At 38.6% G+C, this 72,089-nt stretch overlaps 2 long non-coding RNA genes, 1 other non-coding gene and 1 pseudogene across 3 annotated transcripts; 3 read left to right on the top strand and 1 right to left on the bottom strand.

Annotated features, from left to right (window-relative positions):
• Positions 1–26,541: 26,541 nt before the first annotated feature.
• LOC147790268 (uncharacterized) lies at positions 26,542–27,900 on the top strand. Its single transcript, XR_015423005.1, has 3 exons — positions 26,542–26,708; positions 26,803–26,893; positions 27,669–27,900. It is a non-coding gene; the product is annotated as an uncharacterized LOC147790268 (long non-coding RNA).
• A 6,363-nt stretch (positions 27,901–34,263) lies between these two features.
• LOC147790267 (uncharacterized) lies at positions 34,264–35,568 on the top strand. Its single transcript, XR_015422946.1, has 3 exons — positions 34,264–34,353; positions 34,448–34,538; positions 35,324–35,568. It is a non-coding gene; the product is annotated as an uncharacterized LOC147790267 (long non-coding RNA).
• An 11,556-nt stretch (positions 35,569–47,124) lies between these two features.
• LOC147790266 (small nucleolar RNA R71) lies at positions 47,125–47,230 on the bottom strand. Its single transcript, XR_015423028.1, has one exon. It is a non-coding gene; the product is annotated as a small nucleolar RNA R71 (small nucleolar RNA).
• A 972-nt stretch (positions 47,231–48,202) lies between these two features.
• On the top strand, positions 48,203–50,960 carry LOC147790265 (uncharacterized; annotated as a pseudogene).
• The last annotated feature ends 21,129 nt before the right edge of the window (positions 50,961–72,089 follow it).

The following is a 72,089-nucleotide window of genomic DNA, read 5'->3' as shown; positions in this document are numbered from 1 at the left end:
GGGAATTCTCTTACCACACCTTTTATAACCTTGCTGTCTGATTTACCTTGCTGCTTGATTTAGAAGCATGCATCCTTATGTTGTGTTTGTTTTGTTGTATTGACTGCATATAATTTTGAATCATGCTCATGCATGCAACCTAGAAGCATGAATTTCTAGAATGGGTAATAGATCATGAATATTTTGTTTCATATGTAGTCATGATGTCTTGTGCAAGAACTAGGAATGTATTGTCAAATGCTTTATGGATAAATAAAACAGTAAAGGTGAGCGGTGTGTTTTTGAAAAAAAAAAAAGTTATCCTTATTGTTCAGGTGAGTTGCATCACAAATGTGGCCACACTGAAAACTACATGATGCTAGCAAAAGAGTCGAGCTAAGGGAGAATGAGCGTTAGCCTATATAGTCATCCCTTGAAGACTTAGGTGATTGGCACCACAAGTGGAGGCACCCAGAGAATAGGGGGATGACTTGAAGGATTCTTGGGAAAAAAAATGTAGAAAGTTAATCAAATAAATTATGAAGTCAAGTCACAAAAACAAAGGTAAAGGCATAGTAATCACTTTAGAAGTGTTTTGGGGAATACGGTGGAAGTGAGGAATGTGTTATTTTTTGCTTGTAAGATTTGGTGATAAGTGTAGGGTGAAATGTGGGGAAAAAACTAATTTGAGGAAGGAATATAAAGAATGTGATCTAAATCATGACTTTGATGAATACTCTACAAACATTTTGTTAATGAGAAAAAAAGGGGAGAGTGGAAAGAATGATTGCTCAAGGATGAGCAATCTTTTAAGTTTGGGGGTGTGATAACTATCTAAAAGTAAAGTAATATCAAGTCTTTTTGGAGTTAATATTGCACTCTTATTCACCATTTTCTCATTTATAACCCCATTTATTCTACTTAGTGAGCATGAAATCGTTTATTGCGGTCCAACGTGAAAAAAAATATGATTTGGCATAAATCGATCTTAATTGTATATTTAATTGAGTTATGTGGTAAAATTTCAGACATTTATGCTAAACCATGTGGGAGTAGCGAATTTGGAAACAAATGGGGGATGACATGGAAATGATAAATCCACGTCAGCAATCCAAGTGGGTCATTGACTACCCAATGAGGAACATCCTATGTGTAGTACTTATTTCTTTTCAGCCCTAAAGGGGAACCCATGCTCAATATAAAAGTAAAAGGAAGACCAAGAAGAGAAGAGCCACATTTTGGGGAGAAAATCGAATTACAAAAGAGCCACATTTTGGGGAGAAAATCGAATTACATAGTAGCAGCTTCTGCTGCAGTGAACTGCTGTGAAACCAGAGAAGAAGAAGAAAACCCTAATCCAGCAGCTGTTGACAGCAGAAGGAAAAGGAGACCAACAAGGATTGATTATGGTAAAGAGGTGGACGTGAGAGCTCAAGAGAAGGGAACTTCCATTGACGAACGGCAACAAACCGGGATAACTCTCTATTTCCTTATTCTCTTTCCTTATTCCATCAATTTTACATGATGAAGATGCGGATTTCTAGATAAATGTCATTACGGTTGATTTCCAGATAGACAAAGAATTACTGAATGCGGATTTTATGTCAGCTGCCAACTCTTCAAAGAGAAAAACTTTCTTCCAAACCTACAAAGAAGCTGAGCGAAGTGAATTAAGAGCTCAATGGTATTCTCATATGAAAACCATAAAAGAAAACATATCATTCTTCGAATGGTTTGTATAAAATATTTTGCAAATATGCACTTCGACTCAAAGAAGCTGGAAGACAACCAGAAGAAAAGAAGTATTTTCAAAACATTCTCCGTTGGAAGAAGTCGAATTTGACAATTATTACGGAGAAAAGTTCAAAGCTAGTCCTTTCAAAACTATCCCTAAAGAACTAGAAAAGGGCAATCCCACCCTAAAGGATATCAAGAATATCCCGCATCAAATAATTATTCAAACAAGATTTTATCCACGATCTTTACCCAGCTTGAGAGTATCGAGAGAAAAATCTCACAAAATTCTGGTACTCTGCAAGTACAAGCAGGCAACTCTGTACTGAAAGTCCACGAGTCAATCCCAATACTCAGATCAACAAACCTCGACGTATTTACAAAGAGGATTTCAAAAGAAGAGGCCGCGATGGCCAAAATAGAAGAAGAGTTGGATAGAATCCTAAATCCTAGGATAACACATCAGGATTCATCTGTCAATGTCGTTAACAATGACGACGAAATTCAAGAATTTGAAGACGAGATTTTAGATGAGGTAGAAGAGCCTCTCAAAAATCGAATTGAAAGAATCTCTAGGAGAAGTCAAAATAATAGCAGTAATCAGAAAAACTGGTATCCTCAACCGTCTTTTCCGAATATTCAATTCGAAGAAAAGACTCTACAAACTCAAGCTCATTACGATGGTCTAGATTTCTATGAATGGAATATCAATGGATTGTCCGACTATCTGATAATGAATGTTGTCAATGAAATGATGATGGCCGTAGGTGCGTATAAATTACAGGGCCATAAATCCGACCATCAAGTAGCTCAAGTTTTAGTGACCCGATTTACCGGGCAACTCAAGGACTGGTGGGACAAATATCTCGATGAAGCAACTCGCCAACAGATATTAAACCGCTATGTCATTAGGCCAACTACTCAAATCATCAAAGAGTAAGGTCCATCAACTAGGACCGAAGTACAACTTGAACGGGTAGAGGATGCTGTCAACACCCTCATTTATACCCTTATAAAATTCTTCGTTGGCGACCCCTTGAAATAGCAGGAGAGATCCGCCGAAATACTCATGAACCTGAAGTGCCCCACCTTAGGAGATTTCAGGTGGTAAAAACACATGTATTCGAGCAAAGCTCTTATTAGAACAAACAATTCGTTGGAATTCTGGAAAGAGAATTTTGTCAATGGACTACCAAAACACTTCTCAAGAAGGATCAAAGACGGTCTTAAGACAAAGTATAATGCAACAATTCCATGGCAGACTTTGTCATACGGGTCAATAGCATCCTTCATCATAGAAGGACTCATACTTTGCAATGAGTCAAAGATTCAAAACAAGCTCAATTCTTCGATACCAAATAGAAAAGAGCTTGAAAGATTTTGCGATCAATATGGATGCAAGGGGATAAAAGCCCCCTGAACCTCCAGAAGGAAGAAGGATAAGACGCATCCAAAGCCTTATAATTTGTACAGGCCCAGAGAAAAGTATCGGAACAAACCAGTACAATCTCAAAAGCCAACATATTCAAGAAGAAAGTAAATCAAGCAAGGGAGAAATCCTCGAACTCCAAGAAGAATCCGATTCATATTCTAGCATAGAATATGAATCAGGACAAGAAGGAAAGAGGACGTGCGAAGGATGCATAAATGTCCTTACAAAGGATCAAGAAATTCTACTCGAAGTTGTAGAAAAAGTTCAAGATCCCGAAATTCAACAGAAAATCGTTCAACGATTCAGAGATGCCATGACAATCTCTAAGCCACCTGAAAGGGAAGAAAGAAATCCCTACAGACTTCCAATCAATTCTCCAAAGGTTTGAAAAACCGAGAGAACTCACTACTCAAGACCTACAAAGAGAGATTAATAATCTCAAACAAGAAGTACAAGCATTAAGATCTGAAACCAAGTCAGAATCCTATATGCTTCGCCAAGAAGTTCTCAATTTTCAGGAATGGCTGCCCGAACGAAAGGAAACGGCGCAACCAAATCTGGACGAGGATGACTTTCATAGTTCCTTTGTTGGAGCCATCACAACTTCTCAATATCAAAAATGGTACGCTCTCGTTACCTTAAAAATTTATGATTTCAAAATCACACTAAAGGCTCTTATAGATACTGGAGCCGATCAAAATTGCATTCAAGAAGGCCTAATACCTACAAAGTATTTTGAAAAAAACTACTCAGGGCCTTAGAGGTGCAAATAACAATAGACTCAAAATTAATTACAAATAATATAAAGTCCATGTCTGTAATGACGGAATTTGCTTGGTAAATTTCTTCCTTTTAGTAAAGAACTTAGGACAAGAACTAATCCCACGTACTCCTTTCATTACTCAATTATACCCTTTTAAAATAACTCAAATGAGGTTATAGTCAAAAAGCCCTAGGAAAGAAGATAAACTTTAATTTTCTTTCTCCTATAACGATTAGTGAAATAAATAACCTTCAAAAGAATACAATTATTCAATCAATAAATGTATTAAATTATAAAGAAAAACAAATATCTTTTTTGAAGGAAGAAATTTCATTCAAAAGAATAGAAGAACAAATTCAAAGTAAGACCGTCCAGTCTAAAATAAAAACTTGACAAACTCAAATAGAAAGGGAGATTTGTTCAACTATCCCTAATGCCATTTGGTATAGGAAGCAACATATAGTTAATCTTCCTTATGTCAAAAACTTCGAGGAGAAAAATATTCCTACGAAGGCCCGACCTATTCAAATGAATAAGGAATTACTAATATTCTGCAGAGCAGAAATCAATGATCTTTTGCAGAAGGGTCTTATAAGGACGTCAAAAAGCCCCTGGTCATGTGCGGCTTTTTACATCAACAATCAGGCAGAGAAGGAACGTGGAGTCCCACGACTGGTAATAAACTATAAACCCTTAAATAAGGTTTTGGAATGGATTAGATATCCAATTCCAAATAAATCAGATTTAATGCAAAGAATTTCAAATGCAAAAGTATTTTCAAAATTTGATATGAAATAAGGATTTTGGCAAATCTATTAAAATCAAATGGTGGGATAAATATACTTATACCCACGCAGATATCAAAGCGGTAAAGGTCTGGCTATCAGAGAATAGCCACCTTCAGGATTTATCCAAGAAGAGGACCTCTAAATTCCTTAATTCAAAGTCGAAGCTACTCGCTGCATTAGCCCAGACAACTTCGGAAGCTGATTTCAAAAGCTTCTTCAAGAGGCCGTATTAGTCGGTTCGACATCTTCTTCTTCTATTGTAGAAGAAGAAGAGGAAGACACGATTTATGATCTCAATGATCCATTCTTGGATTCTCAACCACCTCTGTAAATATCATCATCAATGACTAAATAGTCGTTAAACCAAAAAAAAAAAAAAAAAAAAATCGTAGGTGAAATAGGTTAGGATAAAACATATTTCCTCACATATCTCATCATGTTTGTTTGTCTTCTATCTTTTATTTTTTTATTTTCACTTTTCCCACTTTTATTATTTTCACTTTTTCCATGTTCGGATGAATATGGATTTCCACTTTCATCTAATTATTGGTATGTACATTAAGAATTGTATTTTGAATATGTAAATTAAGCTAGGATGACAGAGCTCATGTAAATTCTAAGGGCTCAAGTCACTAAACTCTCAACGCCAACTTGCTTCACCACTTGTTCCTCAGCAAGAGTCTCAGAATTTTCTTGAGTATTCGCTACAACATCACTATGTGAATCTTTCAGCAACTCAACCTCAGCTTCCACTTGCTTCACCTCTAATTTCTCAGCAACAGTCTCAGGAGTTTCTCGAGTATTTGTAGCAACATCACTCTGTGAATTGTTCTGCAACTCAACCTCAACTCCCACTGGCTTCGTTGTCCCGGTACTTTTCTTCAATTCTCTGGCAGTCTTTGTGAAGCTAACTCGTTTCTGTTTGCTCATAATGCAGTTCTCACTAGGACTCATATCAACAGATTTCAGACCTTCCAAAAACTTCTTCTGGCATCTTCATTTCTTTAACACTCATATGTCCAAGTCTATTGTGCCATATACTTCAATTTGAAACACTTCAGCAACAGCAGCACTGTTCATACACCCTGTAGTGGTGTATAAAGTTCCAAATTTTGTGCCACGTGCTACCACCATAGCACCCTTCACAATCTTCCACGAACTCTTACAAAACTTTGTTGCATAACCTGTGCTATCCAACTGACCAATAGATATCAAGTTCTTCTTGAGACTAGAAATATATCTAACATCCTTTAATGTCCACTAATTTCCTGCCGGAGTTTTTATGCAGACATCCCCTTTTACTTCGATCTTCAAATCTCTGGTGGAGTTTCCATAAGACTCCTAACGAGTTTCAAATGTATATTTTTCAATTAAAAAACCCGTTAACAAACATGGTTCTATTTTTATTGTAAACAATGAAGGAGAATCTGTTACCAAACATGTTCATAATTTCCTTCATTCACTACAAGAATATAAAATATTGAAACGTCATCCTTGTTCGTCAACTTTAAATTTAAAGGACCATTGCAGTACATTTTAGAACCGGTGTTACTGCTAACAACAGATGGTTAACAATAGCTCCCATTGATTTTGAAAATAACTAAAATATTAATAACAATAAATAAAAAAATATACAAGCTTAACATGGTGGTGGTGGTTACCCATTTCCAATATAACAATAATATGTTTCTTTAGTTTTAGTAGGTGTAATTGACAATGGAACCTAATTTTACTCATATAAAAGTGGAACAAATCCAGCACAAATATTCTCATATTTATAAAATAAATTCTTTTTCAACACTTTCACGGTCTCTCCTATTGTCATTGTTCTTTGCTACCGTATTTACTAACATCGATGGAAAAATCTTCCGAAACCCACCGATTACAGTAAACATAACAAATGTTCTAAAAAGCCATGATCAGCTCACTATTCACTGCAAATCTGGTGATGATGACTTGGGAGTCCATCATCTCCCACCTTTGAGCGGTTACGCTTTTAGTTTTCGACCAAACTTTTGGGGCTCAAAACAGTTTTACTGCACCTTCCAGTGGTCTGGCTGGTCTCATTACTTTGACATATACAAGGATGATAGAGATAGAACCCAATGCAATGATACTCTATGTTTGTGGTTAGTGGTTGAACATGGTATTTGTATGTTCAACTATAAAACCAAATTATATGATATTTGCTACACATGGCCGGCTAAATGAATATAAAAAATCGATATATCCATGAATTGGAGGGTTTTGATTATGATATTATAATAAATTGATATAAATTTGATACGGTGTATTAGTTTTAATGAATTATATTATTAAGATTTGTTAAGGTATTTCAATGCATAAAATACTTATTTATTAATTTTTTCCACTTTGATCGGAATTATTTGCCCTCATTTATCGAAATCTCCCATCATTTTTTCGAACATAAATCGAACTCAAATACGACAAGAATACAAAACCAAATTAACTTTCTTTCTTTTTTTATTAGTTATAAAATTTAAACATCTCAGTAGCTTTTAATGTTACGTTACTTGTCTATATTATTTCGATGAAAATGGGTCCGATTTCAATGTGGGCGCAGTCTCGAAGAATATCATTATTTTTATTTGCTAATCTATTTACTATGGAATTATCAATTGAATTTATAGCCACCCATTAAAAACAATTCATTTTATAAGTTTGTTCAAATTGACATGATTAATGTCACGGTCTTACATCAATCGCATAATGGAATTTGTTTATTATGACTCTCAAGTGGTCCGATGGGCGACACTCGCATAATAAACTCAGTTTAGTTTGACCCGCAAATGCTTCCACTAATGAGAAACTGTCGTATTATAGTAGTTTGACCCATACATTTTGACCGTTTGCAAATAAGGTATGAACTACCCTAAGCATAATTTAGTAGATACGGTATGAATTAAGATCACAAAGTTCGGTAGTTCAATTTCTTACTCCTAAAATGTTGAACTTAAAAGAATGAAAATTTAGAGACCTATTGAACATAGTCTTAGGTCTACGGACCAAATAGATATAAAGTTGAAAGTTTGTCGTGGACTAAACGTACAATATAGATAATTTTGAATGTCCAATACCCTTTTAGTCTTACCTGATTTTAAAACTTCATCATAAAGTATGTATTCCATCTTATTGGAGGTCGTAACGATGATGAAAGAGATGTCATTCTACAAATGGGTCAAACCCTTACCTTGTTTAAGATATTTGAAGGTGGAGAATATAGGGCTTGGATTCTTTGCTCCGACTAATCTATGAATCCACAAGTAATGAGAGTCGAGATGGTCACTGTTGAGAGTCGAGATTCGATATGGGTCAAACCCCTTACCTTGTTTAAGATCTTTGCTCCAATAGGTTGAGAGTCTAGATTCGATGGATTTTGTGCAGATGGTCAAGGTTGATCATCTGATTCTTGTCATAATGGCAGTTTTGTAATTATTCATATCTTCAGGGGTCATTAAGTAGTTTGTCATCGTTCAGAATATATTATTACTATTTTTCTAAAATAAAAAATCCATAATTTTCCTAACAATTCTTCATCCCTTCTTGGTCATTATTAAGACTGTTGTCCTTGATCAATCCTCTTGATTTCTTTTCTTGCATTCATTAGGTCTTACATGGATGGCTTTTCTTCATTTTTTTGGGGTTTTACATTGGATATGGAAGGAGAAGTAGGTAAACAAAGAAAATGGTGCAAAACTATATTACCCCTAAGGATATCTAACCATGTTTCATGACCTAAAAGACCTCCAAATGCTATTAAATTAAGTGGTAGACCTTATTATGTGATGTTTGAAGATGTGATGATGTTTGAAAGTTGTTGGAACACTTTAATTAGCCAAACCAAGAATTAGAAATAAAATGACAAAAATGCCCCTAGTACTAGTTATTTAAATTCAAGGTATATATGTGCTCCAAATGACTTGCTACTTCTTTTAAGGCCTATTCGTAAGGACAAGGAGTTATGTTCAATGGTTCAAGTTGATTAGAGCAAGCTTGGAACCTAAAGCAAGTTAGGACCAAAGAAACATCTAAAGGAAACACCTCAAGACACAAAAGTCAAGACCTTTCTAGAATCCTCTAAGGAATTCATTCTGAATGTATGACCTTCTAGAACAACCCATGTTTGTTATTACAATGTATTCATATGTTTACGAATGCATGTTATAACTTATGCCTCAAGGAGTTATGAACCTTAGAAACTTACAAGAATGAGAATCAAGAACAATATAGCTCCTTTCAAAAACTATACAGAGAATACTTTATTGAATCCTACAACAAATGCAAAATCTAAGCAATAGTTGGGTAACATAACCATTACCTCATATACTACAAACTCTCAAAATACTTTATAGGCTCTTTCCTATTATCGATGTTACTCCCTTCCCTATTTGAGTTAACTTCTTGACAGTAATGGCCTGTCTAGAATGCATCACTGCCTTGTATACAGTCCCGCCATAAGCACATATCTCGTGAAAAGTAATAATGGCCTCAATTAGATCTTGGGAAGAAATTCTTTCCTTAGGTGGGAAATAGACATCCGAATCCATAGATTTTCTTTCCTTGTTTTGCTCTATTTTGAATGGATGTCACATGCAATATAAGATGATCATAATTAGAACGATAAAAACTCCACCTACCTTAAAAGATGGAGACGATAAATCTCCATTGCACTTGTCAAGAGGTCCACCACAGAACCTCTCTTTGTCAATGAATCTACTAGTGGGCATGTTCTGAAAAAAAGTTTTTGAAGGGATCGGATGTCTCACGTTATGCTATATTGCTATGCCGTAGCAAAATTAGTAGATCTTGTACTCAAAATATAATGATTGTTCTTCAACTAGGTATACTTTTTACGACTAAAGCTTCTATTTCACATTTGTTAAATTTTATTTTTTTCTTTGACGTTCCTTTACATATTAACTAACATTTTGTTTGTCAAGAAAAACATATTAGTTTGATTAAAATAATAATAAAAAAAAAAGCTCAGACAAAAAATCAGTTGGGTAACTACTAAATTTATGTAATATTAATATTACAATTATTAGAACAAAAATATATTTATCCATATAATAATTTTAAAAGAGGTTAAAGTAATATTTTTTGTCAATTTATCTCAAATTCCATTTTATTTATTTATTTATTTCTTTTTTACTTTGAATTTATTAAATTTGGCTGAAAAACTAATTTATGAAAACACAATACTATGTGAATAAGTGTGACTTCTGAGTAAATTATGGGTACATGATTCACCTAAGATCACATCCTTATAAGAGAGACCGTGAGGATAAGATGATTAAGAAATGTTTAAAAGACTTGAAAGTCACTACTTATATAACCAAAGAGCACCTTCCTTTATGGTAGCTCAATCATAGGACCACATGGTTAAGCATGCTTTATTCGGAGCAATTATATGTTGGGAGACCTTTTAAAAATTTTCCTAGGATGCATGTGAATGAGGACAAAACATGTTGGAAAGACTACATTGGTCTATCGAGATAGTTTTCATGCCTAGAATCGAGTATCCGCTACAACATTAAAAAAAAAAAAAAATCGTAGGTGAAATATGTCAGGATGAAACATATTTTCTCACATATCTCATCATGTTTGTTTGTCTTCTATCTTTTGCTTTATCATTTTCACTTTTCCCACTTTAATTATTTTCACTTTTTCCATTTTCATCACATTATTGATGAATATGGATTTCCACTTTCATCTAATTATTTGTATGTACACTAAAAAATTGTATTTTGAATATGTAAATTAAGCTAGGATGACAGAGCTCATGTAAACTGTAAGGGCTCAAGTCATTAAGCGTAGGAATGGTATTAGAGCCAGCCTCTCAATTTTTGTGAGGGAAGAGGAGTTACTCGATCTTTAAGAATGACAGTGTAAACCAGGAGGATGATAAGAGAGATTCAGAAGAATTTGGAGTATGTGATAGCTGAGCGAATAGCCCTTATGTTCCAGGTGGTAAGACGCGGGAAGCGCAGTAAGTCCGTTGGCAAGCTTTGGTGCTTAGTCATATGAAAAATTCTGAAGAAAATCTTATCTACAACCTGACACCTTTATCAGAGACAAAACAAAGATTGACAACTTGTCAGCCACACAGTGAAGGCTTACATGTGAATTATCAGTGTTTGTAAATTATTAGTCTTTTAAATTATTAGTTTGCTTTATGCCTTTTCTTATTTTAGGAAAGCAGATCTTGCAGGGTTTTGTCCTGATAGATTCGATCTTATCTCTTAGTTGGTGTTTTTCAAATTCACGTTCAAATCCGAAGTCTATAAAACGACTTCATCAATGTAAGGAGAGCATCAATTAGCTCTCTCTTGAATATCAATTGAAGAATTGAGAGAAAAAATAATTTACTCATCTATCTCCTTATGAACAAATTTCTGAGAAAGCTCCGAAAATCAAACCATTTCAAATGTTCATAGAAGGGGAGAAAATCTCACAATCTCAAATACTGTCAATCAAGAATATCAGATTGCCACGATCGAAGATCAACTCCAAAATTGGATTATTCCAAAGGTAGATCGTAAAACTATATACCAAATCTCAACCTTCAATTTTACTCAAAGATTTCTCAAATTCATTATTGGGAACAGTTCAATCCAATCTAGAGAATGAACCAGTCTATTTCAATTGTTATCCAAATTTTACTTTGTCGCTCCACGACCCGCACATATTATCAACCCTCATGCTGGACTTACAATAAAAAATTTTGAACATTAAGGCTAAAACTCATTCTTCAATCGTCATATTCAGGGTTTATTACAAACTCGTGAATACAAATATTTCTCCAAGAGCATTAAGATCCTCGCCAAAAGGATCAACCATGCTCATAGAGGCAAATATTGGAAAGTGCTCGGTGATTGTAACAAAAACTCTTTCTTGGGATCAAATAACCAGAAATACTCTCTCGAAAGTAGAAGATGGTAATCTTCCGAGGAAAAAGAAATCTCAAAACCCATTACAAATCATCGAACATGACCATGGAAGCGTTGAAATAAAATTCAGCAAAGAACCCTCGTTAGAATCAAAAGTAAAAGAATTCTTGACTTCTAGACCAAGTACGTCGGGAGTTTCAAGATCAATGTATGACCCCTTAAAGGTAAAAGATGTCAGTTATGATCAAAAAAGGGCATCAATCCGCTATGAAGATGGCTCAAGATCTCCAACCCATATGGATATGGATACTCAATCCGTCTACGAAAGTCAACTAAATGTCATTACGGCTGATTTTCAGATAGACAAAGAATTATTGAAGGCAGATTTTATGTCAACTGCCAACTCTTCAAAGAGAAGAGCTTTCTTCCAAACCTACAAAGAAGCTGAGCAAAGTGAATTAAGAGCTCAATGGTATTCTCATATGGAAATCATAGCAGAAAACATATCATTCTTCGAATGGTTTGAAGAAAATATTTTGCAAATATGCACTTCGACTCAAAGAAGCTGGAAGACTACCAGAAGAAGCGAAGTATATTCAAAACATCCTCCGTTGGAAAAAATCGAATTTGACAATTATTACGGAGAAAAGGTCGAAGCTAGTCCTTTCAAAACTATCCCAGGAGGACTAGAAAAGGGTAATCCGACCCTAAAGGATATCAAGAATATCCAGCATCAAAATAATTATTCAAACAAGATTTTATCCACGATTTCCACCCAGCTTGAGAGGATCGAGGGAAAAATCTCAAAAAATTCTGGTACTCTGCAAGAACAAGTAGGCAGCTCTGTACCGAAAGTCGATGTGTCAATCCCAATGCTCAGACCGGCAAACCTCAACGTATTTACAAAGAGGATTTCAAAAGAAGAGGCCGCGATGGCCAAAATAGAGGAAAAGTTGGATAGAATCCTTAATCCTGGGATAACACATCAGGATTCATCTGTTAATGTCGTTAACAATGACGACGTAATTCAAGAATTCGAAGACGTGATTTTAGATGAGGTAGAAGAGCCTCTCTACAATCGAATTGAAAGAATCTCCAGGAGAAGTCAAAATAATACCAGTAATCAGAAAAACTGGTATCCTCAACCGTCTTTTCCGAATATTCAATTCGAAGAAAAGACTCTACAAACTCAAGCTCATTGCGATGGTCTACCAATCTATAAATGGAATATCGATTGATTGTCCGACTATCAAATAATGAATGTTGTCAATGAAATGATGATGGCCGCAGGCGCGTATAAATTATAGGGCCATAAATCCGACCATCAAATAGCTCAAGTTTTAGTGAATGGATTTACCGGGCAACTCAAGGACTGGTGGGACAAATATCTCGATGAAGCAACTCGCCAACAGATATTAAGTCACCATGTCATTAGGCCAACTACTCAAATCATCAAAGAGGAAGGTCCATCAACTAGGACCAAAGTACAACATGCTTCAAATGTCGAGAAGAAGGACACTATGCTAACAAGTGTCCGATAAGAGGAAAGATCAATGAGTTGGATATAGATCAAGAGCTGAAAAATCAGCTACTACGACTGGCTCTAACCGACTCAGAATAATCAAGCGAGGGAGAAATCCTCGAACTCCAAGAAGAATCTGATTCATATTCAAGCACATAATATGAATCAAGACAGGAAGGAAAGAGGACGTGCGAACGATGCATAAATGTCCTTACAAAGGATCAAGAAATTCTACTCGAAGTAGTAGAAAAAGTTCAAGATCCCAAAATTCAACAGAAAATCGCTCAACGACTCAGAGATGCCATGACAATCTCTAAGCCACCTGAAAGGGAAGAAGAAATCCCTACAGACTTCAATCAATTCTCCAAAGGTTTGAAAAACCGAGAGAACTCACTACTCAAGACCTACGAAGAGAGATTAATAATCTCAAACAAGAAGTACAGGCATTAAGATTTGGAACCAGGTCAGAATCCTATATGCTTCGCCAAGAAATTCTCAATCTTCAGGAATGGCTGCCCGAACGAAAGGAAACGGCGCAACCAAACCTGGACGAGGATGACTTTCAAAGTTCCTTCGTTGGAGCCATCACCACTCCTCAATACCAAAAATTGTACGCTCTCGTTACCTTAAAAATTTATGATTTCAAAATCACACTAAAGGCTCTCATAGATACTAGAGCCGATCAAAATTGCATACAAGAAGGCCTAATACCTACAAAGTATTTTGAAAAAACTACTGAGGGCCTTAGAGGTGCAAATAACAATAAACTAAAAAATAATTACAAATTATCTAAAGTCCATGTTTGTAATAATGGAATTTGCTTCGTAAATTCCTTCCTTTTAGTAAAGAACTTAGGACAAGAACTAATCCTAGGTACTCCTTTCATTACTCAATCATACCCTTCTAAAATAACTGAAGAGGGGTTTAGAGTCAAAAGCCTAGGAAAGAAGATAAAATTTAATTGCCTTCCTCCGAGAAGGATCAATGAAATAAATAACTTTCAAAAGAATACAATTATTCAATCAATAAATGTATTAAATTATAAAGAAAAAAAAAATCTTTTTTGAAGGAAGAAATTTCATTCAAAAGAAAAGAAGAATAGATTCAATGTAAGATCGTTCAGTCTAAAATCAAAACTTTACAAATTCAAATAGAAATGGAGATTTGTTCAACTAAACCTAATACCTTTTGGAATAGGCAGCAACACATAGTTCATCTTCCTTATGTCAAAAACTTCAAGAAAAATATTCCTACGAAGGCCTGGCCTATTCAAATGAATAAGGAATTACTAACATTCTGCAGAGTAGAAATCAATGATCTTTTGCAGAAGGGTCTTATTAGGCCGTCAAAGAGCCCCTGGTCATTTGCGGCTTTTTATGTCAACAACCAGGCAGAGAATAACGTGAAGTCCCACGACTGGTAATAAACTACAAACCCTTAAATAAGGTTTTGGAATGGATTAGATATCCAATTCCAAATAAATCAGATTTAATGCAAAGAATTTCATATGCAAAAGTATTTTCAAAATTTGATATGAAATCAGGATTTTGGCAAATCTAGATTTCAGAAAAAGACAAGTACAAAACGGCTTTCAATGTCCCTTTCGGACAATACGAATGACGTTAAGCCATTTGGGCTAAAAAACGCTCCATCCGAATTGCAAAAGATTATGAATGATAATTTTCTATCCTTTTCAAGACTTTTCAATTGTTTATGTTGACGATGTTCTGATATTTTTCTCAAAACATCAATCAACACTTCAAGCATCTTCAAACATTTTTTACGACAGTCAATAGAAGCGGTTTAGTTGTGTCTAAACCAAAAATTAAACATTTTCAAACAATGATCCGTTTTCTTGGATTTGAAATTATTTGGGTCTAATTAAACTCATTCAAAGATCCATTGAGTTTGCCTCAAACTTTTCGGACCAAATTACGGATAAAACCCAACTACAATGATTTTTGGGATGTCTTAATTATGTGTCTTGTTTCCTTCAAAATATCAGACCCATTTCCAAGCCACTTTTGAAAGGCTCGAAAAGAATCCAAAGCCCTAGACTGAAGAACACACCAAAACAGTCCAAAAAATTAAATCCCTTGTCAAGTCAATTCCGTGTTTATCGCTCATAAACCTAAGGGCTAGTTTAATAGTGGAGACCAACGCATCCGATATTGGATATGGAGAAATCCTAAAACAGTCTCTTGACAAGAAAGAATCCATTGTCCATTTCCATTCGGGAATATGGAATTCTACTCGAAAAAATTACTCATCAGTCAAGAAAGAAATACTTTCAACAATACATTGTGTACAAAAATTTCAAAGCGATTTAATTCACAAAAGCTTTGTTATCAAAATAGATTCAAGGGCATCTAAATTTGTTTTAGAAAAAGAAGTCAAGAATCTTGTGTCTAAACAAATTTTTGCTAGATGGCAAGCCATTTTATCTTGGTTCGACTTCCAAATTTTGCCTATAAAAGGGTTCGAAAACCCCTTGGCAGATTACCTCTCAAGAGAGTTCTTACTCTCAAAGAAAAACTCTCCCTAGCCAACCTCCTTCTCCCAGTGTTGACCGGTGAGAAAGCAACAGAAAAAGGGAAGAAGCCCATTGCTTCTTCAAACACACATACTCCAATGACGTCCGATAGCTACGCAATGGATGCTGGTTTCACATTGGTGACAAGGTCTAGAGCAAAGCTTTCTAAAAAACAAGCGGAGGTTATTACTCCGAGGAGGCCTTCTGCCTCTTCAACACGGCCATCTGCCGCTACTCCATCGAGACATACTGTCTCTTCCACTTCAAAGTGACCTTCTGTCCCCTCAACCTACTCGGACGCGGTTGTTCCCGTTCGATTTTCTCCAGTTCCTGAAATCAGGACCTATTTTCAAAAATCTGTGTCTATACCAAAAGCGCTGGTAGAACAAGAATACAACGACCCAAAAATCAGCGAGGTCGTCAAGAAAGCCTATCCATCGGGATTCTTCTATATCCCGGAAGATCTTCATAAGACCAGACGATTTTATGAATTCATTTTAGTCGACACAAAATCCGTCGAAATTACTCATATTCTGAGTCGCGATGATCCTTCAAAAATCGCGTACTCAAAGTTAAAAATTTTCAAAGTCATGAATCCAATGTACTGGAATCAAGATCCGTACACGGAAAAGACTTTTTCAAAACCGTTTATTCTTCCCTCCTACTCATACAGAGACTATCAAATGGCATGGTTCAATGTCATTTGGTATCAAAATTATGAGCACTCTTGGTTTATCCAATTTTGCGAGAATGCTCATAAAATTCATTATCCATTTTGGTTCATCAAATGGTGGAAAATCTTTGGATCAGCCAAAGAGATATTCCCCGTTCCAATACAGGAATCCTTCCACTACTTTATTCAAAATATATTCAAAACCCCATTTCCATTAACCATGCGCGCGTATACTTTCAAATTCCTTGTATTTTAACTTGGAATTTTTAAATAAAAGAAATAGAAGACCAAATAAAACAGGTCTTCAAAACTATTAAAATCAAATGGTGGGATAAATATACTTTTTCCCACGCAAATATCAAAGCCGTAAATGTCTGGCTATCAGAGAGAATGGCCACTTTTAGGATTTATCCAAGAAGAGGACCTCCCAATTCCTTAATTCAAAGTCGAAGCTACTCGCTGCATTAGCCCAGACAACTTCGGAAGCTGATTTTCAAAAGCTTCTTCAAGAGGCCGCATCAGTCGGTTCGACATCTTCTCCTTCTATTGTAGATGAAGAAGAGGAAGACACGATTTATGATCTCAATGATCCATTCTTGGATTCTCAACCACCTCTGTAAATATCATCATCAATGACTGAATAGTCATTAAACTATTTATAAAAAATAAATAAATAAATCGTAGGTGAAATATGTCAGGATGAAACATATTTCCTCACATAACTCATCATGTTTGTTTGTCTTCTATCTTTTGTTTTATTATTTTCACTTTTTCCACTTTTATTATTTACACTTTGTCCATTTTCATCACATTATTGATGAATATGGATTTCAACTTTCATCTAATTATTTGTATGTACATTAAGAATTGTATTTTGAATATGTAAATTAAGAATATGTAAATTGTAAGGGCTCAAGTCACTAAACCCTCAACACCAACTTGCTTCACCACTGGTTCCTCAGCAAGAGTCTCAGAAGTTTCTTGAGTATCCGCTACAATATTAGTATGTGAATCTTTCAGCAACTCAACCTCAACTCCCACTTGCTTCACCTCTAGTTTCTCAGCAACAGTCTTAGGAGTTTCTCGAGTATCTGCTACAACATCACTTTGTGAATTGTTCTGCAACTCAACCTCAACTCCCACTAGCTTCGTTGTCCCGGTACTTTTCTTCAATTCTCTGGCAGTCTTTGTGAAGGTAACTCATTTTTGTTTGCTCATAACGCAGTTCTCACTAGGACTTATATCAACAGATTTCAGACCTTCCAAAAATCACCCTCTAAATGTATATTTTTCAATTAAAAAACCCGTTATCAAACATAGTTCTATTTTTATTGTAAAACAATGAAGGAGACCTCGTTACCAAACATGTCCAAAATTGCCTTCATTCACAACAAGAATATAAAATATTGAAATGACATCCTTGTTCATCAACTTTAAATTTAAAGGACCATTGTATTACACTTTAGAACCGGTGTTACTGCTAACAATAGATGGTTAACAATAGCTCCCCTAGGTGGTTTTTAAAATAACTAAAATATTACCCATTTCCAATATAACAATAATATGTTTCTTTAGTTTTACTGGGGGTAATCGACAATGGAACTTAATTTTACTCATATAAAAGTCGAACAAATCCAGCACAAATATTCTCATATTTACAAAATGAATTCATTTTCAACACTTTCACGGTTTCTCCTATTGTCATTGTTCTTTGCTATCCTATTTACTAAGATCGATGGAAAAATCTTTCGAAACCCCCCGATTACAGTAAACATAACAAATGTTCTAAGAAGTCATGATCAGCTCACTATTCACTGCAAATCTGGTGATGATGACTTGGGAGTCCATCATCTCCCACCTTTGAGCGGTTACGCTTTTAGTTTTCGACCAAACTATTGGGGCTCAACACAGTTTTACTGCACCTTCCAGTGGTCTGGCTGGTCGCATTACTTTGATATATACAAGGATGATAGAGATAGAACCAAATGCAACGATACTCTATGTTTGTGGTTAGTGGTTGAACATGGTATTTGTATGTTCAATTATAAAACCAAATTGTATGATATTTGCTACACATGGCCGGCTAAATGAATATAAAAAATCGACATATCCATGAATTGGAGGGTTTTGATTATGATATTATAATAAATCGATATAAATTTGATACGGTGTATTAGTTTTAATGAATTATATTATTAAGATTTGTTAAGGTATTTCAATGCATAAAATACGTATTTATTAATTTCTTCCACTTTGATCAGAATTATTTGCCCTCATTTATCGAAATCTCCCATCATTTTTTCGAACATAAATCAAACTCAAATATGACAAGCAAAACCAAATTAACTTCTTTTTTTTTTTTTTTATTGGTTATAAAATTTAAACATCTCATTAGCTTTTAATGTTACGTTAATTGTCTATTCTATTTCGATGAAAATGGGTCTGATTTCAATGTGGGCGCAGTCTTGAAGAATATCATTATTTTTATTTTCTAATCTATTTACTATGGAATTATCAATTGAATTTATAGCCACCCAATCAATATAATTCATTTTATAAGCTTGTTCAAATTGACATGATTAGTGTCACGGTCTTACATCAATCGCATAATGGAATTTGTTTATTACGACTCTCAAGTGGTCCGATAGGCGACACTCGCATAATAAACCCAGTTTAGTTTGACCCGCAAATGCTTCAACTAATGAGAAACTGTCGTATTATAGTAGTTTGACACATACATTTTGACCGTTTGCAAATAAGGTATGAACTACCCTAAGCATAATTTAGTAGATACGGTATGAATTAAGATCACAAAGTTCCATAGTTCAATTTCTTACTCCTAAAATGTTGAACTTAAAAAAATGAAAATTTAGAGACCTATTGGACATAGACTTAGGTTTACGGACCAAATAGATATAAAGTTGAAAGTTTGTCGTGGACTAAACGTATAATATAGATAACTTTGAATGTCCAATACGCTTTTAATCTTACATGATTTTAAAACTTCATCATAAAGTATGTATTCCATCTTATTGGAGGTCCTCATGATGATGAAAGAGATGTCATTCTATTAATGGGTCAAACCCTTACCATGTTTAAGATATTTGAAGGTGGAGAATATAGGGCTTGAATTCTTTGCTTCGACTAGTCTATGAATCCACAAGTAATGAGAGTCGAGATGGTCACTGTTGAGAATCGAGATTCGATATGGGTCAAACCCCTTACCTTGTTTTAGATCTTTGCTCCAATAGGCTGAGAGTCAAGATTGGATGGATTTTGTGCAGATAGTCACTGTTGATCATCTGATTCTTGTCATAATGGCAGTTTCATAATTATCCATATCTTCAGGGGTCATTAGGTAGTTTGTCAAAGTTCAGAATATATTATTACTATTTTTCTATAAAAAAAAAATCCATAATTTTCCTAACAATTCTTCATCCCTTCTTGGTCATTATTAAGACTGATGTCCTTGATCAATCCTCTCAATTTCTTTTCTTGCATTCATTGGGTCTTACATGGATGGCTTTTCTTCATTTTTTGGTGTGTTACATTGGATAAGGAAGGATAAGTAGGTAAACAAAGAAATGGTGCAAAACTATATTACCCCTAAGGATATCTAACTATGGTTCATGACCTAAAAGACCTCCCAATGCTATTAAATTATGTGGTAGACCTTATTATGTGATGTCTGAAGATGTGAAGACGTTTGAAAGTTATTGGAACACGTTGATTAGCAAAACCAAGAATTACAGATAAAATAACCAACATGCCCCTAGGACTACTTATTTAAATTCAAGGTCTATATGTGCTCCAAATGACTTGCTACTTCTTTTAAGGCCTATTCGTAAGGACAAGGAGTTATGTTCAATAGTTCAAGTTGATAGAGCAAGCTTGGAACCTAAAGCAAGTTAAGACCAAAGAAACATCTAAAGGAAACTACTCAAGACACAAAAGTCAAGACCCTTATAGAATCCTCTAAGGAATTCATTATGAATGTATGACCTTCTAGAACAACCCATGTTTGTTATTACGATGTATTCATATATTTACGAATGCATGTTACAATTTTTGCCTCAAGAAATTATGAACCTTAAAAACTTACAAGATTGAGAATAAAGAACAATATAACAACTTTCAAAAACTATACAGAGGATGCTTTATTGAATTCTTGAATAAATGCAAAATCTAAGCAATAGTTGGGTAACATAACCATTACCTCATGTACTACAAACTCTGAAAATACTTTATAGGCTCTTTCCTATTATAGATGTTACTCCCTTCCCTGTTTCATGTTAACTTCTTGACAGTAATGGCCTGTCCAGAATGCATCACTGCCTTGTATACAGTCCCGCCATAAGCACATATCTCGTGATAAGTAATAGTGGTCTCAATTTGATCTTTGGAAGAAATTCTTTCCGTGGGTGGGAAATAGACATCCGAATCCATAGATTTTCTTTCCTTGTTTTGCTCCATTTCGAATGGATGTCAAATGCAATATAAGATGATCATAATTAGAACGATAGAAACTCCACCTACCTTAAAAGATGGAGACGATGAATCTCCATTGCAGTTGTCAAGAGGTCCACCACAGAGTCCCTCTTTGTCAATGAATCTACTAGTGGGCATGTTCTCAAAAAAAGTTTTTGAAGGGATCGGATGTCTCACGTTATGCTATATTGCTATGCCGTAGCAAAATTAGTAGATCTTGTACTCAAAATATAATGATTGTTCTTCAACTAGGTATACTTTTTACGACTAAAACTTCTATTTCACATTTGTTAAATTTTATTTTTCTCTTTCCGACGTTCCTTTACATATTAACTAACATTTTGTTTGTCAAGAAAAATATATTAATTTGATTAAAATAATAATAAAAAAAAAGTTCAGACAAAAAATCAATGGAGTAACTACTAAATTTATGTAATATATATAATTTACAATTATTAGAACAAAAATTTATTTATCCATATAATAATTAAAAAAGAGGTTAAAGTAATATTCTTGTCAATTTATCTCAAATTCCATTTTATTTTACTTTTTATTCTTTTTTACTTTGAATTTATTAAATTTGGTTGAAAAAGTAATTCATGAAAAAACAATACTATGTGAATAAGTGTGACTTCTGAGTAAATTATGGGTACATGAATCACCTAAGATCACATCCTTATAAGAGCTACCGTGAGGATAAGATGATTAAGAAATGTTTAAAAGACTTGAAAGTCACTACCTATACAGCCAAGGAGCATCTTCCTTTATGGTAGCTCAATCATAGGACCACATGGTTAAGCATGCTTTACTCGGAGCAATTATATGTTGGGAGACCTTTTAGAAATTTTCCTAGGATGCATGTGAATGAGGACAAAACATGTTGGAAAGACTACATTGGTCTGTCGAGATAGTTTTCATGCCTAGAATCGAGTATCCGCTACGACATTAAAAAAAAAAAAAAATCGTAGGTGAAATATGTCAGGATGAAACATATTTCCTCACATATCTAATCATGTTTGTTTGTATTCTATCTTTTGCTTTATCATTTTCACTTTTCCCACTTTAATTATTTTCACTTTTTCCATTTTCATCATGATGAATATGGATTTCCACTTTCATCTAATTATTTGTATGTACATTAAGAATTGTATTTGGAATATGTAAATTAAGCTAGGATGACAGAGCTCATGTAAATTGTAAGGGCTCAAGTCATTAAGCGTAGGAATGGTATCAGAGCCAACCTCTCAATTTTTGTGAGGGAAGAGAAGTTACTCGATCGTTAAAAACGACAGTGTAAACCAGGAGGATGATAAGAGAGATTCAAAAGAATTTGGAGTATGTGATAGCTGAGCGAATAGCCCTTGTGTTCCAGGTGGTAAGACGCGAGAAGCGCAGTAAGTCCGTTGGCAAGCTTGGGTGCATAGTCATATGAAAAATTATGAAGAAAATCTTATCTACAACCTGACACCTTTATTAGAGACAAAACAAAGATTGACAACTTGTTAGCCACACAGTGAACGCTTACATGTGAATTATCAGTGTTTGTAAATTATTAGTCTTTTAAATTATTAGTTTGCTTTATGCCTTTTCTTACTTTTAGGAAAGCAGATCTTGCAGGGGTCCTGTCCTGTTAGATTTGATCTTATCTCTTAGTTGGTGTTTTTCAAATTCACGTTCAAATCCGAAGTCTATAAAACGACTTCATCAATGTAAGGAGAGCATCAATCGGCCGATAGCTCTCTCTTGAATATCAATTGAAGAATTCAGAGAAAAATTAATCTACTCTATCTCTTATCTTATCTATCTTCTTATGAACAAATTTCTAAGAAAGCTCAGAAAATCAAACCATTTCAAATGTTCTACCAAGGAAGAAGAAAGTTCAAATGAACATAGAAGGGGAGAAAATCTCACAATCTCAAATACTGTCAATCAAGAATATCAGATTGCCACGATCGAAGATCAACTCCAAAATTGGATTATTCCAAAGGTAGATCCTAAAACTATATACCAAATCTCAACCTTCAATTTTACTCAAAGATTTCTCAAATTCTTTATTGGGAATGGTTCAATCCAATCTAGAGAATGAACCAGTCTATTTCAATTGTTATCCAAATTTTACTTTGTCGCTCCACGACCCGCACATATTATCAACCCTCATGTTGGACTTACAATAAAAAATTTTGAACATCAAGGCTGAAACTCATTCTTCAGTCGTCATATTCAGGGTTTATTACAAACTCGTGAATACAAATATTTCTCCAAGAAAAATAAGATCCTCGCCAAAAGGATCAACCATGCTCATAGAGGCAAATATTGGAATGTCCTTAGTGACTTTTCCAAAAACTCTTTCCTGGGATCAAATAACCAGAAATACTCTCTGGAAAATAGAAGATGCTAATCTTCCAAGGAAAAAGGAATCTCAAAACCCATTACAAATCATCGAACATGACGATGGAAGCATTGAAATAAAATTCAGCAAAGAACCCTCGTCAGAATCAAAAGTAAAAGAATTCTTGACTTCTAGACCAAGTACGTCGGGAGTTTCAAGATCAACGTATGACCCCTTAAAGGTAAAAGAGGTCAGTTATGATCAAAAAAGGGTATCAATCCACTATGAAGATGGCTCAAGATCTCCAACCCATACGGATATGGATACTCAATCCGTCTACGAAAGTCAGCTAAATGTCATTACGACTGATTTCCAGAGAGAAAGAATTATTGAAGGCAGATTTTATGTCAGCTGCCAACTCTTCAAAGAGAAAAGCTTTCTTCCAAACCTACAAAGAAGCTGAGCGAAGTGAATTAAGAGCTCAATGGTATTCTCATATGGAAACCATAAAAGAAAACATATCATCCTTCGAATGGTTTGAATAAAATATTTTGCAAATATGCATTTCGACTCAAAGAAGCTGGAAGACTACCAGAAGAGGCGAAGTATATTCAAAACATCCTCCGTAGGAAAAAGTCGAATTTGACAATTATTACGGAGAAAGGGCCAAAGCTAGTCCTTTCAAAACTATCCCACAAGGACTAGAAAAGGGCAATCCGACCCTAAAGGATATCAAGAATATCCAGCATCAAAATAATTATTCAAATAAGATTTTATCCACGATCTCCACCCAGCTTGAGAGTATCGAGGGGAAAATCTCAAAAAATTATTGTACTCTACAAGAACAAGTAGGTAGCTCTGTACTGAAAGTCGATGAGTCAATCCCAATACTCAGACCGGTAAACCTCGACGTATTTTCAAAGAGGATTTCTAAAGAAGAGGCCGCGATGGCCAAAATAGAAGAAAAGTTGGATAGAATCCTAGACCTGGGATAACACATCAGGATTCATCTGTCAATGTCGTTAACAATGACGACGAAATTCAAGAATTCGAAGACGAGATTTTAGATGAGGTAGAAGAGCCTCTGTACAATAAAATTGAAAGAATCTCCAGGAGAAGTCAAAATAATACCAGTAATCAGAAAAACTTGTATCCTCAACCATCTTTTCCGGATATTCAATTCGAAGAAAAGACTCTACAAACTCAAGCGCATTACAATGGTCTAGCAATCTATGAATGGAATATCGATGGATTGTCCGACTATCTGATAATGAATGTTGTCAATGAAATGATGATGGCCGCAGGCGCGTATAAATTACAGGGCCATAAATCCGACCATCAAGGACTGGTGGGACAAATATCTCGATGAAGCAACTCGCCAAAAGATATTAAGCCACCATGTCAATAGACCAACTACTCAAATCATCAAAGAGGAAGACCATCAACTAGGATCGAAGTACAACATGAAAGGGTAGAGGATGCTGTCAACACCCTCATTTATACCCTTATAGAATTCTTCGTTGGCGACCCCTTGAAATACCAGGAAAGATCCGCCGAAATACTCATGAACCTGAAGTGCCCCACCTTAGAAGATTTCAGGTGGTACAAAGACATGTATTTGAGCAAAGTTCTTATTAGAACAGACAGTTCGTTGGAATTCTGGAAAGAGAATTTGGTCAATGAACTACCAAAACACTTCTCAAGGAGGATCAAAGACGGTCTTAAGACAAAGTATAATGGAACAATTCCATGGCAGACTTTGTCATACGGGTCAATAGCATCCTTCATCATAGAACAAGGACTCAGACTTTGCAATGAGTCAAATATTCAAAACAAGCTCAATTCTTCGATATCAAATAGAAAAGAGCTTGGAAGATTTTGCAATCAATATGGATGCAAGGGGATAGAGGCCCCCTAAACCTCCAAAAAGAAGAAGGTTAAGACGCATCCAAAGCCTTATAATTCATACAGGCCCAGAGAAAAGTATCGAAACAAACCAGTACATCTCAAAAGCCTACATATTCAAGAAGAAAGTATACTCCTACAAAAACCCATAGAGGAAAGAAAAAGGAAACTTGCTTCAAATGTCGAGAAGAAGGACACTATGCTAACAAGTGTATGATAAGAGGAAAGATCAATGAGTTGGATATAGATCAAGAGCTGAAAAATCAGCTACTACGACTAGCTCTAACCGACTCAGAACAATCAAGCGAGGGAGAAAGCCTCGAACTCCAAGAAGAATCCGATTCATATTCTAGCACAGAATATGAATCAGGACAAGAAGGAAAGAGGACGTGCGAAGGATGCATAAATGTCCTTACAAAGGATCAAGAAATTCTACTCGAAGTAGTAGAAAAAGTTCAAGATCCATAAATTCAACAGAAAATCGCTCAACGACTCAAAGATGCTGTAACGACCCGGGAAAGAAAGAAAGAAAAAGAAAATATTATATATATATATATATATATATAATAAATGAAAACGAGAAAACGAAAAAAAAAAAAAAAAAAAAAAAAAAACCCAGTCGCCGGAAAACCCGCGAGTTTTCCGCCGACCGCCGTGTTTCGCGGAACCCACGCGAAACAACGGCCACAGCACGCCCACCCTCAGCCCAGCATCTTCAGAACGCCTGAGAAAAGAGAGAAAAATTTCGAGAGAGAGAGAGAGATTTCGGACAAACGTCGGCGAGTGTTCAGTTTCTCCGACGAGCCCTCAAACCACCCTTAAACCGACACCAAAGAACCTGTTACTACCGTAAGAGAGATCCCTAACGAAAGCACAATAACTCAGGGGCATTTGGTGTTATTTCGTAAGCGTCGTCGTCAGTAACCAAGGTCGGAAAGTTAGGTTTCTTAATCGATTCTTAGATCTATGGCTTTTAGGAGCGTTTAGGCCGCAAAACTCCCAAAAAGGAAAGAAGGACGACGAACAAAGAGAAAAAGAGAAGGAAGAGGACCGAAATAGGCAACGAAAACGCCGCGAGAAGGAGAGAGAAAACTCGCCGAAAAATTGGCCAAAGTCGGGTAAGGAAGACGAGATCCACGGATCCGGGTCAACCCGAACCCAGAACCCGGGAGAGCCAGCCCGTTTCCCCCCTTGGCCTCTGCCTTCGGCCCAGCCCAACTACAGCGGCCCAAACCTCAAACCGGCCCAGAAGCTACGGTTCAGTTGAACCAACCCAGACTAGACCCACGGTCCAATTGAGCCGGCCTGCAAACCAAACACTTGCGGCCCAGCCCAGTAAGCCGAGGCCCAACGTTTAGCCTTGGCCCAGTAGCCTTCCATAGCCCACGACCCGAACCACAACCCGAACCGGATTGCGACCCGCGCTTCGACCCGACACTGCCGCCCGACGTGGCTTTCTCTGCTGCTGCCACGTGTCACACAGCGGCGCGACAGTCCTCGGCTCGGCTCGGCGCAAACGGCTCGGGCTCCCTCCGGTGACGCTCCGGCGGCTCCTCCGGCGGCTCCAGCGGCTGTTCGGCTCGGCTCACTTGTTTTCAGCCCGGTTTCCACTGTTTCGACCCTCCCGGATCTGTTTTCGGCCCCGATTAAGGTATCCGAGGCCGTTTTAGAGCCGTATTTCACATTTATTAAATTAGGTAAATTAATTGTGAAATACTAACGGAAAGTGGTGAACGGTGTGATAGGAAACAAACCCCAGCGAAGTAGGAAGCAGCTCTCACGGAACGGGAGCTTACGTTTAGCTATTTAGGGAGTACTTCGGCCGAGGCCAACCAAGTAAGTGGCCTTACTATAGGATAGGCTATATAAATTGTATGATGCTTGATGATATGTGCCAGTTTATACATATTTTGTTGAGTGACGCTTAATATGTTTGACGCACGTTGTGGCATTATGATGAGCATGATGATTGCATGATTTTTACCTTAATATGATGATGTTTTCCATATTGAGCATGCTAGATGATGATGAGTGCCATATTGCATCATGTCGTTAGATCGACGTAGGACACAACCCTAAGAGCATGAAAATGATATTAATATAAATATCCACGATATGCGTTACCTAGAGTAACAAAGAGATGAGACTAGAGGGTTGTGTCAGAAGAGACATTACGATGGATTTAGAGGGACCTCATGCATTTTGTATGTTCATAAGCATAGGGCTACTTCCCCTAGAGATGATGAGTGCGGACGCGCACCTTATGATGAGCGCGAATGCGCACAGGTGCGAAAGCACACAGATGAGGGTGTTCATGAGGCGCATGACACTATGGGGTTCCGCTGACCTCCGGACGTCGCTACAGATTAGCTTGACCAGAGGACCCAGGGGGTGTGCGAGCGCCCTGGGGACTCACACTCGCACGTGTGAGTCGTGTGTAGGGAAGTACTACACATCCAATTTGTCCGAGACTGGAGGCCACCCCTAAGATGATTAGAGATAGGTCCCTATTCATGATTGCATGTGTTTGCATTAGCATGGCCCCTATAGTGGGGTCACTTACTGAGTATTTCTTCGAAATACTCAGGCCGTGTGCCATATTGTTTTTCAGGTAAAGGCAAGGCTCCCATGTACGGTTGACGGTGGCATCGTGATCAGAGACTGTGGCGCGTGCATAGGATAGTTGCATATTTAAAATTCCTAGTCTTGGTTAGGATAGGGCGTTTGCATTTCATTCATTTATATTAATTAATTTGTAATCGTTTTATTTTGTCTTTTGAACTCCAGCATGATGTTTGAAACACGTAAGTCCGACAGTGTTTTTCAATGTTTTAACGTATTCTGAAGTTTTAAATTTTTCCGCTAGTAAAGATGAGCATGCTTAGGTTTTTATTCTGCATTAGAGATGAGCATGAGACGTTAGTGGCGACTCTAGATATGTGGAAATTTAGGGTCGTTACAGTTGGTATCAGAGCTCTAGGTTTTAGATTCTGTAGACTAGCCTACGATGTAGGCTTGGCACGCTCCACGGTCCCAACGTCGATGCCCCGTCACCGTCAGGTACGCCTTGCATAAGATAAGAAAAGAGAAACGTTTTAAAACTTGCATGCATTTTTTTTATGTTGACATTACTGAAATGGTTGTGATATTTCACGTATTTATTTAAGAGTATGACGGCATGTGTTGCATGCTGAGTAATTTTGTTAATAGCATGATATGATGCTTAGCATGATGAATGTTTACTTCTTTGGCGTTACGATGTATTGCATAGTATTAAGGCCTTAGACTTAAGCAACCTTATATTGGTTTATAGAACCATGCCCGGAGGACGAGGAAGAGGAAGAGGAAGACGAGGAAGGGGGCGACCCCGTCGTAGAGAAGTAGGACGAGGTGTGGCAGAGAGGGCCCACCTCAAGAAAGATTAGAGACTGGGCCGGTAACAGTTACGCCGCCCCCAGTCTTACCACCAGTACAGCCTCCACCACAAGTAGAACCTCCACCCCAGCCTACCCTACCACTCCAAGTCGCACCTGAAGCTGCACCCCCAGTGGGTCGATGCTAATACTAGGTTAATGTGTGACTCCATCCAAGCCCTAATTCAAACCTTGGTAACCAATCAGCAAGCCAGTCTACAACAGGCCCAGGAACAAGCCCAAGCACAGGCCCAGGCACAGGCGTTGGCACTGGCACAAGTACAGGCACAGGCACAGGCACAGGCATAGGCACAGGCACAGGCACAGGCCACTGCTCAGGCCAATGCCCCAGTAAACCCTCCACAACCTGTTAGATGTTCAAACTGGATAAGGGATTTCAAGAGATACGACCCTCGACCATTCACTGGTTCCCTGGTAGACCCCATAGAAGCCCAAATGTGGATTGCAGCGGTGGAAACCACCTTTGAGACTATGGAGTGCCCAGAGAACCAAAAGGTCGCCTGTGCAACCTTCGTCCTACAAAAGGACGCAGAGATATGGTGGAGAGATAACAAAACCCTCATTAACCCAGAAGGGGGACCAATGAACTGGGAACGATTTAAGGAGGCCTTCCTTAAAGAATATTATCCTAAGTCAGAGCGACTTAAAAGGCAGCAGGAGTTCGCCCACCTGGTACAGGGAGGACTCACAGTGGAGAAGTACAACAGAGAGTTTAATAAAGTCAAGAGATTTGCACCGTCCATGGTGGACACTGAGGAAAAGATGACAGAGAAATTTGTATTGGGTTTGGAACCAAGAATCCGCCGCATGTTGGAGGCGTTCAACCCAAAGACCTATGAGGAAGCCTTGAGAACTGCCAAGGCTTTAGAGAAACCAAAGGATGAGAAATGACGTGAAGAGCCAGTTATAATTAGGCAGAAGCGTCCTCATGAATCAGGAGGCTCTGACCGTCCACCACCAGCACGTAGGCACCGTTCCAATAACAGACCCGCTCCTAGATGGGATGAGCGACGCCCTCCCCGACATACTGACAGGAACCCTAGGAATCAAGATGGGGCCAGAGGGAGGAGAGAGGAAGGGTGCACTATCTGTGGAAGACTACACGGTGGGAGGTGCATGGCTGGCAGCCGAGCGTGTTATAGATGTGGTCAAGAGGGGCACATCGCCGTGAACTGCACGGCCGGAAATGCTGCAGCACAAGCAAACCCGCTCAGAGTAGTAGAGCAAACGGATCAACCAGCACCACCGCGAGCTCAAGCAAGGGCATACGCGTCAACCAGCAAGGACACTGGGAGGTCCGACGCCGTGGTGACAGGTACACTATCCATTTTAGGTCATTTTGCTTTTACCTTATTTGATTATGGTTCCACGCATTCCTTTATTTCCATGCCTTTTGTTGTACAAGCAGGGTTCGAATTAGAACCCTTATTGCATGAAATGTCTGTAAGCACCCCTGCGGGGGTAGACTTAGTATCTAGGGATAGAGTAAAGGATGGCCAAGTAATCATAGGGAACCAAACTTTAAGCGTTGACCTGATGGTGGTAAACATGACAGATTTCAACGTCATACTAGGCATGGATTGGTTAGCTGAAAATCGAGCTAGTATAGACTGTCACCAAAAGGAAGTAAAATTTTCACCACCGATAGGACCTACCTTTAAATTTAAAGGCACAAATACCGGGATTACCCCCAAGGTAGTCTCGATGATGAAAGCAAAGAAGTTAGTCCAACAAGGTGGATGGGCTATATTAGCATGTGCTGTAGACGTGAGAGGAAAGGAAGAGACCCTAGTAAACGTGCCAATAGTAAACGAGTTTCCGGATGTATTTCCGGATGACTTACCTGGAATACCCCCTTCCCGAGCGGTCGACTTCGTCATCGAACTCGAGCCGGGAACTGGGCCTATTTCCAAAGCACCCTATCGCATGGCACCAGCTGAGTTGAAAGAACTCAAGGCGCAACTGCAAGACTTACTAGATAAAGGATTCATTCGACCTAGCGTGTCCCCCTGGGGTGCGCCAGTGTTGTTTGTTAAGAAGAAAGATGGATCGATGCGTCTGTGCATCGATTACAGAGAGCTAAACAAGAGGACCATAAAAAACAAATATCCTCTGCCTAGAATAGAAGACTTGTTTGATCAACTCAGAGAAGCAACAGTATTCTCTAAGATAGATCTTCGGTCCGGTTACCACCAAATTAGGATTAATGAAAAAGACGTACCAAAAACAGCATTTAGGACAAGGTACGGTCACTACGAGTTTGTAGTGATGTCATTTGGCCTCACCAATGCCCCAGCTGTATTTATGGAGTTAATGAACCGGGTATTCAAAGAATGCCTAGACATGTTTGTGATTGTGTTCATTGACGACATCCTCATATACTCGAGAACCGACCTAGAGCACGAGGAACACCTCCAAAAAGTCCTAACCACCCTAAGAGAGCACAAGTTGTACGCCAAGTTCTCCAAATGCGAATTTTGGTTACGACAAGTCTCTTTCCTAGGACACGTGGTGTCAAAGGACGGAATATCTGTAGATCCCACCAAGGTCGAAGCGATCACAAAATGGGAACGCCCAACTACGATAACGGAAATAAGGAGTTTCCTAGGATTGGCGGGATATTATCGAAGGTTAGTACAGGACTTCGCTAAAATATCCTCGCCTTTAACAAAGTTAACAAAAAAAGGGGTGCCATTTAGATGGGATGATGCTTGTGAGGCAAGCTTCCAGAACCTAAAAGAGAGATTGGTAACCGCCCCGGTACTCATAGTACCCGAGAGCTCAGAAGGATATGTGATCTATAGTGATGCCTCCATGAAAGGACTGGGATGTGTGTTAATGCAACACGGCAAGGTTGTCGCATACGCATCTCGTCAACTTAAAGAATATGAAAAGAACTACCCTACCCATGACCTAGAGTTGGCCGCTGTAGTGTTCGCGCTGAAAATCTGGCGACATTACCTGTATGGCGAGAAAACTCAAATTTTTACCGACCACAAAAGTTTGAAATACTTCTTCACCCAGAAAGAGTTAAACATGAGGCAGAGAAGGTGGTTAGAATTGGTGAAGGATTATGACGTAGATATCCAGTACCACCCTGGGAAAGCAAATGTGGTTGCAGATGCCTTGAGTAGGAAGACGGTCCACTCGTCGGCCCTCATTACGAGAGAAGTAAGGGTACAAAGAGAGTTCGAGCGAGCCAACATAGCTGTAGCGACCGAGGGAGTCATAGCACAGCTGGCCTGACTCACGGTACAACCTACACTTAGGCAGAGAATTATTGTCTCCCAACAAGAGGATCCTAACCTACAGAAAGTCCTAGGACAGCTAGACGAAAGTCCAGTAGATTGATTCTCGAAGTCATCAGATGAAGGACTATTGTATCAGGGACGCTTATGTGTTCCAGCAATAGAAGATTTAAGGAAGGAAATACTGATGGAAGCTCACAACTCACCATTTGCGATGCATCCAGGAGGTACTAAGATGTACCAAGATTTAAAACAACACTTTTGGTGGAAGAGCATGAAGAGGGATGTGGCCAGGTTTGTGAGAAAGTGCTTAGTTTGTCAACAAGTGAAAGCTCCAAGACAAAAGACGGCGGGGTTGTTACAGCCCCTAAGCATACCAGAGTGGAAGTGGGAAAACATAGAGATGGACTTCATAGTAGGTTTACCCAAAACGCCCAAGGGCTATACAGTGATCTGGGTAGTTGTCGATAGGTTGACCAAGTCGGCACACTTTCTACCTGGGAAGGTTACATATACAGTTGACAATTGGGCACAACTGTACGTGAAAGAAATAGTAAGACTACATGGAGTCCCAGTGTCTATAGTGTCGGATTGGGATCCACGCTTTACGTCAGCGTTTTGGCGCGGACTTCAAAAAGCACTGGGTACCCGCCTCGACTTTAGTACCGCCTTTCACCCTCAAACAGATGGACAAACGGAGCGTTTAAACCAAATTCTAGAGGACATGCTACGCGCTTGCGTACTAGATTTTAAGGAAAGTTGGGATTCCAAACTACACCTAATGGAATTCTCGTATAACAACAGTTTCCAAGCAACTATTGGAATGGCACCGTTTGAGGCCCTGTACGGGAAACGGTGTAGGTCCCCACTGTGTTGGGACGAGGTAGGAGAGAAAGAATTAGTAGGACCCGAGTTGGTTCGACTCACCAATGAGGCTGTCCAGAAAATTCGAGCGAGGATGCGTACCGCTCAAAGTAGAAAGAAAAGCTACGCCGATGTAAGGCGTAAAAGCCTGGAGTTTGAGGTGGGGGACCCAGTATTCCTCAAGGTGGCACCTATGAAAGGTGTGTTAAGATTCGGACATAAGGGCAAGTTAAGTCCTAAATTAATTGGACCATTCGAGATCCTAGAGCGAGTTGGTCCGGTAGCGTATAAGTTAGCCTTACCTCCAGCCCTCTCAGGAGTACATGATGTATTTCATGTGTCGATGCTGAGGAAGTACATTACGGATCCTATCCACGTAATAGACTACGAACCACTCCAACTCAATGAAGATATGAGCTACGAGGAAAAACCAGTAAGAATCTTAGCTAGAGAGGTAAAGACTTTACGCAACAGGAGTATTGCGTTCGTTAAGGTACTGTGGCGGAATCACCACAGTGAGGAAGCCACGTGGGAGCGTGAGGACGAGATAAGAGAGAAATACCCCGAATTGGTACAAGAGTTTGAGACTTTCGAGGACGAAAGTTCTTTTTAGGGGTAGATAATGTAACGACCCGGGAAAGAAAGAAAGAAAAAGAAAATATTATATATATATATAATAAATGAAAACGAGAAAACGAAAAAAAAAAAAAAAAAAAAAAACCCAGTCGCCGGAAAACCCGCGAGTTTTCCGGCGACCGCCGTGTTTTGCGGAACCCACGCGAAACGACGGCCACAGCACGCCCACCCTCAGCCCAGCATCTTCAGAACTCCTGAAAAGGGAGAAAAGAGAGAAAAATTTCGAGAGAGAGAGAGATTTCGGACAAACGTCGGCGAGTGTTCAGTTTCTCTGACGAGCCCTCAAACCACCGTTAAACCGACACCAAACAACCTGTTACTACCGTAAGAGAGATCCCTAACGAAAGCACAATAACTCAGGGGCATTTGGTTTTATTTCGTAAGCGTCGTCGTCGGTAACCGAGGTCGGAAAGTTAGGTTTCTTAATCGATTCTTAGATCTATGGCTTTTAGGAGCTTTTAGGCCGCAAAACTCCCAAAAAGGAAAGAAGGACGACGAACAAAGAGGAAAAGAGAAGGAAGAGGACCGAAATCGGCAACGAAAACGCCGTGGGAAGGAGAGAGAAAACTCGTCGGAAAATCGGCCAAAGTCGGGTAAGGAAGACGAGATCCACGGATCCGGGTCAACCCGAACCCTGAACCCGGGAGAGCCAGCCCGTTTCCCCCCTTGGCCTCTGCCTTCGGCCCAGCCCAACTACAGCGGCCCAAACCTCAAACCGGCCCAGAAGCTACGGTTCAGTTGAACCAACCCAGACTAGACCCACGGTCCAATTGAGCCGGCCTGCAAACCAAACACTTGCGGCCCAGCCCAGTAAGCCGAGGCCCAACGTTTAGCCTTGGCCCAGTAGCCTTCCACAGCCCGCGACCCGAACCACGACCCGAATCAGACTGCGACCCGCGCTTCGACCCGACACTGCCGCCCGACGTGGCTTTCTCTGCTGCTGCCACGTGTCACACAGCGGCGCGACAGTCCTCGGCTCGGCTCGGCGCAAACGGCTCGGGCTCCCTTCGGTGACGCTCCGGCGGCTCCAGCGGCTGTTCGGCTTGGCTCACTTGTTTTCAGCCCGGTTTCCACTGTTTCGACCCTCCCGGATCTGTTTTCGGCCCCGATTAAGGTATCTGAGGCCGTTTTAGAGCCGTATTTCACATTTATTAAATTAGGTAAATTAATTGTGAAATACTAACGGAAAGTGGTGAACGGTGTGATAGGAAACAAACCCCAGCGAAGTAGGAAGCAGCTCTCACGGAACGGGAGCTTACGTTTAGCTATTTAGGGAGTACTTCGGCCGAGGCCAACCAAGTAAGTGGCCTTACTATAGGATAGGCTATATAAATTGTATGATGCTTGATGATATGTGCCAGTTTATACATATTTTGTTGAGTGACGCTTAATATGTTTGACGCACGTTGTGGCATTATGATGAGCATGATGATTGCATGATTTTTACCTTAATATGATGATGGTTTCCATATTGAGCATGCTAGATGATGATGAGTGCCATATTGCATCATGTCGTTAGATCGACGTAGGACACAACCCTAAGAGCATGAAAATGATATTAATATAAATATCCACGATATGTGTTACCTAGAGTAACAAAGAGATGAGACTAGAGGGTTGTGTTAGAAGAGACATTACGATGGATTTAGAGGGACCTCATGCATTTTGTATGTTCATAAGCATAGGGCTACTTCCCCTAGAGATGATGAGTGCGGACGCGCACCTTATGATGAGCGCGAATGAGCGCGAATGCGCACAGGTGCGAAAGCACACAGATGAGGGTGTTCATGAGGCGCATGACACTATGGGGTTCCACTGACCTCCGGACGTTGCTACAGATTAGCTTGACCAGAGGGCCCAGGGGGTGTGCGAGCGCCCTGGGGACTCACACTCGCACGTGTGAGTCGTGTGTAGGGAAGTACTACACATCCAATTTGTCCGAGACTGGAGGCCACCCCTAAGATGATTAGAGATAGGTCCCTATTCATGATTGCATGTGTTTGCATTAGCATGGCCCCTATAGTGGGGTCACTTACTGGGTATTTCTTTGAAATACTCAGGCCGTGTGCCATATTGTTTTTCAGGTAAAGGCAAGGCTCCCATGTACGGTTGACGGTGGCATCGTGATCAGAGACTGTGGCGCGTGCATAGGATAGTTGCATATTTAAAATTCCTAGTCTTGGTTAGGATAGGGCGTTTGCATTTCATTCATTTATATTAATTAATTTGTAATCGTTTTATTTTGTCTTTTGAACTCCAGCATGATGTTTGAAACACGTAAGTCCGGCAGTGTTTTTCAATGTTTTAACGTATTCTGAAGTTTTAAATTTTTCCGCTAGTAAAGATGAGCATGCTTAGGTTTTTTATTCTGCATTAGAGATGAGCATGAGACGTTAGTGGCGACTCTAGATATGTGGAAATTTAGGGTCGTTACAGATGCCATGAAAATCTTTAAGCCACCTGAAAGGGAAGAAAAAATTCCCTACAAACTTCAATCAGTTCTCCAAAGGTTTGAAAAATCGAGAGAACTCACTACTCAAGACCTACAAAGAGATATTAATAATCTCAAACAAGAAGTACAATCATTAAGATCTGAAACCAGGTCAGAATCTTATATGCTTTGCCAAGAAATTCTCAATCTTTAGGAACGGCTGCCAGAACGAAGGGAAACGGCGCAACCAAACCTGGATGAGGATGACTTTCAAAGTTCCTTCGTTGGAGCCATCACCACTTCTCAATATCAAAAATGGTACGCTCTCGTTACCTTAAAAATTTATGATTTTAAAATCACACTAAAGGCTTTCATAGATATTGGAGCCGATCAAAATTGCATTCAAGAAGGCGTAATACCTGCAAAGTATTTTGAAAAAACTACTGAGGGCCTTAGAGGCGCAAATAACAATAAACTCAAAAATAATTACAAATTATCTAAAGTTCATGTTTGTAATCACAAAATTTGCTTCGTAAATTCCTTCTTTTTAGTAAAGGACTTAGGACAAGAACTAATCCTAGGTACTCCATTCATTACTCAATTATACCCTTCTACAATAATTGAAAAGGGGTTAGAGTCAAAAGCCCTAGGAAAGAAGATAAAATTTAATTTCCTTCCTCCGATAAGGATTAGTGAAATAAATTACCTTCAAAAGAATACAATTATTCAATCAATAAATGTATTAAATTATAAAGAAAAACAAATTTCTTTTTTGAAAGAAGAAATTTCATTCAAAAGAATAGAAGAATAGATTCAAAGTAAGACCGTCCAGTCTAAAATCAAAACTTTACAAACTTAAATAGAAAGGGAGATTTGTTCAACTATCCGTAATGCCTTTTGGAATAGGAAGCAATACATAGTTAATCTTCCTTATGTCAAAAACTTCGAGGAGAAAAATATTCCTACGAAGGCCCGACCTATTCAAATGAATAAGGAAGTACTAACATTCTGCAGAGCAGAAATCAAAAATCTTTTGCAGAAGGGTCTTATTAGGCCGTCAAAGAGCCCCTGGTCATGTGCGGCTTTTTACGTCAACAAGGCAGAGAAGGAACGTGGAGTCCCACGACTGGTAATAAACTACAAACCCTTAAATAAGGTTTTGGAATGTTTTAGATATCCAATTCCAAATAAATTAGATTTAATGCAAAGAATTTCAAATGCAAAAGTATTTTCAAAATTTGATATGAATTAGGATTTTGGCAAATCCAGATTTCAGAAAAAAGACAAGTACAAGACGGCTTTCAATGTCCCTTTCGGACAATACGAATGGAACGTTATGCCATTTGGGCTAAAAAACGCTCCATCCAAATTTCAAAAGATTATGAATGATATTTTCAATCCTTTTCAATTGTTTATGTTGACGCTGTTCTGATTTTTTCTCAAAACATCGATCAACACTTCAAGCATCTTCAAACATTTTTTACGACAGTCAAAAGGAGCGGTGTAGTTGTATCTAAACCAAAAATTAAACTTTTTCAAACAAAGATCCGGTTTCTTGGATTTGAAATTCATTTGGGTCTCATTAAATCCATTCAAAGATACATTGAGTTTGCCTCAAACTTTTCGGACCAAATTACGGATAAAACCAAACTACAAATATTTTTGGGATGTCTCAATTATGTGTCTGATTTCGTTCAAAATATGAGACCCATTTGGAAGCCACTTTTTGAAAGGCTCAAAAAGAATCCAAAGCCCTGGACTAAAGAACACACCAAAACAGTCCAAAAAATCAAATATCTTGTCAAGTCAATTTCGTGTTTATCGCTCATAAACCTAAGGGCTAGTTTAATAGTGGAGACCGACGCATCCGATATTAGATATGGAGGAATCCTGAAACAGTCTCTTGACAAGAAAGAATCCATTGTCCTTTTCCATTCGGGAATATGGAATTCTACTTAAAAAAATTACTCAACAGTGAAGAAAGAAATACTTTCAATAGTACTTTGCCTACAAAAATCTCAAAGCGATTTAATTAACAAAAGCTTTGTTATCAAAACAGATCAAGGGCATCTAAATTTGTTTTAGAAAAAGATGTCAAGAATCTTGTGTCTAAACAAATTTTTGCTAGATGGCAAGCCATTTTATCTTTCTTCGACTTCCAAATTTTTCCTATAAAAGGGGTCGAAAACCCCTTGGCAGATTACCTCTCAAGAGAGTTCTTACTCTCGAAGAAAAACTCTCCCTAGCCAACCTCCTTCTCCCAGTGTTGACCGGTGAGAAAGCAACAGAAAAAGGGAAGAAGCCCATTGCTTCTTCAAACACACATACTCCAATGACGTCCGATAGCTACGCAATGGATGCTGGTTTCACATTGGTGACCAGGTCTAGAGCAAAGCTTTCTCAAAACCAAGCGGAGGTTATCACTCCAACGAGGCCTTCTGCCTCTTCAACACGGCCATCTGCCGCTACTCCATCGAGACCTACTGTCTCTTCCACTTCAAAGAAACCTTCTATCCCCTCAACCTACTCGGACGCGGTTGTTCCCGTTTGATTTTCTCCAGTTCCTGAAATCAAGACCTATTTTCAAAAATCTGTATCTATACCAGAAGCCCTGGTAGAACCAGAAAACGACGACCCAAAAATAAGAGAGGTCGTCAAGAAAGCCTATCTATCAGGATTCTTCTATATCCCAGAAGATCTTCATAAGACCAGACGGTTTTATGAATTCATTTTAGTCAACACAAAATCCGTCGAAATTACTCATATTCCGAGTCGCGATGATCCTTCAAAAATCGCGTACTCAAAGTTAAAAAATTTCAAAGTCATGAATCCGACGTACTGGAATCAAGATCCGTACACGAAAAAGACTTTCAAAACCGTTTGTTCCTCACTCCTACTCATAGATAGACTATCAGATGGCATGGTTCAATGTCATTTGGTATCAAAATTATGAGCACTCATGGTTTATCCAATTTTTCCAGAATGCTTATAAAATTCATTATCCATTTTGGTTCATCAAAGGGTGGAAAATCTTTGGATCAGCCAAAGATATATTCCCCGTTCCAATAGAGGAATACTTCCACTACATTATTCAAAATATATTCAAAACCTCATTTCCATTAACCATGTGCTTTTGCGTATACTTTCAAATTTCTTGGATTTTAACTTGGAATTTTCAAATAAAAGAAACGGAAGACCAAATAAAACAGGTCTTCAAAACTATTAAAATCAAATGGTGGGATAAATATACTTATACCCACGCAGATATCAAAGCGGTAAAGGTCTGGCTATCAGAGAATGGCCACCTTCAAGATTTATACAAGAAGAGGACCTCCGAATTCCTTAATTCAAAGTCGAAGCTACTCGCTGCATTAGCTCAGACAACTTCGGAAGCTGATTTTCAAAAGCATCTTCAAGAGGCCGCATCAGTCGGTTCGACATCTTTCCTTCTATTGTAGATGAAGAAGAGGAAGACACGATTTATGATCTTAATGATCCATTCTTGGATTCTCAACCACCTTTGTAAATATCATCATCAATGACTGAATAGTCGTTAAATTATTTGTAAAAAATAAAAAATAAATCGCAAGTGAAATATGTCAGGATGAAACATAATTCCTCACATATCTCATCATGTTTGTTTGTCTTCTATCTTTTGTTTTATTATTTTCACTTTTCCCACTTTTATTATTTTCACTTTTTTCATTTTCATCACATTATTGATAAATATGGATTTCCACTTTCATCTAATTATTTGTATGTACATTCAAAATTGTATTTTGAATATGTAAATTAAGCTAGGATGATAGAGCTCATGTAAATTGTAAGGGCTCAAGTCACTAAACCCTCAACTCCAACTTGCTTCACCACTGGTTCCTCAGCAAGAGTCTCAGAAGTTTCTTGAGTATCCGCTACAACATCACTATGTGAATCTTTCACCAACTCAACCTCAGCTCCCACTTGCTTCACCTCTAGTTTCTCAGCAACAGTCTCAGGAGTTTCTCAAGTATCTGCTACAACATCACTCTGTGAATTATTCTGCAACTCAACCTCAACTCCCACTGGCTTCGTTGTCCGGGTACTTTTCTTCAATTCTGTTGCAGACTTTGTCAAGCTAACTTGTTTCTGTTTCCTCATAACGCAGTTCTCACAAGGACTCATATCAACAGATTTCAGACCTTCCAAAAACTCCTTCTGGCTATGTCCAAGTCTATTGTGCCATATACTTCAATTTGAAACACTTCAGCAACAGCAGCTCTGTTCATACACCCTGCAGTGGTGTATAAAGTTCCAGATTTTGTGCCACGTGCTACCATCATAGCACCCTTCACAATCTTCCACGAACTCTTACCAAACTTTGTTGCATAACCTGTGCTATCCAACTGACCAATAGAGATCAGGTTCTTCTTGAGACTAGGAATATATCTAACATTCTTTAATGTCCACTAATTTCCTGTCGGAGTGTTTATGCAGACATCTCCTTTTACTTCGATCTTCAAATCTTTGTTGTTGGCAAGATACACATCTCGAAACTTCCAGACTTGAAATTTCGAAACAACTCTTTATTTTGAGACGAATGAAAAGACGAACCTGAATCCAAAATCAGAGATTCAATCGGACTATTCACGCTGAGGATTAGAGCCTCCCCAATGTCTTCTGCTAATTGTATCGAATCATCGTCATTCTCTGCTTAAAGTTGAAATCTTAATAAGAACCACACGATGAAAAAAACTAAATCGGGGTTAATATTTTTTGACATTATTGTATTGAGTGTAACTCTCATAGTATGATATCGTAATTGCACAGTATGGAGTGTTCATGAGTTGCATTAGGTTTTTTTGAGACATTTTTTAGATCCAGTAACATTATTTGACTGTAAATTTTTTAACCTAAGCAACCCTTATTAAATAATGGAATCAACCCACACCAATGAATATTTGTGTTAGGTTGGGTAAGACCAGGTCATTTGTTTAAATTTTATTTTCAATAAAAATAAAATGTTAATTTATTAAAAAATCTATTTATTTATTTTAAAACATTGAATTACATTTTTTAAAATTCAATCTCAATATATATTTTGGAAAATCACCCTCTAAATACTTCAAGAAATTATTTGAAGAGATTATAGAATAATTAATAAAAATATTAATTATTTTAAGAGGTTATAGAATAATTAATAAAAAAATTAATTGAGTTTTTTAAACCCCCATGAATTGATTACTTACTTAGTATTGTTTAACTCTAACTCATTCATGCTACTCTCTCGTGGAGTTTCCATAAGACCCCTAACGAGTTTCAAATGTATATTTTTTATTTAAAAAACCCGTTATCAAACATGGTTCTATTTTTATTGTAAATAATGAAGGAGAACTCGTTACCAAACATGTCCATAATTGCCTTCATTCACAACAAGAATATAAAATATTGAAACGTCATCCTTGTTCATCAACTTTAAATTTAAAGGACCATTGCATTACACTTTAGAACCCGTGTTACTACTAACAACAGATGGTTAACAATAGCTCCCATTGGTGGTTTTGAAAATAACTAAAATATTACTAATAATAAATAAAAAAATATACAAGCTTAACATGGTGGTAGTTACCCATTCCAATATAACAATAATATGTCTGTTTAGTTTTAGTGGGGGTAATTGACAATGGAACCTAATTTTACTCATATAAAAGTGGAACAAATCCAGCACAAATATTCTCATATTTACAAAATGAATTCATTTTCAACACTTTCACGGTCTCCTATTGTCATTGTTCTTTGCTACCCTATTTACTAACATCGATGGAAAAATCTTCCGAAACCCACCGATTACAGTAAACATAACAAATGTTCTAAGAAGTCATGATCAGCTAACTATTCACTGCAAATCTGGTGATGATGACTTGGGAGTCCATCATCTCCCACCTTTGAGCGGTTACGCTTTTAGTTTTCGACCAAACTTTTGGGGCTCAACACAGTTTTACTGCACCTTCCAGTGGTCTGGTTGGTCGCATTACTTTGATATCTACAAGGATGATAGAGATAGAACCAAATGCAACGATACTCTATGTTTGTGGTTAGTGGTTGAACATGGTATTTGTATGTTCAACTATAAAACCAAATTGTATGATATTTGCTACACATGGCCGGCTAAATGAATATAAAAAATCGATATATCCATGAATTGGAGGGTTTTGATTATGATATTATAATAAATCGATATAAATTTGATACGGTGTATTAGTTTTAATGAATTATATTATTAAGATTTGTTAAGGTATTTCAATGCATAAAATGCTTATTTATTAATTTCTTCCGCTTTGATCGGAATTATTTGCCCTCATTTATCGAAATCTCCCATCATTTTTTCCAACATAAATCAAACTCAAATATGACAAGAATACAAAACCAAATTAACTTTCTTTCTTTTTTTATTGGTTATAAAATTTAAACATCTCATTAGCTTTTAATGTTACGTTACTTGTCTATATTATTTCGATGAAAATGGGTCTGATTTCAATGTGGGCGCAGTCTCCAAGAATATCATTATTTTTATTTTCTAATCTATTTACTATGGAATTATCAATTGAATTTATAGCCACCCAATGAAAATAATTCATTTTATAAGCTTGTTCAAATTGACATGATTAGTGTCACGGACTTACATCAATCGCATAATGGAATTTGTTTATTACGACTCTCAAGTGGTCCGATGGGCGACACTCGCATAATAAACTCAGTTTAGTTTGACCCGCAAATGCTTCCACTAATGAGAAACTGTCGTATTATAGTAGTTTGACCCATACATTTTGACCGTTTGCAAATAAGGTATGAACTACCCTAAGCATAATTTAGTAGGTACGGTATGAATTAAGATCACAAAGTTCGGTAGTTCAATTTCTTACTCCTAAAATCTTGAACTTAAAAAAATGAATATTTAAAGATCTATTGGACATAGTCTTAGGTTTACAGACCAAATAGATATAAAGTTGAAAGTTTGTTGTGGACTAAACGTATAATATAGATAACTTTGAATGTCGAATACGCTTTTAATGTTACATGATTTTAAAACTTCATCATAAAGTATGTATTCCATCTATTTGGAGGTCCTCATGATGATGAAAGAGATGTCATTCGACAAATGGGTCAAACCCTTACCATGTTTAAAAAATTTTAAGGTGGAGAATATAGGGCTTGGATTCTTTGCTCCGAATAGTCTATGAATCCACAAGTAATGAGAGTCGAGATGGTCACTGTTGAGAGTCGAGATTCGATATGGGTCAAACCCCTTACCTTGTTTAAGATGTTTGCTCCAATAGGCTGAGAGTCGAGATTCGATGGATTTTGTGCAGATGGTCACGGTTGATCATCTGATTCTTGTCATAATGGCAGTTTCGTAATTATCCATATCTTCAGGGGTCATTAGGTAGTTTGTCAGGTTCAGAATATATTATTACTATGTTTCTAAAAAAAAATCCATAATTTTCCTAGAAATTCTTCATCCCTTCTTGGTCATTATTAAGGATGATGTCCTTGATCAATCCTGTCAATTTCTTTTCTTGCATTTATTGGGTCTTACATGGATGGCTTTTCTACACCAAAAAGTGAAGAAATGGTGCAAAACTATATTACCCCTAAGGATATCTAACTATGGTTCATGACCTAAAAGACCTCCAAATGCTTTTAAGTTATGTTGTAGACCTTATTATGTGATGTCTGAAGATGTGAAAACCTTTGAAAGTTATTGGAACACCTTGATTAGCAAAACCAAGAATTACAGATAAAATGACTAACATGCCCCTAGAACTACTTATTTAAATTCAAGGTCTATATGTGCTCCAAATGACTTGCTACTTCTTTTAAGGCCTATTCGTAAGGACAAGGAGTTATGTTCAATGGTTCAAGTTGATTAGAGCAAGCTTGGAACCTAAAGCAAGTTAGGACCAAAGAAACACCTAAAGGAAACACCTCAAGACACAGAATCTTCTAAGGAATTCATTATGAATGTATGACCTTCTAGAACAACCCATGTTTGTTATTACGATGTATGCATATATTTACGAATGCATGTTATAACTTTTGCCTCAAGAAATTATGAACCTTAGAAACTTACAAGATTGAGAATCAAGAACAATATAGCTCCTTTCAAAACTATACCGAGGATGCTTTATTGAATCCTAGAATAAATGCAAAATCTAAGCAATAGTTGGATAAGATAACCATTACCTCATATACTACAAACTCTGCAAAATACATTACAGGCTCTTTCCTATTATCGATGTTACTCCCTTCCCTATTTCATGTTAACTTCTTGACAATAATGGCCTGTCCAGAATGAATCACTGCCTTGTATACAGTCTCGCCATAAGCACATATCTCATGAAAAGTAATAGTGGCCTAATTTAGATCTTGGGAAGAAATTCTTTCCTTAGGTGGGAAATAGACATCCGAATCCATAGATTTTCTTTTCGTGTTTTGCTCCATTTCGAATGGATGTGTCATGCAATATAAGATGATCATAATTAGAACGATAGAAACTCCACCTACCTCAAAAGATGGAGACGATGAATCTCCATTGCAGTTGTCAAGAGGTCCACCACAGAGCCCTTCTTTGTCAATGAATCTACTAGTGGGCATGTTCTGAAAAAAAGTTTTTGAAGGGATCGGATGTCTCACGTTATGCTATATTGCTATGCCATAGCAAAATTAGTAGATTTGTACGCAAAATAGAATGATTGTTCTTCAACTAGGTATACTTTTTACGACTAAAACTTCTATTTCACATTTGTTAAATTTTATTTTTCTCTTTCCAACATTCCTTGCATATTAACTAACATTTTTTTTTTGTCAAGAAAAACATATTAGTTTGATTAAAATAATAAAAAAAAAAAGCTCAGACAAAAAATCAATTGACTAACTACTAAATTTATGTAATATATATAATATTACAATTAGTAGAACAAAAATATATTTATCCATATAATAATTAAAAAAGATTTTAAAGTAATATTCTTGTCAATTTATCTCAAACTCCATTTTATTTATTTTTTTTTTCTTTTTTACTTTGAATTTATTAAATTTGGTTGAAAAAGTAATTTATGAAAAAACAATACTATGTGAATAAGTGTGACTTCTGAGTAAATTATGGGTACATGAATCACCTAAGATCACATCCTTATAAGAGCGACCGTGAGGATAAGATGACTAAGAAATGTTTAAAAGACTTGATAGTCACTACCTATACAACCAAGGAGCACCTTCCTTTATGGTAGCTCAATCATAGGACCACATGGTTAAGCATGCTTTACTCGGAGCAATTATATGTTGGGAGACCTTTTAGAAATTTTACTAGGATGCATGTGAATGAGGACAAAGTTATAACTATCTAAAAGTAGTCATATCAAGTCTTTTTGGAGTTAATATTGCACTCTTATTCACCATTTTCTCATTTATAGCCCCATTTATTCTACTTAGTGAGCATGAAATCGTTTATTGCGGTCCAATGTGAAAAAAATATGATTTGGCATAAATCGATCTTAATTGTATATCTAATTGAGTTATGTGGTAAAATTTAAGACATTTATGCTAAACCATGTGGGAGTAACGAATTTGGAAACAAATGGGGGATAACATGGAAATGATAAATCCACGTCAGCAGTCTAAGTGGGTCATTGACTACCCAATGAGGAACATCCTATGTGTACTACTTATTTCTTTTTAGCCCTAAAGGGGAACCCATGCTCAATATAAAAGGAAAACGAAGACCAAGAGGAGAAGAGCCATATTTTGGGGAGAAAATCGAATTACACAACAGCAGCTTCTGCTGCAGTGAACTGCTGTGAAACTAGAGAAGAAGAAGAAAACTCTAATCCTGCAACTGTTGACAGCAGAAGGAAAAGGAGACCAACAAGGATTGATTAGGGCAAAGAGGTGGACGTGAGTGCTCAAGAGAAGGGAACTTCCATTGACGAACGACAACAAACCGGGATAACTCTCTATTTCCTTATTCTCTTTCCTTATTTCATCAATTTTACATGATGAAGATGTGGATTCCTTTGTTTAATTCAGTTTGTATGGAAAGCTAAACTTAATTGGGGAGGCGAGAGAGTTTTATTTAGTTTAAGTATGTTGACGATATGATTTTAGTTTATTAAAGAGTTGTTGTTAATGATTTACATGTATGTATAATTAGCTACTTTACATACATAGTTGTTCTTTTATTCGGGAGAAGAGAGGGAGCAATGAAATCCTCTTTAATACTCTTCCATAGCAAGGAGACTTGAAGGGTAATAGAAGGGTTAGGAGTAATTCTTCTCCTAGAGCCTTGTTAATAGAAATTACAACGATTATGGAAATAATCACCATTCATGACCCTCGGAAGTGGGCTTGAGAATCTATTAAAAGGAACTAAAATCTACCACAAAACTCAACAACTTATCTATATTTAATCTCTCTTAGCCGAACCTTCCTCATTATAGTTGATTTTCTCATCATTTTCTTTTTTCGACAGCAGTGGCACTCTATTTTAGTTTTGTTTAAATAGTTAAAATCTCCAACACGCATTTGAATGTTACCAAAAAAACTCACTTAATTTCCAGCGATAAAATTAACCAAAAAGATAGGTTTCCTGTGAAATCGACAATTTACTTATTACTTGCTACTTGTGATAGTGTATACTTGCACTTATTCTTGTGAATTTTACATCATTTTATTATATACATCCACAAGCGATCAAGTTTTTGGCGCCGTTGCCGGGGAACCTAATTTGGTTATTTAACTTGTTGTAGATTTTTGTGAGCTGGAGCCAACAAGAAGTCATAGTAAGCTGAGTTTTCCTACTGCTGTATTTACTGCTGAAGAATTGAGTTTACTGCTGCAGAATTCTGTGTATGAACCCACCTACGGGTTTGGAATTTATTTTGGATTCTGAAATAGAGAGAACATTTAGACGAAGGTTGTGGGTGAAAAAGAAAATGACAGAACAGAATATACAGCAAATGGCCCAACTAAATCAGGAGTTTGAAAATCCAGTGATGATAGCTAATCAAGAGAGAATTACTGCCAATGCCATTCATTTAGCAGATGACAGAGAAAGAGCGATCTGAGCATATGCACACCCAGTTGTGGAAGAGCTAAATCCGTGCATCATTAGACCCGAAATACAAGCAACCACGTTTGAGCTAAAACCTGTGATGTTTCAAATGCTGCAAACCATTGGGCAATTTCATGAACTACCGTCGGAAGATCCTCACCTACACCTAAAGTCATTTTTGGGAGTTAGTGACTCATTTCGATTTCAAGGAGTGGATAAAGATGTGATTAGACTGAGCTTATTCCCATATTTATTGAGGGATGGTGCTAAATCATGGTTGAATACCTTAGCACCGGGAACAATTGATTCGTGGAACAGTCTAGCAGAGAAATTTTTTATCAAGTATTTGCCACCCACGAGAAATGCACGGTTTAGAAATGTGATTGTTGCTTTTCAACAGTTTGAAGATGAGACACTAAGTGAAGCTTGGGAGAGATTTAAGGAGATGCTTAGAAAGTGTCCTCACCATGGACTACCTCATTGTATACAAATGGAGACTTTCTACAATGGATTAAATATTGTTACTAAACAAGTAGTTGATGCTTCCGCCAATGGAGCTATTTTGTCAAAGACATACAATGAAGCATATGAGATTTTAGAGAGAATAGCATCTAACAATTGTCAATGGGCCGATGTGAGAAGCAACCCAGGAAGGAAGACTCGAGGAGTACTTGAAGTTGATGCTTTGTCCTCTATCAATGCTCAACTAGATTCGGTGACTAATATTTTACAAAATCTAGCGTTGTTCATGACTCCATATATCAAAGTACCAGTCCATACAGCTGCTGTAATTAACCAGACAACAGCCGAATCTTGTGTATATTGTGGAGAGGAACACACCTTTGATCAATGTCCAAGCAATCCGGCCTCAATTTTCTATGTCGGGAATCAAGTTAGTCAAGGCAACCCGAAAAATAACCCCTTCTCAAATACTTATAATTCGGGGTGGAGAAATCATCCAAATTTCTCATGGAAGGGACAAGGCTCGTACAACCAACAAATGCCCCCTAAAGCAAATTACCCTCCGGGTTTTGGATTACAAAATCAATTGACATATAGTTCTCAACAAGCCACCACCCAAGGGGAAGGAACTAGCCAAGCTCAACACATACTGGGAACATCGCTTGAGAGCCTAATAAAGGAATATATGGCTAAAAATGATGCTGTGATACAAAGTCAACAAGCATCATTGCGAAATTTGGAAGTTCAAGTAGGTCAATTAGCAAATGAGTTACGAAATAGACCTCTTGGTAAGCTGCCAGCAGACACCGAAATGCCAAAAAGAGAGGGAATGGAACAATGTCAAGCAATAGAGTTGAGAAGTGGGAAAGAAATACCCAGCAGAGGAGAAAAAAATTAAAGAACACGGTGATAGTCGCACTCAAGAAACTGCTGATACATAGCAGAGAAAGGAGAAAGTCGTTGTGCAAGAAGAGCACAACAAAAATGATGCAGAAGCTGCTGTACAGAAAGAACACAACAGAAATTGTGAAGCGTCCTAAAACAAAAACATCAATCAGCAGTGGACAAGAAAGCAGAATATACACACCAACACCTCCTTGTCCACAAAGAATAAAAAGAAAGAAGGAAGAAGCCAACTTTGGGAAGTTCATGGACATATTTAAGGAAATTCACATAAATATACCATTAGTTGAAGCTTTGAAGTAAATGCCAAATTATGTGAAATTCTTGATGGATGTGCTCACAAATAGAAGAAAGTTTGAAGAATTCAAGGTGGTACCATTGAATGAAGAGTGTAGTGCAATATTGAAAAACAAGATCCCGCTAAAGGAGAAATACCCCGGTTCATTCATAATTCCAATATCAATAGGAAGGAAGAAGCTAGGTCGAGCATTATGTGATTTGGGATCAAGCATTAATCTAATGCCGCTGTCTATTTACAAAAAGTTAGGTATTGGTGAAGCTAGACCAACTACAGTCACTCTTCAACTAGCAGATCGATCTTTCACTTATCCCGAAGGAAAGATTGAGGACATCTTAATTCAAGTTGACAAATTCATATTTCCTGCAGATTTTATCATTTTAGATTATTAAGCCGATCATGATGTTCCAATTATTTTGGGGAGGCCATTTTTAAAGAATGGAAGAACATTAGTCGATGTCTACAAAGGAACCATCACGTTAAGAATGGGTGACCAAAAAGTTGAATTTAACATCAGTGACAGCATGAAATATCCAGCAGTGACAGAAGAATGCTCAGTAGTGTATGAATTGACAGAACAACCAGCGACCGAGGAATGGGATGATGGGAAAAGCGGGCAGGAAGAAGACAGCAGCTGGAATGACAAAATAGAACAGTTAGCAGTTTTAGGTGAATTCAACAGAACTTTTGAGCCACTAGAATGTGAGGGAAGAAAGAGTTCACCGATGAGACCATCTATTGAGGAAGCGCCGCAGCTGAACTTGAAACCACTACCACCTAACCTTAAGTATGCTTATTTAGGTGACAAGAAGACACTACTCATCATCATCTCAGCGACACTATCCTTGACTCAAGAGAATATGCTCCTAGAAACATTGAAGAAGCACAAGGGGGCGATAGGTTGGACATTGGCGGATATAAAAGGAATTAGCCCTTCACTATGCATGCACAAAATACAATTGGAGGAAGGAAAAGTTAAGTCCATTGAGAAACAAAGACGATTAAATCCCATGATGAAGGAGGTTGTTAGAAAGGAGATTCTCAAATGGCTAGATGCTGGAATAATTTATCCAATTTCAAACAGCAACTGAGTCAGTCCTATTCAATGTGTTCTGAAGAAAGAAGGGATAACAGTAATGGCAAATGAGAACAATGAGTTGATCTCCACTAGAATAGTGAATGGATGGAGAATTTGCATGGATTATAGAAGGCTAAACAAAGCAACACATAAGGATCATTTTCCCTTACCATTCATTGATCAAATGCTTGATAGACTTGCTGGAAAGTCACATTATTTCTTCTTGGATGGTTATTCGGGACACAATCAAATTACAATCAGTCCAGAAGATCAAGAGAAAACTACATTCATATGCCCATATGGAATTTTTGCCTTTAGACGAATGCCCTTTGGACTATGTAATGCTCCAGCGACATTTCAACGTTGCATGATGGCCATTTTTACAGATATGGTAGAAACATTTATGGAGATATTCATGGATGATTTTTCGGTTTATGGAGAATCTTTTGAGACTTGTTTGTGCAATTTAGGGAAAGTTCTACAAAGATGGGAAGAGAAGAATCTTGTACTGAATTGGGGAAAATGTCATTTTATGGTCAATGAGGGAATAGTGTTAGGCCACAAGATCTTAAGAAGAGGAATAGAAGTTGATAGAGCCAAGGTAGAAGCTATTCAAAGATTGAATCCACCTACGTCACTGTATAAGAAGCTTTTTGGGCCATGCTGGGTTTTATAGGAGGTTTATTAAAGATTTCTCCAAGATTGCAAAACCATTGTGTAGTTGGTTGGAGTCAAATAGAAAATTCGTTTTTGACAAACAATGCATGACTGCCTTCCAAGCATTAAAGACAACACTGACCACAGCTCCTATAATGTCAACACCCGATTGGAATTCACCATTTGAGTTGATGTGTGATGCTAGTGGCCATGCTATGGGGGCAATGTTAGGATAGAAAAAGGGGAAGGTATTTCATCCTATCTATTATGTCAGCAAAACGTTGAATTGGGCTCAAGTGAATTATACAACCACTGAAAAAGAATTGTTGGCCGTAGTATTCGCTGTTTAAAAGTTCAGAGCTTATTTATTTGGAGCGAAGGTGAAAGTGTACACTGACCACGAAGCAATCAAGCACCTAATGATGAAACCGAATGCCAAGCCAAGATTAATTAGATGGATTCTACTATTACAAGAGTTCGAGATAGAAATCGTGGACACGAAAGGAGCTAATAACCATGTAGCGGATCACTTATCTATAATGGAGAACATGGAAGAAAAGGTCAATAGCAAAGAAATTGATGATGCATTTTCGGATGAACAGCTGCTTGGGATAAACAGCAATAGCAGCAGCTACAGCAGTAGCAGAATGACAGCAACTCCATGGTATGTAGACATAGCAAATTTTTTGGCTTGTGCCATCATACCCAAAGAGAAAAATTATCAACAAAGGAAGAGGTTTTCTATGAATCCAAAAGTTACATTTGGGATGAATCTTTTCTTTTTAAACAATGTGGAGACGACATAATGAAAAGATGCATTTCAGACAGTGAAATACCAACAATTCTTGAACAATGTCATGCATCTCCATATGGAGGTCATTTTAGAGGGCAAAGGACAGCAACCAAGGTATTTCAATCGAGTTTCTATTGGCCAACAATTTTCAAAGATGCAAAAGAATTTTGCAAGAGTTGTGATCAATGTCAAAGGACGGGAAATATCTGTAAAAAAAATGAGCTACCCCTGAATTCAATTCTAGAAGTGGAACTTTTTGATGTATGGGACATTGACTTTATGGGACCATTTCCGCCATCTTATGGGAACTTATATATTCTAGTGGCTGTCGACTATGTGTCCAAGTAGGTGGAAGCAATAGCTTGTCCATCCAACGATGGGAAGACGGTACTCAAGTTTTTAAAAAGAAACATATTCACTAGGTTTGGTGTACCAAGAGCATTAATCAGCGATGAGGGAACGCACTTTGTGAACAGATTGATGAATAGTCTTTTAGAGAGATACAATGTAAAACATAAAGTGGTGACACCTTATCACCCACAAACCAATGGGTAAGCAGAGGTCTCCAACAGAGAAATTAAAAGTATTTTGGAAAAGGTGATACAACCCAACAGGAAAAATTGGTCGGTGAAACTTGATGATGCATTATGAGCATACAGGACAGCCTTCAAAACCCCTTTAGGAATGTCTCCTTACAGGCTAGTTTTTGTAAAGGCATGTCATCTACCCCTGGAATTGGAACATAAAGCATTTTGGGCATTAAAGAAGTTAAATTTTGACTATACAACAGATGGAGACTTGATGTAACGACCCTAAATTTTCACATATCTAGAGTCGCCACTAACGTCTCATGCTCATCTCTAATGCAGAATAAAAATCTAAGAATGCTCATCTTTATTAGCGGAAACATTTAAAACTTCAAAACATTGGAAAACACTGCCGGACTTACGTGTTTCAAACATCATGCTGAAGTTCAAAAAGATGAAAAAAAACGATTACAAATTAAATAATATAAATGAATGAAATGAAAACGCCCTATCCTAACCAACACTAGGAATTTTAAATATGCAACTATCCTATGCACGCGCCACAGTCTCTGATCACGATGCCACCGTTAACCGTACATGGGAACCTTGCCTTTACCTGAAAAACAATATGGCACACGGCCTGAGTATTTCAAAGAAATACTCAATAAGTGACCCCACTATAGGGGCCATGCTAATGCAAACACATGCAATCATGAATTAGGGACCTATCTCTAATCATCTTAGGGGGTGGCCTCAAGTCTCGGACAAATTGGATGTGTAGTACTTCCCTACACACGACTCACACGTGAGAGTGTGAATCCCCAGGGCGCTCGCACACCCCCTGGACCCTCTGGTCAAGCTAATCTATAGCGACATCCGGAGGTCCGCGGAACCCCTTAGTGTCATGCGCCTCATGAACACCCTCATTTGTGTGCATTCGCACCTGTGCGCATTCGCATTCATCATAAGGTGCACGTCCACACTCATCATCTCTAGGGAAAGTAGCCCTTTGCCTCCCTAAATCCATCGTAATGTTTCTTCTGACACTACCCTCTAGTCTCATCTCTTTGTTACTCTAGGTAACACATGCTCGTGGATATTTATATTAATATTATTTTCATGCTCTTAGGCTTGTGTCCTATGTCGATCTAACGACATGATGCAATATGGCACTCATCATCATCTAGCATGCTCAATATGGAAACCATCATCATATTAAGGTAAACATCATGCAATCATCATACTCATCATATTGCCACAAAGTACGTCAAACATATTAAGTACATCATTCATAAAAATATGTATATACTGCACATATCATCAAGCATCGTAATCCACACATCATCATAACTCATACATTTTAGCCTATCCTATAGTAATGCCACTTAATTGGTTGGCCTTGGCCGAAGTACTCCCTAAATAGCTAAACGTAAGCTCCCGTTCCATAAGAGCTGCTTCCTACGTCGCCGGGGTTTGTTTCCTATCACACCGTTCACCACTTTCTGTTAGTATTTCACAATTAATTTCCCTATAATTCAATAAATGTGAAATACGGCTCTAAAATGGCCTTGGATACCTTAATCGTGGCTGAAAAGAGATCTGGGAGGGTCAAAACAGTGGAAATCGAGCTGAAAACAGGTGAGCCGAGCCGAACAGCTGCTGGAAGCTGCCGGAGCATCGCTAGAGGGAGCCTGAGCCATTTGCGCCGCGCCGAGCCAAGCTAAGGGACTGCCTGCGCCGCTATGTGACACGTGGCAGCAGTAGAGCGTGCCACATCGTGCGGTAGCGTCGGGTCGAAGCGCAGGTCGCAGTCCGGTTTGGGTCGTGGTCCAGGTCATGGTCCGGGTCGCGGGCTGCGGAGGCTGCTGGGCCAAGACTATCGTTGGGCCTCGGCTTATTGGGCTGGGCTGAAAGTTTTTTTTTGGGTTGCAGGCCGGCTCAATTGGACCGATGGTCTGGTCTCGGGTTGGTTCAACTGAACCGTAGCTTCTGGGTTGGTTTGAGGTTTGGGCTGCTGTAGTTGGGCTGGGCCGAAGGCAGAGGCCGAGGGAAAGAATGGGCTGACTCTCTTGGGTTTTGGGTTTGGGTTGACCCGGATCCGTGGACCTCGTCTTCCTTACCAGACTCTGGCCGATTTTTTGGTGAGTTTTCTCTCTCCTTCCCGCGGCATTTCCCTTGCCGATTTCGGTCCTCTTTCTTCCTCTTCCTCTTTATTTGTCGTCCTTCTTTCTTTTCTGGGAGTTTTGCGGCATAAAGGTTCCTAAAACCACAGATCTAAGTACGATTAGGAAATACCCAATTTTCCGACCTCGGTTACCGATGACGGCGTTTACTAAAAAGCACAAAATGCACCTTGAGTTATCGTGCTTTCGTTATGGATCCTTCTCGTGGTGGTAACAGGTCATATGGTGTCGGTTTGAGGGTGGTTTGAGGGTTCATCAGATAAACTGGACACTCGCCGACTTTTTTTTTTCTGAAATCTCTCTCTCTCTCTCTCTCTCTCTCTCGTAGTTTTCTGTCTTTTCTCCCTTTGGAGGTATCCTGATGGTGCTGGGAGTCGTGGGCTGAAGGCTAGGCATGCTGTGGCCGTCGTTTTGTGTGGGTTTCGCGAAACTCGGCGGTCGTCGGAAAACTCGCGGGTTTTCCGGTGGCTGAGTTTTTTTTTCTTTCTTTCTTGGGTCGTTACATTATCTACCCCTAAAAAGAACTTTCATCCTCGAAAGTCTCAAACTCTTGTACCAATTCGGGGTATTTCTCTCTTATTTCGTCCTCACGCTCCCACGTGGCTTCCTCACTGTGGTGATTCCGCCACAGTACCTTAACGAACGCAATGCTCCTGTTGCGTAAGGTTTTTACTTCTCTAGCTAAGATTCTTACTGGTTTTTTCTCGTAACTCAGATCTTCATTGAGTTGGAGTGGTTCATAGTCTATTACGTGGATAGGGTCCGTAATGTACTTCCTCAGCATTGACACGTGAAATACATCATGTACTCTTGAGAGGGCTGGAGGTAGGGCTAACTTATGCGCTACCGGACCAACTCGCTCTAGGATCTCGAATGGTCCAATTAATTTAGGACTTAACTTGCCCTTATGTCCGAATCTTAACACCCCTTTCATAGGTGCCACCTTGAGGAATACTGGGTCCCCTACCTCGAACAACAGGCTTTTACACCTTACATCGGCGTAGCTTTTCTGTCTACTTTGAGCGGTACGCATCCTCGCTCGAATTTTCTAGACAGCCTCATTGGTGAGTCGAACCAACTCGGGTCCTACTAATTCTCTCTCTCCTACCTTGTTCCAACATAGTGGGGAGCTACACCGTTTCCCGTACAGGGCCTCAAACGGTGTCATTCCAATAGTTTCTTGGAAACTGTTGTTATACGAGAATTCCATCAGGTGGAGTTTGGAATCCCAACTTTTCTTAAAATCTAGTATGCAAGCGCGTAGCATGTCCTCTAGAATTTGGTTTAAATGCTTCATTTGTCCATCTGTTTGGGGGTGAAAGGCGGTACTAAAGTCAAGGCAGCTACCTAGTGCTTTTTGAAGTCCGCGCCAAAACGCTGACGTAAAGCGTGGATCCCGATCCAACACTATAGACACTGGGACTCCATGTAGTCTTACTATTTCTTTTACATACAGTTGAGCCCAATTGTCAACTGTATATGTAACCTTCCCAGGTAGAAAGTGTGCCGACTTGGTCAACCTATCAACAACTACCCAGATCACTATATAGCCTTTGGGCGTTTTGGGTAAACCTACTATGAAGTCCATCGCTATGTTTTCCCACTTCCACTCCGGTATGCTTAGAGGCTGCAACAACCCCGCCGCCTTTTGTCTTGGAGCTTTCACTTGTTGACAAACTAAGCACTTGCTCACAAACCCGGCCACATCCCTCTTCATGCTCTTCCACCAAAAGTGTTGTTTTAAATCTTGGTACATCTTAGTACCTCCTGGATGCATGGCAAATGGCGAGTTGTGAGCTTCCATCAGTATCTCCTTCCTTAAATCTTCTATTGCTGGAACACATAAGCGTCGCTGATACAATAGTCCTTCATCTGATGACTTCGAGAATCCATCTACCGGACTTTCGTCTAGCTGTCCTAGGACTTTCTATAAGTTAGGATCCTCTCGTTGGGAGGTAATAATTCTCTGCCTAAGCGTAGGTTGTACCGTGAGTCACGCCAGCTGTGCTATGACTCCCTCGGTCGCTACAGCTATGTTGGCTCGCTCGAACTCTCTTTGTACCCTTACTTCCCTCGTAATGAGGGCCGACGAGTGGACCGTCTTCCTACTCAAGGCATCTGCGACCACATTTGCTTTTCTAGGGTGGTACTGGATATCTACGTCATAATCCTTCACCAATTCTAACCACCTTATCTGCCTCATATTTAACTCTTTCTAGGTGAAGAAGTATTTCAAACTTTTGTGGTCGGTAAAAATTTGGGTTTTCACTCCATACAGGTAATGTCGCCAGATTTTCAACGCGAAAACTACAGCGGCCAACTCTAGGTCGTGGGTAGGGTAGTTCTTTTCATATTCCTTAAGTTGACGAGATGCGTATGCGACAACCTTGCCGTGTTGCATTAACACACATCCTGATGGTGTTAATATAACACATGCGGAAGCAATTTGTATCTTAGGCACTTTTAGAACATCAATTATAGTAAATAACTAGCATGTTCATAAGTATTAAAACTTAATAAGTTTGAATACTAACCTTTTGTAGTTCAAACTTCTTTTTCCTCATGAACCGGTTTCGAACCACCACTAGTGTCTTCTCCACTATCCTCCAGCCTTAGAACGGGATTGTGGAATCCGGTGAGTGCCTAAACTTGGGAGGGATTTTGTATATATGAAGAGAGTGTTTGTGAGAGGTTTTTCTCAAGGTTTTTCACCAAGTAGAAGAAGACCTTCCATGTACCATGATCACTCTATTTAAAGAGTCATGTTTGCATGTTCATGCAAATTTGAGATCACCAAATTTTGACACTTAAAATTCCACTCAAATGTTTGGGATTATGTAGCAAGCATGCATGTTTGAGTTAACCAAATTTTGACACTAAAAATTCCACTCAAACTTGTGGGGTTTATTTGGCAAGCATGCAAGTTTGGTTAAACCAAATTTTAACACCTCAAAATTCTACTAAATGGATTTTTCCATTAAATGAAGTCAACATTTTTACTTTCTTCATTTTAATTCAACAATTAATTTGAATAATGAATTTCAAATTAAAGTAACATTAAATGATTAATTAAACTATTTAATTAATATTTAATATTAATTCAAATGCCAATCCCAATCAATTCCGACACATAATTGATTAAGATATTTAAATCTTATTTAAATATCTCAGATTCTATCCTTTTGTTTAATTCGTAAATAAAACAAAAATGCGGTTAAATATATCGTATATATGTAGCGCATATTCCTTAATTTGAATTCGAACACTTCGAACTCACTCGTCACACTATTCTATGGTTTAGTCCGATATGAGCTAGCAGAGGGACCTAATGGACCTATAGATCATGGGCTCTAACCATCCAAGATTAACCGGCTAAACTCATTAACCTTGTTAACCAACATTCATTAACTACTAGGACACTCCACTATAGCCTAGTAGTTGCACTCCCCTCACTATAGATATATTTCTGTCCATTTGATATAACTATGATTAGTAAGTCGATCCTTCACAGGTTGTTCGTAACTAGAGCTTGGTCAATTTACCGTTTTACCCCTAAAGTTACTTCTTGTTCCTTATGTCTCACTGATCCTCTAATGCACAATTGGTTTGTGGTCCAACCAGTAAACCGAATCCCTCACAGGCCAATGAGAGGGTGGGGCCCCTTGTTCAAGACCTGGAGTCAGTGCTTAAGGGAACTACCTTTCTTCTATCCCTAAAAGTGGGTAGGAGTGAATTCCATCTTGCACCCCACGTCCCCATCCATTCACCCAGTCTTACCCCTGAAATGGGAGGCCTATTGAGTCGGCGAACTAGAGCCACTCTCACCCATGCAAATCTAAGGATAATTTTGAACAAACAGGAGTTCATGGTTAGCTCAGGATTAAAACCGAGTTACCTAGGTTATCGAATAAAAGGAAAATCAGTCTCAACAGTAAACGACATTATAAAGTGAGAGTGGTTTTCTTCATGGTCCGATCTTATGCAATACTCATTGCATAGGACGCCCCCACTCACATGTCTCCACATGTACAATTTAATGATCACATTGTTTATATCATGTACAAAAGTGGGCCGCATCCATAGTGTCCCCAGAATAAGGTACTCAGCCTTATCCTTATACTATAGATCATTTTGACTATATATACTTGAACTTGATCCACTCTTATGTCTCTACATATAGTTCAAGTAATCATACTATAGCCAGAGTGTACTTAGTTTATTGGATTTAGATCAATAATCATAAAGTTCACTTTATTCAATAACAATCTTTACTGAATAAACAACAATAGTATCTTTATTAAAAATAGAATATGTTTTTGTTTACAAACTATGAGTTTTAGGACATAAAACCCAACACATCCCAGTCCTTTCATGGGGGCATCACTATAGATCACATATCCTTCTGAGCTCTCGGGTACTATGAGTACCGGGGCGGTTACCAATCTCTATTTTAGGTTATGGAAGCTTGCCTCACAATCATCATCCCATCTAAATGGTACCCCTTTTTTTGTTAACTTTGTTAAAGGCGAGGATATTTTAGCAAAGTCCTGCACGAACCTTCGGTAGTATCCCGCGAATCCTAGGAAACTTCTTACTTCCGTTACCGTAGTTAGGCGTTCCCACTTTGTGATCGCTTCGACCTTGGTGGGATCTACAGATATTCCGTCCTTTGACACCATGTATCCTAGGAAAGATACTTGTCGCAACCAAAATTCGCATTTGGAGAACTTGGCGTACAACTTGTGCTCTCTTAGGGTGGTTAGGACTTTTCGGAGGTGTTCCTCGTGCTCTAGGTCTGTTTTCGAGTATATGAGGATGCCGTCAATGAACACAATCACGAACATGTCTAGGCATTCCTTGAATACCCGATTCATTAACTCCATAAACACAGCTCGGGAATTGGTGAGGCCAAATGACATCACTATGAACTCGTAGTGACCGTACCTTGTCCTAAACGCTGTTTTTGGTACGTCTTTTTCATTAATCCTAATTTGGTGGTAACCGGACCGAAGATCTATCTTAGAGAATACAGTTGCCTCTCTGAGTTGATCAAACAAGTCTTCTATTTTAGGCAGAGGATATTTGTTTTTTATGGTTCTCTTGTTTAGCTCTCTATAATCGATGCACAGACGCATCGATCCATCTTTCTTCTTAACAAACAACACTGGCGCACCCCAGGGGGACATGCTAGGTCGAATGAATTCTTTATCTAGTAAGTCTTGCAATTGCGCCTTGAGTTCCTTCAACTCTGCTGGCGCCATGCGATAGGGTGCTTTGGAAATAGGCCCAATTCCCGTCTCGAGTTTGATGACGAAGTTGACCGCTCGAGAAGGGGGTATTCCAGGTGAGTTGTCCAGAAATACATCCGGGAACTCGTTTACTATTGGCACGTTTACTAGGGTTCTTTCCTTTCCTCTTACGTCTACAGCATATGCTAATATAGCCCATCCACCTTGTTGGACTAACCTCTTTGCTTTCATCATTGATACTACCTTGGGGGTAATCCCGGTACTTGTGCCTTTAAATTTAAATGTAGGTCCTGTCGGTGGTGAAAATTTTACTTTCTTTTTGCGACAGTCTATACTAGCTCAGTTTTCAGCTAGCCAATCCATGCCTAGTATGACGTCAAAATCTGTCATGTTTACCACCATAAGGTCAACGCTTAAAGTTTGGTTCCCTATGATTACTTGGCCATCCTTTACTCTATCCCTAGATACTAAGTCTACCCCGCAGGGGTGCTTATAGACATTTCATGAAATAAGGGTTCTAATTCGAACCCTGCTTGTACAACAAAAGGCATGAAAATAAAGGAATGCGTGGAACCAGAATCAAATAAGGTAAAAGTGAAATGACCTAAAATGGATAGTGTTCCTGTCACCACGGCGTCGGACCTCCATGTGTCTTTTCTTGTTGACGCGTAGGCCCTAGCTTGAGCTCGCGGTGGTGCTCGTTGATCCGTTTCCGACCGTGCAGTTCACAGCGATGTGCCCCTCTTGACCACATCTATAACATGCTCGGCTGCCAGCCATGCACCTCCCACCATGTAGTCTTCCACAGATACTGCACCCTTCCTCTCTCCTCCCTCTGGCCCCATCTTGATTCCTGGGGTTCCTGTCAGTACGTCGGGGAGGGCGTCGCTCATCCCATCTAGGAGCGGGTCTGTTATTGGTGCTGGTGGTGGACGGTCAGAGCCTCCTGATTCATGAGGACGCTTCTACCCAATTATGACTGGCTCTTCACGTCGTTTCTCATCCTTTGGTTTCTCTAAAGCCTTGGCAGTTCTCAAGGCTTCCTCATAGGTCTTTGGGTTGAACGCCTCCAACGCGGCGGATTCTTTGTTCCAAACCCAATACAAACTTCTCTGTCATCTTTTCCTCAGTGTCCACCATGGACGGTGCAAATCTCTTGAGTCTCTTAAATTCTCGGTTGTACTTCTTCACTGTGAGTCCGCCCTGTACCAGGTGGGCGAACTCCTACTGTCTTTTAAGTCGCTCTGACTTAGGATAATATTCCTTCAAGAAGGCCTCCTTAAATTGTTCCCAGTTCATCGGTCCCCCTTCTGGGTTAAGAAGGGTTTTGTTATCTCTCCACCATATCTCTGCGTCCTTTTGTAGGACGAAGGTTGCACAGGCGACCTTTTGGTTCTCTGGGCACTCCATAGTCTCAAAGGTGGTTTCCACTACTGCAATCCACATTTGGGCTTCTATGGGGTCTACTAAGGAACCAGTGAATGGTCGAGGGTCGTATCTCTTGAAATCCCTTATCTAGTTTGAACATCTAATAGGTTGTGGAGGGTTTACTGGGGCATTGGCCTGAGCATTGGCTTATGCCTGTGCCAGTGCCTGTGGCTGTACCTGTGCCAGTGCCAACGCCTGTGCTTGGGCTTGTTCCTTGGCCTATTGTAGATTAGCTTGTTGAGTGGTTACCAAGGTTTGAATTAGGGCTTGGATGAAGTCACACATTAACCTAGTATTAGCATCTACTCCACCCGCTGGGGGTGCAGCTTCAGGTGCGACTTGGAGTGGTAGGGTAGGCTGGGGTGGAGGTTCTACTTGTGGTGGAGGCTCAGCTTGCAGTGGAGCTAGAGGAGGTAGCTCAACTGGTGGTAAGACTAGGGGCGGTGTAACTGTTACTGACCCAGTCTCTGATCTTTCTTTAGGTGGGCCCTCTACTGCCACACCTCGTCCTACTTCTCTTCGACGGGGTCGCCCCCATCCTCGTCTTCCTCTTCCTCTTCCCCTTTCTCTTCCTCGTCCTCATCTTCTAGGCATGGTTCTATAAACCAATATAATGTTGCTTAAGTCTAAGGCCTTAATACTATGCATATATATAAATAACAATACACACACTATACAATACATTGTTACGCCAAAGAAGTAAACATTCATCATGCTAAACATCATATCATACCACCAACAAAATTACTCAGCATGCAACACATGACATAATACTCTTAAATAATAAATACGTGAAATATCACAACCATTTCAGTAATGTCCACATAAAAAAAAATGCATGCGATTTTTAAAACGTTTCTCTTTTCTTATCTTATGCAAGGCGTACCTGACGGTGACGGGGCATCGACGTTAGGACCGTGGAGCGTGCCAAGCCTACATCGTAGGCTAGTCTACCAAATCTAAAACCTAGAGCTCTGATACCAACTGTAACGACCTTAAATTTCCACATATCTAAAGTCGCCACTAACGTCTCATGCTCATCTCTAATGCAGAATAAAAATCTAAGAATGCTCATCTTTATTAGCGGAAAAATTTAAAACTTCAAAACATTGGAAAACACTGCCGGACTTACGTGTTTCAAACATCATGCTGGAGGTCAAAAAGATAAAAAAAAACGATTACAAATAAAATAATATAAATAAATGAAATGCAAATGCCCTATCCTAACCAAGACTAGGAATTTTAAATATGCAACTATCCTATGCACGCGCCACAATCTCTGATCACGATGCCACCGTTAACCGTACATGGGAGTCTTGCCTTTACCTGAAAAACAATATGGCATACGGCGAAATACTCAGTAAGTGACCCCACTATAGGGGTCATGCTAATGCAAACACATGCAATCATGAATTAGGGACCTATCTCTAATCATCTTAGGGGTGGCCTTTAGTCTCGGACAAATTGGATGTGTAGTACTTCCCTACACGACTCACACATGCGAGTGTGAATCCCCAGGGCGCTCGCACACCCCCTGGACCCTCTGGTCAAGCTAATATATAGCGACGTCTGGAGGTCAGCGGAACCCCATAGTGTCATGCGCCTCATGAACACCCTCATCTGTGTGCATTCGCACCTGTGCGCATTCGCGCTCATCATAAGGTGCACATCCGCACTCATCATCTCTAGGGGAAGTAGTAATATGCTTATGAACATACAATATGCATGAGGTCCCTCTAAATCCATCGTAATGTCTCTTCTGACACGACCCTCCAGTCTCATCTCTTTGTTACAATAGGTAACACATGCTCGTGGATATTTATATTAATATCATTTTCACGCTCTTAGGGTTGTGTCCTATGTCGATCTAACAACATGATGCAATATGACACTCATCATCATCTAGCATGCTCAATATGGAAACCATCATCATATTAAGGTAAACATCATGCAATCATCATACTCATCATATTGCCACAAAGTACGTCAAACATATCAAGTACATCATTCATAAAAATATGTATATACTGCACATATCATCAAGCATTGTAATCCACACATCATCATAACTCATACAATTTTTTAGCCTATCCTATAGTAAGGCCACTTAATTGGTTGGCCTTAGCCGAAGTACTCCCTAAATAGCTAAACATAAGCTCCCGTTCCATAAGAGCTGCTTCCTACGTCGCCGGGGTTTGTTTCCTATCACACCGTTCACCACTTTCTATTAGTATTTCACAATTTATTTCCCTATAATTCAATAAATGTGAAATATGGCTCTAAAATGGCCTCGGATACCTTAATCGGGGCTGAAAACAAATCCGGGAGGGTCGAAACAGTGGAAATCGGGCCGAAAAGCCGTTGGGAGCTGCCGAGCTTCGCCGGAGGGAGCTCGAGCCGTTTGCGCCGCGCCGAGCCAAGCCAAGGGACTGCCTGCGCCGCTATGTGACATGTGGAAGCAGTAGAGCGAGCCATGTCGTGCGGTAGCATCGGGTCGAAGCGCGGGTCGCAGTCCAGTTCGGGTCGTGGTCCGGGTCGCGGGCTGCAGAGGCTACTGGGCCAAGACTATCGTTGGGCCTCGGCTTATTGGGCTGGGCCGAAAGTTTTTTTTTTGGGTTGCAGGCCGGCTCAATTGGACCGATGGTCTGGTCTCGGGTTGGTTCAACTGAACCGTAGCTTCTGGGCTGGTTTGAGGTTTGGGCCGCTGTAGTTGGACTGGGCCGAAGGCAGAGGCCGAGGGAAAGAATGGGCTGACTCTCTCGGGTTTTTGGTTTGGGTTGACCCGGATCCGTGGACCTCGTCTTCCTTACCCGACTCTGGCCGATTTTCTGGTGAGTTTTCTCTCTCCTTCCCGCGACGTTTTCGTTTCTGATTTCTGTCCTCTTTCTTCCTCTTCCTCTTTATTTGTCGTCCTTCTTTCTTTTCTGGGAGTTTTGCGGCCTAAAGGTTCCTAAAACCACAGATCTAAGAACGATTAGGAAATACTTAATTTTCCGACCTTAGTTACCGACGACGGCGTTTATGAAAAAGCACAAAATGCACCTTGAGTTATCGTGCTTTCATTAGAGATTCTTCTCGTGGCGGTAACAGGTCGTTTGGTGTCGATTTGACGGTGGTTTGAGGGTTCGTCGGAGAAACTGGACACTCACTGACTTTTTTTTTTTTTTTTTCTAAATCTCTCTCACTCTCCTAGTTTTCTGTCTTTTCTCCCTTTGTAGGTATCCTGATGGTGCTGGGAGTCGTGGGCTGAAGGCTGGGCATGCTGTGGCCGTCGTTTTGCATGGGTTCCGCGAAACTCGGCGGTCGCCGGAAAACTCGCGGGTTTTCCGGAGACTAAGTTTTTTTTTTTTCCGTTTTCTCGTTTTCTCATTTTTTTTTCTTTCTTTCCTGGGTCGTTACGCTTGAGGCGAATGCAACTAAATGAATTGAAAAAATTCAGGTACCTAGCCTACGAAAATGCTAAGATGTACAAAGAAAAAACAAAAATGTGGCATGACAACAAAATTAGGCCCAAAGAATTCTACAAAGGACAAAGAGTGTTGCTATTCAACTAAGGCTAAAGTTATTCCCTGGAAAATTAAAATCAAGATGGTATGGTCCGTTTGTAGTTGAAGAAGTCACTCCCTATGGGGCAATAACGATAAAACATGGAGACGAAAGGAGATCTTTCACAGTGAATGGACAGAGACTGAAGCCATATTTGGGTGGAGAAGTAAAATAGGCATTGCCTCTTTAAGCTTAAAAAGCTGAAAAATAAAACATTTTGGAGCAAACGGGAGCTGACAAGAAACGGTAACAGGTAACAAACTCCCGGGAAGCCAAGTTAGTTTTTCTTCTCATTTTATTTATGCACTTTTAATTGTTTTTAAATAGTTATCTTCACTTATCATAGTTTTTTTTAGATGTTATTTTAAACTTTTATCATGAATGACTAGCATGCCCCAAGAAAGTAGCTAATTTTTTTTTTTTTTGTAGGTGAATTAGGTGGATTTTGATGTGGTTAACATGGCTAATTTCAAAGTAGTAAGGAGGTTAATTACATTTGGTACATACTAAGTTGTGATTAGTGTCAAAGTTAATCTTTTTCGGTGTATGTTGCCATGAAGTACCGCGTTCTTTCTCATTTGCATGAATTTGATCTAATTTGTGTGCGCTTTCTCACGAAACCTCAAGTCAAAATACCAACACAAAAAGATGACATCAATTGATATCAAACAAGAAAAAGGAAAACATTGAAAAAAAAAAATTACAGCAATCTGCTGCATTAAAATTTTTTTTGGCAGCAATCTGCTGTATTCATTGAATACAGCAAACAACTATGTTAAAAAAAAAAAAAAAAAAAAAAAAAAAAAAAAAAAAAAAAAAAAAAGAAAATTACAGCTTGACAGCAAACTACTTTCCCAAGAAGTCATCCTTTGTGTTATATACAAACTACTTCCACAAGAGATAACAATTCACCTTCACACTTACAAGAACAAGGATAAAAAAAAAAAAAAAAAAAAAAAAAAAATTAGCTTGCAACTGACAATCATGGCACCGAGAAAAAGAGGGAACAAAATGGTGCGAGGGAAGGAAGAAGTGCAGCAAGATGAAGTGCAAGAAATAAATCAAGATCTCTTCCTAACGGGCACCGGTTCGAAATGAAAAGAAAAGGGCAAGAACAAAATGGAGAACCTCCCAACACAAAAAGAAATATTCACAAACGAGGAGGCGTACAACAGGTATGAACTCTTGAAGTCAAGAGTAGTGTTGGTGGAAAGAAGGTTCCCAGCATTTTACCTTACATTCCTGGACTCCTTTCTTAACGTCATCAACGATCTAGGGTGGGAGATGTTCTGTCACAAAAGGGAACAAGCTATAGTGCCGATAGTGAAGGAGTTTTACACACATATTGATCAAGTGGAAGGGTACACAACATTAGTAAGAGGAAAAATAGTTGATTGGAGCCCTAAAGCCATCAACCAACTGTTTCACCTACAATCTTTTGAGTTGCTCCATCGGATGATCAACTTGAGATGGCCTTGAATATGGTAGTCATAGAAGAAACACGGTGGCAACTCTCGAGAGGAGGAGCAAGGACAATAATAGCAGCAGACCTCAACCCCGAAGCGAAAGTTTGGGCTGCCTTCGTAAAAACCAACTTACTACCCACTACACATGATACTACGTTGTTAGCTGACAGAGTTTTACTTGTGTATGCAATCATAATGAATTTGAGCATCGATGTGGGCAAGATTGTAGCGGATGAGATTGTCAAATGTGCAAGTAAGAAAATGGGGAGGTTGTTTTTTCCACAGCTTATAACCATGCTGTGCCTGGAGGCTACAGTCCCTTTTGATGAGGAAGAAGAAAGACTTGAGGCAAGGAATTTGATGGACTACATAGAAACCCATAGGGATGGCGCCAACAGTGGCAAAAGGAGGGACAGCAGAGCAACAGACGATATGGATCAACTGCAAAAACAACAAGAGGCTTTACTTAGCTGGTGTGAAAACAGTGAAGGGAGTTGTAAGGCGTATTGGTCTTATGTCAAAAAGAGGGATGAGGAAATACATAAAGCCTTAAGAACCAAGTCCAAAAATTCAGCATTCCCAAGTTTTCCAGACGAAATTATTAAAGAGTGGAGCCGCAAAGAATCATCGCATGCGGTAGAGGAGGAAGAGAACACTTCCTCTAATGATGCCTAAAATCAAGGGAATTCTCTTACCATACCTTTTATAACCTTGCTGCCTGATTTAGAAGCATGCATTCTTATGTTGTGTTTGTTTTGTTGTATTGACTGCATATAATTTTGAATCATGCTCATGCATGCAACCTAGAAGCATGAAGTTCTAGAAAGGGTAATAGATCATGCATATTTTGTTTCATATGTAGTCATGATGTCTTGTGCAAGAACTAGGGATGTATTGTCAAATGCTTTATGGATAAATAAAACAGTAAAGGTGAGGGGTGTGTTTTTGAAAAAAAAAAAAAAAAAAAAAAAAAAAAAAAGGTATCCTTATTGTTCAGGTGAGTTGCATCACAAATGTGGCCACACTGAAAACTACATGATGCTAGCAAAAGAGTCGAGCTAAGGGAGAATGAGTGTTAGCCTATATAGTCATCCCTTGAAGACTTAGGTGATTTGCACCACAAGTGGAGGCACCCAGAGAATAGGGGGATGACTTGAAGGATTCTTGGGAGAAAAAAAAATGTAGAAAGTTAATCAAATAAATTATGAAGCCAAGTCACAAAAGCAAAGGTAAAGGCATAGTAATCAAATAAATTGAGTTAATATTGCACTCTTATTCACCATTTTCTCATTTATAACCCCATTTATTCTACTTAGTGAGAATGAAATCGTTTATTGCGGTCCAACGTGAAAAAAATATGATTTGACATAAATCGATGGTATTCACATATGGAAACCATAAAAGAAAAATATGATTTGGCATAAATCGATGGTATTCTCATCGGCTGATTTCCAGATAGACAAAGAATTATTGAAGGCGGATTTTATGTCAGCTGCCAACTCTTCAAAGAGAAAAGCTTTCTTCCAAACCTACAAAGAAGCTGAGCGAAGTGAATTAAGAGCTCAATGGTATTCTCATATGGAAACCATAAAAGAAAATATATCATTCTTCGAATGGTTTGTATAAAATATTTTGCAAATATGCACTTCGACTCAAAGAAGCTGGAAGACTTCCAGAAGAGGCGAAGTATATTCAAAACATCCTCCGTTGGAAGAAGTCGAATTTGACAATTATAAGGGAGAAAAGGTCAAAGCTAGTCCTTTCAAAACTATCCGAGAAGAACTAGAAAAGGGCAATCCCACCCTAAAGGATATCAAGAATATCCAGCATCAAATAATTATTCAAACAAGATTTTATCCACGATCTTTACCAAGCTTGAGAGTATCGAGGGAAAAATCTCAAAAAATTCTGGTACTCTGCAAGAACAAGCAGGCAACTCTGTACCGAAAGTCGACGAGTCAATCCCAATACTCAGACCGGCAAACCTCGACGTATTTACAAAGAGGATTTCAAAAGAAGAGGCCGCGGTGGCCAAAATAGAAGAAAAGTTGGATAGAATCCTAAATCCTAGGATAACACATCAGGATTCATCTGTTAATGTCGTTAACAATGACGATGAAATTCAAGAATTTGAAGACAAGATTTTAGATGAGGTAGAAGAGCCTCTCTAAAATCGAATGGAAAGAATCTCTAGGAGAAGTCAAAATAATAGTAGTAATCAGAAAAACTGGTATCCTCAACCGTCTTTTCCGAATATTCAATTAGAAGAAAAGACTCTACAAACTCAAGCTCATTACGATGGTCTAGCAATCTATGAATGGAATATCAATGGATTGTCCGACTATCAAATAATGAATGTTGTCAATGAAATGATGATGGCCGCAGGCGCGTATAAATTATAGGGCCATAAATCTGACCATCAAGTAGCTCAAGTTTTAGTGACCGGATTTACCGGGCAACTCAAGGACTGGTGGGACAAATATCTCGATGAAGCAACTCGCCAACAGATATTAAGCCGCTATGTCATTAGGCCAACTACTCAAATCATCAAAGAGTAAGGTCCATCAACTAGGACCGAAGTACAACATGAAAGGGTAGAGGATGCTGTCAACACCCTCATTTATAACCTTATAGAATTCTTCGTTGGCGACCCCTTGAAATAGCAGGAGAGATTCGCCGAAATACTCATGAACCTGAAGTGCCCCACCTTAGGAGATTTCAGGTGGTAAAAACACATGTATATGAGCAAAGTTCTTATTAGAACAAACAATTCGTTGGAATTCTAGAAAGAGAATTTTGTTAATGGACTACCAAAACACTTCTCAAGAAGGATCAAAGACGGTCTTAAGACAAAGTATAATGAAACAATTCCATGGCAGACTTTGTCATACGGGTCAATAGCATCCTTCATCATAGAAGGACTCAGACATTGCAATGAGTCAAAGATTCAAAACAAGCTCAATTCTTCGATATCAAATAGAAAAGAGCTTGAAAGATTTTGCGATCAATATGGATGCAAGGTGATAGAAGCCCCCTGAACCTCCAGAAGGAAGAAGGTTAAGACGCTTCCAAAGCCTTATAATTCATACAGGCCCAGAGAAAAGTATTGGAACAAACCAGTACAATCTCAAAAGCCAACATATTCAACAAGAAAGTAAATTAAGCAAGGGAGAAATATGAATCAGGACAAGAATGAAAGAGGGCGTGCGAAGGATGCATAAATGTCCTTACAAAGGATCAAGAAATTCTACTCGAAGTAGTAGAAAAAGTTCAAGATCCAGAAATTCAACAGAAAATCGTTCAACGACTCAGAGATGCCATGGCAATCTCTAAGCCACCTGAAAGGGAAGAAAGAAATCCCTACAGACTTCCAATCATTTCTCCAAAGGTTTGAAAAACCGAGAGAACTCACTACTCAAGACCTACAAAGAGAGATTAATAATCTCAAACAAGAAGTACAGGCATTAAGATCTGAAACCAGGTCAGAATCCTATATGTTTCGCCAAGAAGTTCTCAATCTTCAGGAATGGCTGCCCGAACGAAAGGAAACGGCGCAACCAAATCTGGACGAGGATGACTTTCAAAGTTCCTTTGTTGGAGCCATCACCACTTCTCAATATCAAAAATGGTACGCTCTCGTTACCTTAAAAATTTATGATTTCAAAATCACACTAAAGGCTCTTCTAGATACTGGAGCCGATCAAAATTGCATTCAAGAAGGCCTAATACCAACAAAGTATTTTGAAAAAAACTACTGAGGGCCTTAGAGGTGCAAATAATAATAGACTCATTTACAAATAATATAAAGTCCATGTTTGTAATGACGAAATTTGCTTCGTAAATTCCTTTCTTTTAGTAAAGGACATAGGATAAGAACTAATCCCAGGTATTCCTTTCATTACTCAATTATACCCTTTTAAAATAACTGAAATGGGGTTATAGTCAAAAGCCGTGGGAAAGAAGATAAACTTTAATTTTCTTTCTCCTATAACGATTAGTGAAATAAATAACCTTCAAAAGAATACAATTATTCAATCAATAAATGTATTAAATTATAAAGAAAAACAAATTTCTTTTTTGAAGGAAGAAATTTCATTCAAAAGAATAGAAGAACAAATTCAAAGTAAGACCGTCCAGTCTAAAATCAAAACTTGACAAACTCAAATAGAAAGGGAGATTTGTTCAACTATCCCTAATGCCTTTTGGAATAGGAAGCAACATATAGTTAATCTTCCTTATGTCAAAAACTTCGAGGAGAAAAATATTCCTACGAAGGGCCGACCTATTCAAATGAATAAGGAATTACTAATATTCTGCAGAGCAGAAATCAATGATCTTTTGCAGAAGGGTCTTATAAGGACGTTAAAAAGCCCCTAGTCATGTGCGGCTTTTTACATTAACAACCAGGCAGAGAAGGAACGTGGAGTCCCACGACTAGTAATAAACTACAAACCCTTAAATAATGTTTTGGAATGGATTAGATATCCAATTCCATATAAATCAGATTTAATGCAAAGAATTTCAAATGTAAAAGTATTTTCAAAATTTGATATGAAATAAGGATTTTGGCAAATCTAGATTTTAGAAAAAGACAAGTACAAAACTATTAAAATCAAATGGTGGGATAAATATATTTGTTCCCACGCAGATATCAAAGCGGTAATGGTCTAGCTATCAGAGAATGGCCACCTTCAAGATTTATCCAAGAAGAGGACCTCTGAATTCCTTAATAAAAAGTCGAAGCTACTTACTGCATTAGCCCAGACAACTTCGGAAGCTGATTTTCAAAAGCTTCTACAAGAGGCCGCATTAATCGGTTCGACATCTTCTCCTTCAATTGTAGAAGAAGAAGAGGAAGACACGATTTATGATCTCAACGATCCATTCTTGGATTCTCAACCACCTCAGTAAATATCATCATCAATGACTGAATAGTCGTTAAAAAAATAAAAAAATAAAAAAATAAAAAAAAATCGTAGGTGAAATATGTCAGGATAAAACATATTTCGTCACATATCTCACCATGTTTGTTTGTCTTCTATCTTTTGTTTTATTATTTTCACTTTCCCACTTTTATTATTTTCACTTTTTCCATGTTCGGATGAATATGGATTTTCACTTTCATCTAATTATTGGTATTGGTATGTACATTAAGAATTGTATTTTGAATATGTAAATTAAGCTAGGATGACAGAGCTCATGTAAATTCTAAGGGCTCAAGTCACTAAACTCTCAACTCCAACTTGCTTCGCCACTGGTTCCTCAGCAAGAGTCTCAAAATTTTCTTGAGTATCCGCTACAACATCACTATGTGAATCTTTCAGCACTCAACCTCAGCTTCCACTTGCTTCACCTCTAATTTCTCAGGAACAGTCTCAGGAGTTTCTCGAGTATCTGTAGCAACATCACTCTGTGAATTGTTCTGCAACTCAACCTCAACTCCCACTGGCTTCGTTATCCCGATACTTTTCTTCATTCTCTGGCAGTTTTGTGAAGCTAACTCGTTTCTGTTTGCTCATAACGCAGTTCTCACTAGGACTCATATCAACACATTTCAGACCTACCAAAAACTTCTTCTAGCATCTTCATTCCTTTAACACTCATATGTCCAAGTCTATTGTGTCATATACTTCAATTTGAAACACTTCAGCAACAGCAGCATTGTTCATACACCCTGTAGTGGTGTATAAAGTTTCAAATTTTGTGCCACGTGCTACCATCATAGCACCCTTCACAATCTTCCACGAACTCTTACAAAACTTTGTTGCATAACCTGTGCTATCCAACTGACCAATAGAGATCAAGTTCTTCTTGAGACTAGGAATATATCTAACATCCTTTAATGTCCACTAATTTCTTGCCGGAGTTTTTATGCAGACGTCCCCTTTTACTTCGATCTTCAAATCTCTGGTGGAGTTTCCATAAGACCCCTAACGAGTTTCAAATGTATATTTTTCAATTAAAAAACTCGTTAACAAACATGGTTCTATTTTTATTGTAAACAATGAAGGAGAATTCGTTACCAAACATGTCCATAATTGCCTTCATTCACAACAAGAATATAAAATATTGAAATGTCATCCTTGTTCATCAACTTTAAATTTAAAGGACCATTGCATTACACTTTAGAACCGGTGTTACTTCTAACAACAGATGGTTAACAATAGCTCCCATTTGTTTTGAAAATAACTAAAATATTACTAATAATAAATAAATAAAATATACAAGCTTAACATGGTGGTGGTTACCCATTTCCAATATAACAATAATATGTTTCTTTAGTTTTAGTGGGTGTAATTGACAATGAAACCTAATTTTACTCATAAAAGTGGAACAAATCCAGCACAAATATTCTCATATTTACAAAATGAATTCATTTTCAACACTTTCACGGTCTCTCCTATTGTCATTGTTCTTTGCTACCCTATTTACTAACATCGATGGAAAAATCTTCCGAAACCCACCGATTACAGTAAACATAACAAATGTTCTAAGAAGTCATGATCAGCTCACTATTCACTGCAAATCTGGTGATGATGACTTGGGAGTCCATCATCTCCCACATTTGAGCGGTTACGCTTTTAGTTTTCGACCAAACTTTTGGGGCTCAACACAGTTTTACTGCACCTTCCAGTGGTCTAGCTGGTCGCATTACTTTGATATATACAAGGATGATAGAGATAGAACCAAATGCAACGATACTCTATGTTTGTGGTTAGTGGTTGAACATGGTATTTATATGT

This window comes from Cucurbita pepo, chromosome 11 (genome assembly GCF_057944985.1).
Source record: "Cucurbita pepo subsp. pepo isolate OVF chromosome 11, ASM5794498v1, whole genome shotgun sequence".
Taxonomy (NCBI): domain Eukaryota; kingdom Viridiplantae; phylum Streptophyta; class Magnoliopsida; order Cucurbitales; family Cucurbitaceae; genus Cucurbita; species Cucurbita pepo.
Note: the sequence above shows the minus strand (reverse complement) of the source record. Positions and strands in the feature narration are given on the sequence as shown.